General features: G+C 38.9%; 6 protein-coding genes across 8 annotated transcripts in view; 4 read left to right on the top strand and 2 right to left on the bottom strand.

Moving 5' to 3' along the window:
- LOC122996698 (striatin-like) overlaps positions 1-5380 on the bottom strand; it is a 30762-nt gene extending 25382 nt beyond the window's left edge. For both annotated transcript variants that reach the window (XM_044372280.1, XM_044372281.1), the window contains exon 1: positions 5025-5380. In XM_044372280.1, the coding sequence (XP_044228215.1) occupies positions 5025-5237 (213 nt within the window). In that variant the 5' untranslated portion in view covers positions 5238-5380. The remainder of the gene's footprint in view (positions 1-5024) is intronic.
- A 640-nt stretch (positions 5381-6020) lies between these two features.
- Positions 6021-26379, bottom strand: heatr5b (HEAT repeat containing 5B). 2 transcript variants are annotated; one of them, XM_044373548.1, is made up of 36 exons: positions 26284-26379; positions 25318-25479; positions 25018-25229; positions 24129-24237; positions 23823-23972; positions 23235-23406; positions 22988-23145; positions 22605-22899; positions 20959-21114; positions 20344-20594; positions 20101-20212; positions 19842-19994; positions 19653-19752; positions 19410-19519; positions 19168-19331; positions 18796-18971; positions 18519-18624; positions 18234-18424; positions 16950-17109; positions 16518-16707; positions 16106-16275; positions 15821-15959; positions 15541-15720; positions 15023-15277; positions 13819-14000; positions 13631-13699; positions 12437-12616; positions 12084-12330; positions 11292-11528; positions 10895-11022; positions 9570-9714; positions 9143-9415; positions 8581-8805; positions 8320-8471; positions 7989-8202; positions 6021-7265 (listed from the first exon to the last, which is right to left on the bottom strand). In XM_044373548.1, exons 2-36 carry the CDS (start codon positions 25441-25443, stop codon positions 6958-6960), a joined length of 6195 nt encoding a protein of 2064 aa, XP_044229483.1. In that variant the 5' UTR covers positions 25444-25479; positions 26284-26379; the 3' UTR covers positions 6021-6957. The 2 variants fall into 2 exon arrangements, with proteins under 2 accessions (XP_044229483.1, XP_044229484.1); XM_044373549.1 differs by having other exon boundaries at positions 22650-22899.
- A 145-nt stretch (positions 26380-26524) lies between these two features.
- Positions 26525-28683, top strand: gpatch11 (G patch domain containing 11). The gene is made up of 8 exons (XM_044373553.1): positions 26525-26697; positions 27067-27293; positions 27388-27429; positions 27521-27641; positions 27956-28046; positions 28165-28275; positions 28465-28546; positions 28623-28683. Exons 1-8 carry the CDS (start codon positions 26648-26650, stop codon positions 28676-28678), a joined length of 780 nt encoding a protein of 259 aa, XP_044229488.1. The 5' UTR covers positions 26525-26647; the 3' UTR covers positions 28679-28683.
- A 1750-nt stretch (positions 28684-30433) lies between these two features.
- Positions 30434-49571, top strand: LOC122997348. The gene is made up of 35 exons (XM_044373435.1): positions 30434-30749; positions 32925-33051; positions 33167-33321; positions 33409-33532; positions 33696-33769; positions 33915-34064; positions 34169-34301; positions 35074-35141; positions 35224-35314; positions 35747-35778; positions 35867-35903; positions 35994-36067; positions 36172-36294; positions 36624-36752; positions 36850-37066; positions 37162-37305; positions 37775-37876; positions 38113-38175; positions 38574-38705; positions 39877-39971; positions 42703-42838; positions 42947-43071; positions 43168-43300; positions 43515-43582; positions 43670-43736; positions 44202-44266; positions 44358-44448; positions 44739-44797; positions 44972-45091; positions 45208-45336; positions 45441-45645; positions 46938-47087; positions 48455-48556; positions 48828-48890; positions 49515-49571. Exons 1-35 carry the CDS (start codon positions 30640-30642, stop codon positions 49569-49571), a joined length of 3750 nt encoding a protein of 1249 aa, XP_044229370.1. The 5' UTR covers positions 30434-30639.
- Positions 49572-53182: 3611 nt separating this feature from the next.
- On the top strand, positions 53183-61820 carry LOC122997430 (interferon-induced, double-stranded RNA-activated protein kinase-like). The gene is made up of 17 exons (XM_044373550.1): positions 53183-53492; positions 54274-54409; positions 54522-54676; positions 54770-55006; positions 55109-55241; positions 55589-55656; positions 55744-55828; positions 56294-56358; positions 56450-56540; positions 56831-56889; positions 57064-57183; positions 57300-57428; positions 57533-57737; positions 59194-59343; positions 60709-60810; positions 61082-61144; positions 61418-61820. Exons 1-17 carry the CDS (start codon positions 53383-53385, stop codon positions 61553-61555), a joined length of 2046 nt encoding a protein of 681 aa, XP_044229485.1. The 5' UTR covers positions 53183-53382; the 3' UTR covers positions 61556-61820.
- Positions 61821-66276: 4456 nt separating this feature from the next.
- Positions 66277-70587, top strand: part of LOC122997431 (interferon-induced, double-stranded RNA-activated protein kinase-like) — an 8205-nt gene continuing 3894 nt past the window's right edge. Inside the window, exons 1-4 of the mRNA XM_044373551.1 lie at positions 66277-66509; positions 67226-67358; positions 67494-67642; positions 67738-67828. Coding sequence (XP_044229486.1) covers positions 66403-66509; positions 67226-67358; positions 67494-67642; positions 67738-67828 — 480 coding nt within the window. The 5' untranslated portion in view covers positions 66277-66402. The remainder of the gene's footprint in view (positions 66510-67225; positions 67359-67493; positions 67643-67737; positions 67829-70587) is intronic.

Genomic DNA, 70587 nt, shown 5'->3' with positions numbered 1-70587 from the left:
ATGAGCAGGCTGGCACCTTGTATGGCAGCCTCTGCGTATGAATGTGTGAATGTTGGCATGTAGTGTAAAGCGCTTTGAGTGGTCAGAAGACTAAAGAGGCGATATATAAAAATACAGCCCATTTACATCACATCATATCACCACATCAAATTAGGACAATAGCAATTTGATCTGGTGAGCAGGGTTAAAATGAACTTTGTTTAACTCATGTTCAAATTTTACCAGCCACTCAATAGATTACCATTGTTTTTTGGCTAGTGAGTGTGGCAAATCTACCAGCCACTTGCATATTTTATCAGCATTTGGCTGGTGGCTGGTGCTAATTTTGTGCCCCGATGGTGAGTGCACAAATTTACAACTCTGACAGACTGGTGACCTCGGATTTACTGTAAAACCAGGGAAGGAAGGGAACTTTGCGGCACAATCAGGCAGCTGTCCCACACACCCACGTAGACAGATGAAGGCTGTAAGTGTGAATGAAGGAAGGAGAAGGGGAATTAACAGGCCAACAAGTCAGCTCTGCAGCCAGGAGAAAGGCTCTATGTGCTGCATGAGTCCAACAGGGATAGTTCACCAAAGGACCACTCTTTACTTAATAAACATGGCTGCTTTTAGGCACACAGGAAAGCAAGGAAAACACAAACCCTTTTAACTACTCACTATTATCTGTACACAGTGAATATTTGATTGTACTGCTATAACTGTCTTTGTGTCTCTGTGGAATATTACTGCAGTCTGTCAAACCTATGACTTAGGATGGGGTTTTCTTTGTGGTCTACACCACAGTTACATGAGAAAGAATGTGAGCAGTCGTGAAGCTTTAGTTTCTGTGTGAACACATATAGCTTTTAACATTTGCGACCTCTAAAATTTCTGTGTCAATATCCGAGAGCAACATTACTGACAACAGTGCATATATTCTTTCTGAGGAAGCGTGTCCTCTGCTTTTTTTTGTGCTTTCCCACTCTGAGGCGCACACTGAGAAGGCAAGCAAAAATAACTGCAGCTTGGGGGTGGACGAAGTATCGACTGAGGAATGACGGTGACACCCATTTCTGAATTTCTGAATGCCACGGTATGTGCATGTGTACAGTATGTTTGTGCATGGCTCAGTCCTTCTTAGTCCTGCACCATTAAGCTAAATATGCCCCAGACTTTGCTATTAGTAAAAATAAACATGAGATCACAATTATAAATCATCTAACTGAAGCAGGGTAATTCTAGGCTGCTCCACGTCGTTTCTGACATGCAGAGAAATAGTCGAATAACATGAACCACACTATAGTATTGCTCATGTTAAAAGGTTTTCCATTAGAAATAAGAGGGTTTCTATCTGGTGAGCTGGCCCACTTTTCAATGTGCAGCCACAGGGAGCCACCTTACACCCTGCGTCACCTTCAACCTTCTCTTGGTGTCAAATTATGGCCTCTGACAGATACTTCTGGCAAGGAGATACCCCACGGAGCAGGGATTTCCCCATAACTGGAGGACTGATGAAGCACACTGGTGCACTGCCTGGCCCATACATGGTGTAACTAGACTCAACCTCGGCCATGAGGCCTGGAGACGACCTGTGTGGCTGGGTGATATCATTTAAATCAATACCACGATATTAATAAGAATATTCTTTCTAATAGATATACATTTCAATATGGCAAGGGTATGCAAAAATGATCACATTTCAGTAAAATACAATGAACTTCCCTCCACTGTTATGTATTACATCAGAAATCTCTGCAGAAGTGTGTTTTTAAATTATAATTTGCTTGAAATCTTTTGGTCAACAGAATACTTTTAATTAACAAATTATCAGCATAATGCAATTCCAGTAATAACTGCTACACAATAATATTAAATTATCTCCCAGCCCTACAAAACAATGCTTTAAAGTCAACAACAGCATGCTGTGTATACACCGCTAATCAAAAATAAATACACTTGACTGGTGTGTGCCACTAATCTGACTTGAAACCAATACAACAAATCCACCTGTTTCAGTTCCACTGAGTGTTAAAACAATTAGTCTATTAATTGTTCAGGCATCTGACAGGAAAATAAATCAACAACCATTTTCATAATCGAATTAATGTCCGAGTCATTTATCAAGAGAAAATGCCAAACATTCGCTGATTGTAGCTTCTGAAATGTGGGGATTTGCTGTCTTCCTTTGTTTTATATCATCGTAAACGAATATCTTTTGAGTTTTGGTCGGATAAAACAAGCAATTTCAAGATGTCACCTTGGGCTCTAAAAACTTGTGATGGGCATTTTTGCTATTTTCTGGACAATTGACAATTTAAATGGACTAGATTTACATTGTGCTTTACAGTGTGCCTCTCATTCACCTGTTCACATGCATACTTACACATCAATGTGAGCTGCCACACAAGATGCTGGCCTAACCATCAGGAGCAATTTGGAGTTCAGCGTCTTTCCCAAGGACACTTCGAACCGTCAACCCTGTGATTAGTGGACGACCTACTCTAAACCACAGCTGCCCTAGAATAATCTAATTTTTTAAAATTAATGCATTAATTGAAAAAATATTCAATAAATAAAACAGATCATGAAAATAACTATAAAATAACATACCACAGACTAACTAGAGCTGTAACCTTTTACCATCACAAGTAAGCAAATCAGATTGATTGAGTCAATCAATTGATTATCAATGACCACTCAGCTGGAGTCTAATCATGAATGACAGCGGCCTATGCATTACACAGTATCGCCACGGCAGCGGCAGGAGTACACAGCATGTACAGTACTGTTTCTGTGCTGCTCCACTAGAGAGGAGTGGCTCTGAGCATGACCTAACAGGCTGGCTGGACGACATTCCTACAAGCCCTGGGGTTTGCCTTCCTCCCAAAAACAGCGACATAACACACAGCTTCAATTGTCTTCCATGCAATGTCTATGCAACCAACAAGAAAAATAAAAAATAAAAAAAATCCTAGTGTTCACTGGGTTGTGAAATCGCTTTAAGTGCATTCTTAATGGGCTTTTATCTGAAACCATGACTGTAACCTTCCTTAAACATGCAAGATGAAATGCCAGCTTGATTCTGTGATTGAAACAAAAGTGTGTGACCATGATGATGATGAAGACTATGAACCGTATGTTGCAGAAAGGATTAAAAAAAGAACACGCTGCAGATGCTTCATGGTGTCTTCCATAAAGGCTCTTAGCTCCACTGGAACTTTTCATTATTCATACATGCCTTTTTACATTCATTTAAATGACTCTCTAACTTTCCCTCCTCACTGCGGTCCCTTCACTGGAAGCTACTCCATCCATCAATATCTTCTATAAGTAAGAGTGCCGTATATGTTTGCAATAAGTATACATCCCCCGAGGACACTACAAGGTTACAATTCCATGTGGATTATTTAAGCTTTTCAATACTCATCATTATTGTTCCAGTATGGTGCAGGACTAGCACAGGAAGATATTAAAAAACAGTTAATGTTCACAGCTTAGAAAACAAAGCATTAGTTCTTGAAAATTCTATTCGGATTCACAGGCAACAAGAAAAACAACGACTCAAATTGAGCGCGCACCATTTTGCCGCCACAAACAAACCAGCCAATAAGCCATTTAGCAACCTAACTGTGCTTTGCCGCAGTTGCTGCTGCTTCGCTGATAAGCTTGCTTCATGACAGCAGACAGGAAGCTTAATACATGGGCCAGACGCAGAGAGCTGCAAGAGCTGATGAGTCAAAACCCTACTACAATGATCGGTGTATACGTCACCAATGTAGAAACAATGCAGTGTCTCCCTCTCCTCTCTTTGTTAGCTGAGGTCAGTGTGTGGATGGAGCTGCCTGCTGTCAAAAGTCAGCGTTGGGTTCTTGTCTAAAACCCAAAAACTGGCCCCCCAAAAACATTTTCAACTCAACATTAGACATAAGGACTCAAGCTAAATAGTAATGACAATGCCAACTCAAAGCCTGGCCAAAAAAATGGTCTGGCATAAGGTTTCAGAAGTCATTTTCCCTGTGTGCAGATTATTAAGAGTCCAACATGTAGACTGCTGCAGACAGTTTCTACTCAGCTAAAGCCACACACATACCAGTTATAGGGCCATAACTATTAACCATTACTTGAATCAACTGGAAAAAGAAAACAGCCAACAGGGGTCGGCACCTTCACCTGAAAATATAGTGAGCTTCCATAAAGTGAAATCAAACATGGCAAAAGAATAAAGAGTTATACAAAACAAAACTTGACAGAAAGGGAGTTAAGATTCTGGATTCAGGAAACCCCAACAAAACAAGGTTTACAGAGTGAACTTGGGTCTTTCACATCTAGTTCAGCTGGTCTCCTCCATGGAAAATCCTCATTCACAGCAGGAAAACCTTCTGTCTCCTTACAATTTATCAGTAGCTGAATTTTTAAAATTGCTTGACAGTTGAAAAAAGACCCATTAAAGCACTGTGACCTTTACCAAAGACAGCATTTTTTATTTTCCCCATCATGAGTGGCAGTGACATGGCATCTAGTATATTATGATAGCATTCATAAACAAGACATACTAACTCCATAGTCTCTTATATGGTGTATGCTGTCTATCAGAAGTGACAGCTATAAAGAGATACAAGCATTTAATAACAGTACTACCTTTCCTCCAGCTCACTGTCATTTTTTCTGGATTAGAAATAAAATGCAATGAAAATTGCAAAGCTAAATGTTACACATACAATGTGGCTAGCGCTACACTAACAACTCTATAGATTTTGCTAATAAATATAGCTGTTAGTAAGTCGTTTAATTAAGCCTACACTCTAACATATTACCACACTCTCAAGCCTTCTCAAAAAGCCAGCAAGCAAGTTTAGTGGTTTCAGTCGGAGTAAAAAGGTCGCTATAGCCGTCGTGCAGCGCCTTTAGCTCCTAAGCTAAAGCTAACAAGCTAGCATGGTAACAAGAACAATCAAACACAGAAACTGAAAGCGAGTTGCTAGAAAGGAGCAGTATCGTGCCCCGGTAGTGTCACTAATGTGCGGTCGTGTGGTGTTTTTCACCTGTAATTCGGCCCGCTCCACCTCCCATTGTGCCCTCTCTACTTCGAAACGGGCCCATTCGTGCTGCAGGAAGTGCAAGATCCCCGGGATACTGTATTGCGCCCTGGCCGCCTCCCCAGCGTCGCCATCGGGCAACGGTCCTTTCCCAGCGCCGGGTAAAACCGAGTTGTTATTGTTGTTGAAGAACACGCCGGGCCCCGCCTGTTCGTCCATGGCCGGGCTCGGTGGAAAGCTTTGTCCGTTGTCTCGCTGACTCTGGGTGCTGGATACAAACGGAAAAAGCAAAAGGCTGTCGACGGCGGTCCGTCTGCTCGGCTCGGAGGAATGAACTCACTTTCTGACAGCTAGCTGTCATTGAATGACGTCACTAACCGCGGCCACGCCCACTGCATGTCGCTAAACTATGTTGGTTTTTTCTTTTTTTATTGGAAAAATTCTTTACTCATAAACTGAAGTTTTTAGATTCACAGCCCTCTTTTCCTCTTTTTTTTATTTGAATTTAACTCAATGCTTGACTCTCTTGCTCTTACAAACATTTAAAAAAAGCAACAGGTTCTGAGAATATTACAGGAACATTTGGTGAAACCCCCTCAAGTCAAATTAATTGCTCTTTTCTAGTGTCTGTCCTTATTCATTTAAAGATTTTTATTTATTTATTATTCATAATAATTATTTTCCAACTTATTTAGAATATTTGTATCTCATTGCATTGATTTTTCATCCCTTATTCTTTAATATTTATACACTAGTTTTTGTTATCAGTACTCCTATATTGTGTTGTGTACTTTTTTGTGCCTGACCTAATATGTAAATTTTTTTGTGCTGAAAAAAGATCTATATTTTTAAAGAAAATGTTGGCTGGGGGCGCTGGATTCGCTTCCCCTGAGGTCCAGACTCACCTTGTCTATTTTACCCATTACACCCATTCAGTATTTAATCCCCAAACTAGGTTAAACCATCAGCTTAAAATGTGTAACCAAATGCAGGCAACAGAAGTCAAGTCAAAGCAACTTTATTCAAATCTCTTAATACCCCCATAACAGATCTGCCAATTTAGCATGGCAGCTGATACGCGCCTGTTCTTGTATCGATTGCACAAAGACAGATGGATCAAAACTAAATTATAGGCAAAACAAAATCTGTATGATATGCAGCACTTACATTAAATAATGCAGTATTCCCACACTTAACAGCAGACTAGACTGCCTCTGAGATAATTCAAATTTCTGCCACAAATTTGAAAGCTTAATGCATTTAATTTTCAACAGGTTATAAAATATCATTCTGAGCTCAAAATAATAATCAAAAGTAATTTCTCAGTTATGTTTTACAGCATGTCATAGGAATGTTTATAACATAATTTAAGAGCAAAACATATTTTCAATAAAAAGAAAAAGAAACATCTGTAACAATCAGCAGACCCTAAGGTCATGTACTAAATCAAATTCATTAAACAGACACGCATGATTGTAATCTAAAGGAAAAAAAAAACTTGCCACGGTCATGGTGATGCAAATGCAAAAATGGCACAGTGAACATCAACTTTTGGATAGTGAGGGATGATGACCAGGCAAAAAGGAGATGATCAGGAAAAAATAAACTACTAGAAATAAAGTAAATTGTGTCCCTTTACAAATGTGCATCTGAAAATGATACATTCACACAATCAAAATTTACTACATATTGTAAAGTGAGACTCTTTTAAAGTGAACATTCAAAGGCGTTGTAATGATATTTACATAATTGCCTTCTTGACTTCATTCTTGAGTTCTCATCCGTCAAAAACAAAGATGAGATGTAGAATAAATAAATACATTTAAGAAACTGTTCATACAGACATGACATGTGCTACTCTGTTGACAGACAACAAACCAAACCAAAAAAGACAACATGATGTTAGGCTGTGAGAGTGTGCAGTACATTTCTGGAGTGTTCAGAAAAAGCTTGTCTTGAGTTTGATGGTTGGTGCAGCTTGAACAGTTGGCTGAGCTTGCCTGGCTGCAGCTTTGGCTTTGCTGCTGGCCTGGTTGGCCCGTATAGCAGATTCCAGGCGGGTTTTAAGCTCAGGTGCTGCACCAATTACTATCTTGAAGGCAGCTGGATAGAGGGGGCCAATCCGCATTAAGTTCTGAAGAGCAAAATCATGCAGGCTTTTGGAGACTTGGGGCGCAGACGAGATGGCATTTTCATCCAGAAGGTAGGAGATGAGAGTTGGAACAAGAAGAGCCAGCAACTGCACCCCTGTTGAACACATAAGAACAATAAGCCATTGAAAAAAAAATACAGAAAAAAAAGTAATTAGAACAGCTCAGCAAATCTGAAGAGGGCTGGGAGCGTTTCAAGCCACAAACCCAAACCAATACTCCCAGCCCAGATATACAAGGCACCACTGAAAATGATGCAGTGGTTACCAAAAGGGCTCTGGCAGTTCAATTCACCACAGTGGTAAGAAAAAAAAAGCTGAAAAGGAACTCATTAGATCCTAATCATTAATCCAATAACAAAGATTATGCATACACCTGAAAATAAATGAATACCATCAATATGTGAGGCATAACACAAACTGCATCATCATCACAATACAAAAGGTGGTGTGAACTACGTTTAATTTAAGGAATAGAGTATGAAATCACTTTTTTTGTGCAGCTATGCAATGTAGCTTGCTTTGCGGAGGACATAAAAAAACAAGGAGAAGAATGAACAAGATAAGAAGGAAAACAAAATACAAAATTTATAAATTAGAATACACATCATAGAATTATGTTGAAACCAATAATAAAATCGACAGTAAAAAAGTGCAGGGATTCTAAATTTAGCATTTAATGCTCTCTTCTGCTGATCTTTGACAGCACACATCCAAAAGCACTGAGCTAAATACTTTAATAGATCTACTTTAATGGAGCTAAACATTTTAATGGAAAAAACATGGTACTTTAGTGGTCCATTAAGCAAAGGGATACTAACGGTTCTGCTCTTCACCCATGCCGACCAGATTTTCCAGGACCCTGATGCCCTCCTGCACAGCCTGCAGCTCAGCAGCAGTCCCTGGCCTACTGCGCTCCACTGCCTTCAGCTTCTCCACCATGAGTGGAGCCAGAGCGTGAATGTATGGGGTAGACAGGGCACGGCTGGAGTGCTGAAACACTGACAACAACAGCTGGTAACACCGAGCCTGAACCTGTGGCAAAAGGAATGAAATCACTCACTTAAATGTGGAACGTGCCTATTACACCTTTTTTTTAGGTTATTAAGATTTGTCCAGCTGTGCGTCAGCTGTGTCTGTTCAAGCACTTACCCAGGGATCACTAGAGTTGAGGGCATTTCGGAAGCGGTCCATGCAGCCCTTCTGCAGGACCGTCACTCCTACAAGTTCACTGCTGGCAGACAGCAGGAAGAGTGTAATTGCTGTCAACATACTGACCTCATCCATGTCAGGCCTGGACTCATCTAAAGAAAAACACAAAGAAAGACCTCCAAATGAATAATAATGTCAAACTTATTGGTTGCCTTCTTCATAGAAAGGTCAGGGGTCATGGTTAAATATGTATTCGCGTACCTGGCTGTGAGTACTCGAGTACAGAAGCCAGGCTGCTCCTCACAAGCCCGGTCCACTGTGTCTGCAGGCTCTCCACCCGAGCCAGTGGGGAGGTGATGATGGTTTTGATGCCCTGCAGGGCAGCGGACACAGGAACAGGCACCGAGTTGTCAGCTGTCTTAACTGCAGTTTCCCTCAGTACCCCAGTGATTAAGAAGAGCACAGTAGGTAGGATGGTCATGCCTCCTGCAAGGGAAAAAGGAAAAAGCAGGAAGTGGGGCATCATTTGATAGTGAATACCATATTGCTATGCTAATAATATTCATACATACTCTTAATCTCACACAAAAGCAAACAGCAGTTTATAATACCCTCTGAAAAGCCCAAAGAAACCAGAGCAGAGCCAGCTTTGTCAGTGAGTTTATGAGCATGATTTCTCATTAGCATACACAAATCTGAGCAGTGCAGAACAGACAGACTCGTTCAGAATCGTTCTAAAAATGATCCATGTTAGGAGAGAGATTTTGGTATCTACAGAAAAGATGACAAGACACTGCTTTTGTGTGTGTGCCTCCGGCCTCACCAGCAGGGGAGCAGAGCGAGGGCAGTTCTGCCAGGATGGAAACTGTGTTTGCCACCAGACGCGCACTCTCTTCAGGCAGTCGCTGAGGCCTGAGTGGCACATGGCTGGGTGACTCCTTCACACGTGTATTAAGCTGTGGTAAGTGGCGAACCAGGATGAACACGAGCAGCTCCATGGCTGCAAAGACCAGAGATTTGCCAGGGACGAGTTCCCCTGTGTCTCCTCCCTCCCCCAGGCTGAGCTGGGAGTCTTTCTCGCCGTCTTCCTCTTTGCCTGAGCAAAATAGCATAGTGACCTAGATTACTCAAACAGCAACATCATTGCAACCACTTTACTGTGACTATAAAACTTGCTCAGTCACCCTCCAGGAAACAGCTGGGTGAGTCTGTGTTTTCAAAGTATAACAGTGTTAGTGTTAGTTCCTGACCCTTGCTCGTCTTCTGTCGCTGAAGATGGTCCTGTGCAGCCCTGATGGTCTCCTGTACTACAGCAGTGACCTGAAGCTGGACGGCAGAAGGGTCCCGGGTCAACAGCAGCCTGTGGAGTACGTTCAGGAGCTCCACTGCCAAAAGCTAGAACAGAAATAACAATTCCAGTGACGCCACTGTGAGACACCAAAAATCCTGCCTTGAAATTCAGATGCATTTTCAGAGTGAAGATCTATTAAGCTTCTGTAGTGTTATGACTTGCACTCCATACCCATCTGTTCTGGCCTACTGCCAACAGGTCCACAAGCAACTTATATAACAGCAGTGGGAAAATGCATACAGAGAGATGTCAGGCAGCATGATCTTGAGGTAGTTGTTGTAGTTTAGATATTTAGATTTCTATTGGAATATGGGAAGATTGAATTCCAGAAATTACCCAATTCTAAATAAATAGGAAATAAAAGTGCAACATTTTAAAATTATTCTATATTCTATTCAAAGAAAACAAAAGCTGGTGACAACAATCAACAACAACCAATCATGTGGATTATGTACACAAAACTGCATCACGATGAGATATAAAATAGGCTAAAGCCAAAAGAACCACAAGAAAAAAAAATCACCTCTCTCCCTCCCACACACACACACACACACACACACACACACACAGGGTCAGTTTGTGGTTCCAGTCTGTGACAGGAGACTGTACTGACAGCGTGGCAGCAGCAGAGAGACACATGCTGTGGCCCAATTTAAGAGCTGGATCCTCTGAAGTCCACATTTTTAGACTGAATATGTCATAAAGGGACAACCTTTTCAAAGGCTCCAACAAATGCAAGTGTCCCATTATCCACTGTGCGTAGATCCATTGTTTAATGGAGCACTCGAGTGATCCTTGCCACCTCGTAAAGTCAGTAAATATCACGTGACTATGTTGTATTTACCAGATATTCACACTAAGGTGGTCCTCAGTCACTGGTAAACATATCACTTGAACTAGACCCATGAAACAGCCACTGCAATGTGCAAACAACCATGCTCCACTGTTTGTAACTTGATATTTTGTTGAAGGTCAATTATATCTGCAATCAACTGCAATCTGTAAACACCAAGATGTTGCCACACACTGGAAACTCTCTCAGCCAGTAGAATTTGAAATTTCAAAACAGTTTTTTTCTTATTAATCTCAAACTGAAAGTTTTGAAAAACAGCTACAAAGTTCCAAATAAGCAAATTTTGTTTCCTACACTGCAGACAAAAATTGTGCCACATGGTTTCAACATTGCATTTACCTTCATTTCTGCACTCTGACTTGTGCCCTTACCTGGTCCTCTGCAATGTGGGTCTTGGCACATGGAGATTCTAGCATGGTGCACAAGGCTTGCAGGCAGGACATCACATATTCAATGGGTTCCTCAGGCCGGGGGAAACAAAGGAACTCTATACTGACACCTGAGAGACAGAACACAAAAATGCACTTAGGGTGTGTTCATGCTTTTCTCTTTTCCCCCCCATCTGCCACCACCCCTTTCACTGTCAGTAGATGCATGGTGGATCTGTGGCTGTAAGGTAAACAAAATACACTTCCACCTTGCTTTTTTTAAAATAAATCTCACCTCTGTATAGTAATAGGTCTTCCTTCTGAGTACCAAATAACCCAAACCAAAAGTACATGAGAGAAATCAGCAAAAACTACAGATGATGCCTGTGTGTCTCTTTACCCAACATTAGATGCATCCTGTCTTTCAGCGACTCCTCAAAGGTCTTAGTGGTGGAGGAGGCTCCTGGAGGGATGCCAGGAGTCTTGGATGGAGCTGAGGGAACCTCGTCCTTCTCTCCACCAACTCCGAACCCGGTGCTGCTCAGCCACAGAGCCACAGCGTGCAGGACGGGGGCCCAGGAGCTGCGGTAATGGAGCCGTGCTGTGTCTATAGTCTCTGGCGTATAAAAGGCTCCACCTGAACACAGACACAAGAGTGGGAAATAACTTGTTTTGACCATATTGCTTTGAATTTTGTATATATTAATTAAAGTGGACTCACAGATTTCCAAATACATGCTCCTACATAGTATATTTAAGTTTAGGCCACTTGAAATGTTCGTTAAATTTCACCCACTGGTGAACAAATGACAAATTCTAATTTAAGGGCAAGTGTCCCAAAATTCCAACAATGTGTTTGGAATGTCTAATCCTATCTGAACTTATTTGTCAGTACTGTAGGAGATGGTTTTGCTGAAATTTTATCAAAAACAGTGACATAAATCAGGTTATTTTTTTATAATGCCAAGAGCTCTCTGGAGAATAGAATTACAGCTTTTAGAGGACCAAAAGTAGAACAAAGAGCTCAAAAAGTAGAGCTTAAAGTGGGCTAAATCTCCATGTTCCATTACAAACACTGCAGGTCTAAATTAAGTTATAAACTTGTGTATGCAAATGAAGAGGGAAAAGTAGAAGAAAACCAAACATTTTTTGATTATATTCATTATTCAGTAGACAAGACTCTGTGTTATACCATCAGGGGGTAGCTGACTGGAGAACTCAGCAGGCAGAGTGAGCAGAGCGTAGTCTCGGAGCATGGCCAACCACAGGCGGCTGAGAGAGGGCAGCTCTGGCTGCACCAACGTGATGAGGCTGTCAGGTGGAAGCACATCTGCACCCAGATCGTCCTCGTCCTCATCCTCATCATCATCTCCACTTCGGACTGGCTTGGCAGGCTTAGACTCGGCCTCTTTCTTGATCTTCATCGCCACCACATACACCTGAGCAAGAAAGCCCACATGTAGTCAGATTTATCCTGTACATCATTTGCAGCGTAACAAATATGGGACAGTGCTACGGTCAGAGCAGCAGTGTCTTCATTCTCACCTCAGCCCATGCCTTGAGCACAGCCAGTTTCTCCATCGTGGTCGCGCTCTCACTGTACAACTGACTGGATGAACCTTTCCCAGCCTGCACCTTGTCCAGCGATGACACAAGCAAGTTGTGGACTCGCCGCAGATCATTGAGGTCACTGACTACGCCACTGCCAATCCATGTACTACACACCTGTGGTCACATACAGGGGTGTAAGTGATAAATCGCTAAATCAATTGACCATTTACAGCACCCACAGTCTTTAGTTTTTTCTGGTCTTACATCTGTTGAGAAAAATTAATAACCTACACACACAGTGTTAAAGGTTGATAAGCCATCAAAAATGCCATTAAAGGGGAGCGGGCCTGTCAAAGAACATTTATTATTAAATAATGTTAAGGGCTGTATAAGTGGAGCAGACACTTATTAAGATTATTTTCCTCTGAGAAGAATTATTATTAGAGTGTCAGACACCCCATGGCAGGGATCTGAGGTGTTTTTCTTTTAAGGGAGTCAGAAGGCACCTTGCTACCTGTTTGCTTATTCAAAACTTCAGTCATATTTCTCTCTTGGTCATGTCGCATGACCATGCAGTTCTAAAGATATGTGTTCAATGCTCTCTTAGACATGTATGTTTGCTTTTACAACCCTGTGGATACAAAGCGTCATGGATATTTGTTATTGTTTTCTATGCGGTTACAAATGAATCATTCTCTTTAGAAAAGAGAAACCCTAAGATCAAGTTTTAGGCCTTCCAAAAGAACAGAAATAGTTTCTGCGTACAAAAACGCTCAGCCAAAGACACAGAGGGGAATGTCAAAGAGAGGGAGGTTTTTTTAAATAATACTGCTGACAGTCATGTTTGTTATTTTCCACTGTCACTCATTCTTCACATCAGTCAAATAAGTCAAAGAGCATTAAGCCAGAAAATCTGACACCGCTGGGTTTAAGGGGATGATGACTCACTATGCAGTGGTAATTAACTGCTATTGCAGTGGCAATGCTATAAAGGGCTCTAACATCATCAAAATATATTAATATATGAAGGGGCCGGTCAGTAGGATGAATGATAGAGTACAAACAGAGCTGGTTGCTTGGTGCTAATAGCATCTCTCGATTTCTGCAGTGCACACCTAAAACAGGGTTAAAAAGCCCTTTGAATGGACATTACTTCTAGAGGATCATGAATACAGCAGGGAGTCTTACCTGGCATGCTTTAGCTGTTATGTCAGACGGCGTATCGGGTGAGAATGCAGGTCTGAGGGCAGCGCCGACCTAAATGCATTCATGATTGGCACAAAGTTTACTTCAACAATTTGTTTTACATTTGCTGTGTCACTGTTAATTTTTCAGCTTTTGCAGCATAATTCAATTCCACTAAGTTCTTGACTCACATTGGCCTGGTATTGCTCCAAGATTACATGGCCTGGGAACTCAGGCTCTGGTACAGAGGCAAACTTTTTAATGATGTCCTCCAGGGCCTGCAGGCCAGCCATCCTCAGCTGGTTACTGTGGTCTGTGGCCGCCATGAAGGCCATGCGGATGAGGTCAGACAAATGGAGCACCAACAGATCCCCTGGACAGAGAGAGATGGGATGGAAATCAAGAGGGATTGTGTGAGGAATGCCTACATGCATTTATAACCACTGTAAGCAATGTGTCCCACACTGATCAGTTAGAAAATAAACAGAATTTGTGACAAATTGCTGTCTATTTAAACATTTTGCCATTCATTGTTTAATATTTGCTCCAGTAATGCTTTGATGATGGGTTGTATGCCAGCAGGGAGGTACAATTATTGCCTCCATCAAGGTCTCTGTGTTTGCGGTCTAAACACCTTCCTTATTGTGAAAATGAATTGAAAATAACACACGCACACACACACACACACACACATCAGTTTTTAGCGTTTCAGCGTGTACTTGCAGCGACTGAAAAGGAACTGGATATTGACCTTGAGGCTGAGATTTAAATGAGTTTTAGCTGAAGTGCACCTTTCAAGGGATTAGTCTGACACACCAGCGTTGCAGACCGACCATCCACTCAATCCAAGTCACTAAATTTGGCTTAGCTGCTTTCAGAGCTGCAGAATCACTACACTGTGCTCTTACTGTCTAGTCTGTAGAATGGTCCCTTATTTCAGAGGAGCTTATATAAATACTGGCTCCTCTATCTGTCATAGTGAAAAAAAAAAAATATCCCTCCCACTTTTGCTTACTCATCTCTGGCTTTGTTCCATCTTTACATAAAAGCACATGAATGAGTTTCTTCAGCAGCTGAGAGTAGAGCTGCCTGGTTGTAAAAAACACATAAACTCGGCCAAAAAATAAACTAAAATTGAAATTTCAAGCAAATGCAGCAGTCAGTGCCAACCAAACAGCTGCACTCTAGGTTAGAAGGAAACTCACAATGCTCCATGTAATCAATAGTTTTAATATTGGTACATGGCTTAAAAAATCTATTTGAAGTGCAGGATTTTTGATAACCTCAGCCCTCAGTCCTTGTTCCTTGTGATTGGACAAGAGATCCCGGGTGGTGTAAATCAATCACAGATCCTTAAGTGAACTATGAGCAACTCTGTTTGGCAGTGTGTTGTACCTTTGGGGTTCTTGGCTTGTGCAGAGCGGGCAGCTGCCAGGTCAAAATGCGTTTTGTCTGCATTTTCACACAGCAGGATGATGCGGCATAAGCAGTCCGCGGCAAACACCCGTGTCACCCAGCGTGGTGCCACAGAGGGCTTGGACTTATCGTCTTCGCCCAGACCTGTAAACATGGTGTCATCGTCCATCTCGTCTTTTTTCTCAGAGTCCTCCTCGTCCTTTTCCACCTCGAATGTAACAGCTCCTCCTACGTCTGAAAGAGGAGACGGACACACAAGAGCAGACTTATCCCACCATGTCAAAAAGGATTTTGCCTTACTAGACAGGATTGACTGATAGTGTGAATGCTGTCAACATGCATTATCCTGCAGATGCCTCTAGAGCTCACTAAACAGTGAAAGCAATACTGGGCTACTATCTTGACTTGACTTATCTTACCCGCTGCTGTGTGATACCTTAATTTCCTTAGAGATAGAAAATGGTAATGTGTCATATTTAGTTGTATAGTAGAGTCACCTGTAGTTGCTGCCAGGACATCCTTGCAGAGTTTCAACCAATGAGAAAGCTTTTCCACGGCAAGAGACGACAGCATGTGGCCCAATGTGTCATGAATATCAGAACACAGTTTCCGGTCTGTCTCCCGATCCAGCATGCCGAACAGAACCCCCTCCAGACCCGTCTCTGTGATGTTAAGCTCTGAACCAGGGACGAAGTTGAAACAATTAGAGTGCCAGTGTCTCACTGATAAATCCCGACCACACAAAATGTTCTCATTAGCTTCATGGTTTGTACTCACTTATTGTGTTGTTGTCTCCTGCCCTCTTTGCCAGGCTCATGGCATACTCACAGACCTCTGCGGCCTCTCTCTGAGCGAGCTGTCTCAAGCAGGCCACAGCAGCACGACGCAGCAACAGGTGAGAGCTGCATAGGTGTACCTGCAGGGTTTCCGATTAGACAGTAGAAAATTATGATTGTGACAAATATTTGTAGTCTGAAACTCTGTTGCATATATCAGCCACACAAAAATATATTATCTTATAATATATATGAGGAGTGATAAATAAATTTTAGATTCCCATACACAGAGACAGGGCACCAAGCTGGACAGGTTGACGTGACGGGGAGCAAACATGTGCAGCTGCTGCAGACATGAGATAGCAGCTGCCTGAACCAGGGAGTCAGAATGGTCCTGCATTATGGCGCAACCGACCAGGCAGGACGAGCGGATAGTGGAGATAGTGGCACCGTTTCCTAGCAAACCCAATGTCATAGATTAGGAAGCGAGACAAAAAGAAATTGCATTTTAACAGTTGGTGAATACACAGTATGTCTCCAGGTCTGTGTTAGAGGCCTGTAGTGGATTAAAATCGCTGACACTGCCACCTGCTGGCATGAGGTGGGTATATTACAGTTAAAAGGCTTTTAAAGACGAGAGTCAAACGAGACGGTCACAGAGACACAAGGAGGTTTTTGATTTTGTTTCTGCCAGTTACCCTGTAATTCTGGTCCGACAGTGGTGATGAGGGCTCCCAGGCAGCGGCCCAAACACTGGTGCACCTCTGTGTGAGAAGGGGGCACAGTGAGGAGCAGTGTGAGCACCAGGGAGAGGGTGGGCTCCACATAGCCTCTGTACATGGGACCACTGGAGTCCACGATCAGAGCAAGAGAGTGCAGAGCCCAGGTCTGAAAAAAATGAATAGAATATAAATATATATAGTATATATTATAGTATCGAAGCCGTGATGCAGGGATAACAGAAACAAAGCTTGATGTTTTAGGATTTACATACAAAAGGAAAAACATCATATATGAGAAGTAAACCAAAATATGATCCAATATAGAGGGAAGAAGCTACAGGAAATTAAACCACTCTCAACCCTCTGGGTGAATTTCGAAATCCATTCCTCCCGAGTAATTCATCATACCTGGACCTCGTGAGAGGATCCATCCTGGGCCAGAGCCAATAGGATGCTGACACTGGTCTTTAAGTGCTGGCCTGAGCCAATTCCTCCAACATATCGATGCAGACAGCCAAGAGCCAGTGAATGACCCGTCCTTGACACTACATCACGGGCCGACTTTAGCCTGGAAATGGAGGAGGAGGAAAGATATGGATCACTTGATTAAAGTCAAGGATAGGGAGGTAAGATAGATTCAGTTCAAAATTGATTTAGGACAATCAAAGACTGAAACTATTGTCTTATAAACTCTCCTGAAAACATCTTTGACCTATTATAAAATGTAAAAAATGATTATTCTGCTTATGTGTTGACTAAGTCTGCCTCAATCTTAACAGGAAAAATATTAGAATAAATAATTATAAATACCGCCTTGCGGATGTTTGCCTCCACTGACCAGTCAAGTTGCAGTTTACATCCATGTCCAGACTCATAATATTTGTAGTGAAGACTTTGATGAAATTTAATAAAAGGTATTAAGTGTATTTTCATTGTAGTGTTTACATGCTTGGCCAATAAAGCTGATTCTGATAAAACACAAAGTTGTAGCCATGACAGTAGACAAAGCATCATATATGGACAATTCTGCAAAGCTTCCTGCACATCTTCAACCCGGCAGCACAGAAGATCTATACAGTCACAACAGTTTCAAGATAGGCACCCAAAATTAGTGTCACCAATTCAGTATCCAACCAAATGTGAAATATAGTCGCAATCTCCCCTTCTGTTCCTGAGTTAGTGGTGAATAATGGCCAGAAAAGTGTTCTTGCAGAACATTATGTCACAGTGAAGTTGACCGTTGACCTTTTGGATATAAAATGTCATCACTTCATCATTTTATCCTATTAGACATTTGTGTGAAACTTTGAGTCATGGCCAAAAAACATGGCTTATGAGGTCACATTGACTTTCACCTTTAATCTTTGACCAAATTCTAATTAGTGTCATAATTATCACATGAATTCTTGAGTTGTGGCCAAAAACATGTTTTGTGAAGTCACAGTGACCTTGACCTTTGACCACCAAATTCTAATCAGTTTATCCTTGAGTCCAAGGGGACGTTTGTGCCAAATTTGAAGAAACTCCCTCCAGGCATTCCTGAGATATCGCATTCACGAAATTAGGACAGATGGATGTCCGTATGAACGGACGTACAACCCGAAAACATAATGCCTCCGGCCATGGTTGTCGCTGACACTGAGGCACAAAAATCACAAATACAGCAAAGATGATAAGATATAGAAAGCTTACTTGTCGAAGCTGGTCTGTGCCATTCTGGCAATGAAAGTAGCCTCTCCCACCACCTGAGCCATCCTACCGAGGGCCTCTCCAGCAGCACAGCGCAAGATGGGATTGGGATTATCCAGTGCTCCCATCACCAGGGCCAGGGCCGACTTACGCACCTCCTCAGGGCCCAGAGTACTCTTGTTTTCGGCCAAACCCTTCAGTCAGGCAGGAAGGATGGGATATATTATTTTTCACTGCATATTAGCGTGACGTGATACTCTTATGAGGGTATGATGCAAGTTTTCTCACCTTGAGGGCACTAAGCACTGCAGTAAAGATGTTCAGTTGGACGGCCTGCTGTCGTACTCCTTTAGCCTGCTTTATACACTCTGCAAAGTGGTCTAGCATCTGCAGCCTGAATCATATACAACATCAGGTTGAATTTATTCTGTAAATGCTTTCAACAAACACTTTTGCAGAACAACAGTGGACACAAGTGTGGATTAAACCAACAACAGATGTTGACGTTTTCCAAGTATTATTATTATATTTTCAGTATTTCCACAGAAACCACTTAATTGCTCACCTGTGTTTGAAGGAGACATGGGGAAAAACCACACCGAACAGAGCCACTGAAGCGTCGATGACTGACACACCCAAAGGCAGAGGCCCTGGGATGGCCTCACCTACAGGGACACGCAGGTATATGGAGGAGGGATCATGCTCCAGAGCTCCACTGCCAGACGCACTGTTGGGCTGTAGCTGTTAAGAAACAATCATACAGTAGTTTCAACACCCATAGAACAGGCAAAACATTGTACAGTGACCCAGAGATCAGAAAATAGCCAGAAAATACAGTACGGGTTTGTTCTGTAGAAACACACACATCATCTACAGTTATTAAGAGAATACATAGCATTATTGCATGTTGGATTATTCATATGACAGGTGATTTTACCTGATCCTCTATGGACTTGTGGTCAGTCTCCTGAAGCCAGGAACCCATGAGCACACTATCGTCATAGTGACAGAGCGAGCGCAGCAAGGAGGTGGTGGTGTTGGCTGAGTTGTCAGTCAAAGTGAATTCTGCCACCAGCTCTCTGAGGAGGGCGTTGAAGCTGCCTACACAAGCAGATTACAGGTTTTAAAACACCTTTCCTTGTTTTTGCCACTATCTTAATAAAGAAATACCTGTCTTACCTTCATATGTCTTGGGAGGCAATAGAGCCAGGATGTCGTACAACCTCAGTCTCACCATCGCTGCACTTGCTTTCAGATGAGCACCATGGACTTTAATGATGGCAGGGACACTGATAACAGCAGAAAACATGACAATCACTAGATACATAATCAGAAAAGTCCTGCAACAAAGACAAAATGCATTCCTATCTTTACTATATATCTCTATTAATCACACAGTCTTACTTAAAACATCATACTCACTGAGACATCATAGTCATGGCACATTCAATGGGAGTCATCAGCCTACGGATTACGTCCTCAGTAAGCAGGTCAGGACAGTGGGCCACAAAACTACGCATGGCTGTAGAAGGAAGGAGCAGGACTATGATCAGAATTGAGCGTGGTGACATTACAGACCATGTATAAGTAAACAGGAAGGTGTTTCTTTACCACACAGTGCTCCAGCTCGGCCCTCCAGGGTGACCTGCCAGGTGAAGGAGTCTCCTCTGGCCTTTTCTGCCTCCAGTTCCTTCTGGGAGCGAGGAAACACGTTCCTCCACAGCAGCAGCATCTTGGGAAGATGGTAGCGTACGAGGGAGGGACCTGACCATGCACACAAACACGTAGTTATGGCAATGTTGTCAGTAAGAGGGAGAGGGGATTTCTGACATATCACAGCTAAAGGATAAGTAGCATCTGATAGACTTACCGAGAGTCATGAGGGCCCCCAGCAGCAGCCATCCCGCCTGTGTGCGCTGCAGGGAGAGTCGACTGTTCTGAGCAGCTGTCCGCAGGAGGTCCTCAGCTATACTCACCACCAACTACAGGGAAGGAACACCGAAATTTCAATCTTTACATCTAAACAGGGGAATCAATTAGGCTGAGACAGAAGGAACCAATAAGACTGAATCATTGATTGACTGGTCTGGGCTTATATTCTGGGGCCACACACCTTGCCCTTGGAGTGGGGGATACCCAGCGGGCACTGGTGTACGCCTCCCAGTAGAGCAGCCATCGCAAAACTGTAGCCGCTCACAGCCTCGGGTGAACTTTTCAGGTTATTGATTCTCTCTGCACAGCGGTCCAGCAGTGGGGTCAACTGATAGGGCAGCGCCACAGCAACACAGCGCAGGCACCATGCAGCAGCCAAACGAGCTGCCATGCTTGGGTGCAGCAGCACTGAGGTCACAGTTTCAAGGAGTCCTGGGAAAGAGGACAAGGAATGCGGTTTAATTTGTGAAAGAATTCAATCTAAATTCATTTCTTCTGACTGTAGATTCCGATGTAATGAATCACATTGAGACTAACATGCAATAAGTACATGTACAGTGATCTAACTAAAACTCCTGAAAGTAGAAGAGCTTGTTCAATAATATATTATAACATGATATATTCCAGTCAATAGAAGAGGTAGCTGAAAGGAGCTGGTATTCTGTCAGTTCCATGTAAAAGTGCTCAGTTGTTGATGATACTGTTATGTACGTAAAGGCCAGTTGTGTTTATTGAAAATGAAGTGGACTAAAACACACATATGTTTGTTTTTATATATGCCATGTGTGTGTCTCACCTATGGAAGGCTCCTGGATGAGCGGTGAAGCTGTGGCACTCAAGCTCTGAACTAGACTGCCCAGTTCTTTTAGGGCGCAAACCATAACATGCTGACTGGCAGAGACATCAGATGCCCCCGCCTTGTTCTCTCCACTGATGTCATTCACAACTGCCTCTGGAAAAACGTGGCAGAAAAAGAGAAACGGAAAAGAAGGATTTATTATTATAAAATTCAAAAATGTATCAGTTGAGCTTCACACAGTAAAAATATAACAACAATATAACAATATGCTACTAATTTTAATGTGTGCAGCATTGATGGATAAGATGTCCTGCAATAAATTGCAACTCAGATTAAAGATTTTTTTTAAAAAAAACAAGGCACTTTGTAGTTAATTGTACATAAAAACAGGTTGTAGTAACCTAACTGGCTGGCCACATTAGTCCATGTTTTGCTGTTACACATTTTAAATCGACTCAGTTCTGCAAATACAGCGCTGGAATCCTTCAAAATACTGAAGAGCACACTGCTATATGCCAAACTCAGAGCTCTGAGGATTTTATTCAAACAAATAAAAAAAAAAGTTAAAATGTTGCGTTGAAAACTACAGGAAAAAATGGTTATTGTTGTAATTAAGGATAAATATGACAAAACAACACAAACAGTAATATTTTATCTGAATGCCCCAGTATAAGAGCTTATATCCTCAGAGCTCTGAATAGGCAACAGTTATAAGAAAGCCAAGACAGATCACACTTATGGAAAACATCAATAACAGATAGAATAGATTTAAAGCTTCTTCTTGAACTGTTGCAGTCATGTTTTTTGATAAAATTTGGGATACAGGGAACGGACTGTAGAATACGTGGCTCCAGGAAACATTTTTCCATTTACTTTTCGTATATATATTTCACAAAGTCTCATTTCAAGAAGTCTCACAATAAGCAGCAAGTAAAGTGATGAGCCCAGGAGCGCAGAGTCTTGAGAGACATCAACATCTTTTTCAAAGTCTATTTTAACATCAATAAGAACAATGTAAGTTTGACATAGTTTACAGAAGTTTGAAGGTTGCAAAGCAAATCAGAGTAAGAATCATCCTTTTTGAATGAGATAAAGGTGATTATAAAAATGATCAATGTGTTGTTGTGAAGCAGAAAACAAAAATGAAAATTTGGAGGAAATGAAATCAATAAGACTAAATGATGGACAAACGTGCAAATATTATGTCTTGTTGCTGTGGTGGGAAATGGCTTGTTCCTAGTCTGTGAATTTAGTGGCACATGCTGCTTTTTCTGCTTGTGTAAGCTGGGTGTCAGCAGTCAGAGAGAGTAATGTTATCTGCTCCTTAGGGATTGTAATGCAATAACAGAATGTGAATTCACAGGCAAACAGTCATGAAGGGTATGCAACAATGCAAGCATGAGTAAATTTAATGCTGAGTTGGCGATGGATAATGTTAGATTTAAAGGGAGAGGAAAGTAATCAAAAGGAAGCAAAAGTGGAGAGAAAGAGGAAAAGCAGAAATAGGGAAAGCCATCTCCGCACACAACACAAGACAGAAAAGAAAAACCATCTCCGTATGCAAGACATGCTCAAACCATGCAAAACTTTTAGAAACTGAATGAATGGTGAATTAAAAATGATAATAATGGATGAGTACTTACTCTGTAATGCTCTGAACCGTGATATTTCCCCCCCATCCTCCTTACCCACAGCCCTCATTTGCTTGCTGATGGCTTGGCAGATTTCTTTGCCGGCTGCAATTTGCGCTTTCTCGCCAAGTAAGCCCCCCAGGGTGGCGCGTAGCATGAAGGAGACACAGCGCCGTGAGTACACAGCCTCGACGTGAGTCTGCGTGGCCCGCGGGTGAGACACTAAGTCCAAAACGTGGGACAGGAACGTAGCAAAGTTGCGCTCCAGCCACTGACCGCCGAGTGTGGTCACAAACACAACGTAGGCCTGAGGAAGATGGAGAGGGATTATATGTGAGCTGGCTGAATAAGACAACAAAGCTCCGATTCTTGTTACGTTTGAGGATTTAGCTCACCTGTGTGACTCCCACCCGCACCTCCCTGCTGACAGAGCCACCCCCCTTCAACATCTCCCCTCCGCTCTTCAGGAAGCCAGATCCACCACGCAGAAAGCCTGTGGCCATGAGCTCCAGCACCTCCTCCAGAGTGGCTCGCTTCACATTCTGACGCATCACTGAGGAAAAGAGATTTCAGACCATTTAGAACAAAAGTGATGAGCTTAAGTCCCAAACATAAACTATACAAATCAACTCTTTAACTTACCTGCTGCTTGTTTGGGCATCAGGGCAGTGGCCATGACTGTTCCCAGCAGTTTGGCCACCGCTACCCGAACGCCATAGTTAGATCCCTCCAGGGCCTTGAAACACAACGTGGCCATGTTCTCCAGTTCTGTGGTCCACATGAATACTGCCTCATTCTGCAGCTCCAACAGGCACTGATCAGACAAGAGGAACAAAGATGGAGTCTTTTTAGTAATATTTAAATATGAACAGGAAACATCTCTTGTGTTTTGTTTTTCTGTGCTGGAAAACCAATTGCCCTTTTGGAACAAATAAAGTGACTGATATATATTATTACATATATTATACGCATGCAAACAATATGGATGCTTGGTTTATATATATGGCAAAATATACAGGCCACACAACTTGTACCACATGTACAGCTGATTGCCTTTTTGTTTTTTTTAAACAGGAAGTTATCTTTCACAATAGGGAGGGGATTTACACAATATATCAGATCGGAGTTTGGTCAACACAGTGACATAGCAAAAAGATGCGCTTGTGCTTGTTGATTTCTTCATTATGATTTCATTCACATGTTTTTGTGTCAGGCCCTCTTTGGACATACCTTTGCTACTGCACAGCGCACAGCCATGGACCTGTCTGTGAGTAAAGAGCGGGCATTCTTGTAGATATCTCTGTGACATGAAGCTGCAGCTCCACCCAGTCCACTGAGCACCTTCTGCAGGCTGAGGAGGATTTCTCCTCTGCCTTGAGACTAGACAAATAAAGTAAAGGTGGAAATAGGAGGATTGAAATAAATGTCACAACCATTTCTGTTGTGTACTGTTCCTATAGTCCCAATACATTCCTGCAATAAGACAATTGTAAAATGTCCGTGCCATTTTCCAGTGTCGTACTTTAAAAGTCATACCTCTGCACTCTTTAATGCCTTCAAAAGATTATTAATGGTGTCTGGAAAGGAGCTTCCAAGCATCCTGCCCATCTTCTCATAAAAAGCTCCGACACATGCCACTGCAGCACTGCAAAAAGAAGTTACTGTGTGTGTTAAAATTAAACTACACATGATAGATCAATTTAAATTATTTGCAATATAATCATCAGATGAGGCTTCAGAAACATATAAATTGTATCATCTCATTTCATAGAACTGTTTTGTGCCATTCTAACATTCATTACATGTGTCTCCTCTTGAGACTGATGATAATACAAGATAGTAAGCGGCATCATGAGAGAGATTTAACCTCAAAGCTTCAAACATATCATTATGTATACTAAAACACTGCGGGAGTGTCACAATGGCTCAGTGATTAGCAGGGGGGTCCAGACCCCTGTGTATACCCCACACCCCCCTCTCAGTCCACCTCACTCTGTATGGAAACAAGTGGGCATGTCAAATGATATGCAACCACAGTTAGATTCCATTAATGCCTGCAAGAAATACAGCATAATATCTGCTCATGTACACTTAATCCCTCATTTAAAAGATGAAACATCATTCTGCAGATTAACATTTGGCTTAACTGCTAATACCCTTGAATATGGACACACTGTGTATCATTGAAAGTCTAGAAGCAGTGCTGAGCAGCTTCTATCTTAATGCAAATATATATAGTACCAGTCAAAAATTTGGACACACTTCCTCATTCAAGTAAATGGGAAGGTGTGTCCAAACTTTTGACTGGTACTGTATATAGTCACAAATATAGTGCAAACTGGACATAAAGAAAAAAAATGTGCAGGATCTGTTCTTAAAAATGTCCTATGAAAATACAAACTGCTGTGATTAAATGGGGTCTCACAGTTTAGTTGGTAAGTACGCAGGTGTGTCGTCCTTGCTTTTGATGATCTCATTGCATTTATCCAACGTCTGGAAAACAGTGAAGGTGTCGCCAATGCTGTAGAGGGTAGCGAGGTTTTTGGCCAGCAGTTTTCTTGTTGGTGGACCAGGAGCGCTGCTGATCAGTCCTGTCAGCTGTTCCACCAGCTTCTTTTGCTTCTCCTTCACATCCACCTGACATTCAAGCACAAAATAAAGTCACAAACTGCGTAGCACCTAATGAAAACTACAGCGTAAACAACGCCAAAATGTGAACGGTCACCTTATTTGCTGCCACAAGCACTTTATCCAAGAAGCGGAGCCATTCGAAGATGAAGACAGGCCTCTTGGCTTCAGTGATCTGGGCCAAAGCATCTTCATTGAGCAGCAGACTGTGAGCCAGCTCCATGGCGAGGACCTTTGTATCACAGTGGTGCCCTCGCCTCTGCAATCAATCAATCAAACTTCATTTGTGTACATTTCACATAGCTTAGTGAAATACAAAGTGCTTCACAGATGAGAGTGAAAGAGATTAAGAAGTAGATAAAATAGATTTTAAAAAACAAAGACAAATAAAATTGATGGGGGGAAAAAATAATAATAAATGAATGAAACAAAATTTTACAATATGAATACAATACAATAGGTGAATAAGATAAAGTAAATAATGTCTTTAAATCATTCTTAGTCAAAAGCCAGGCTAAAGAGGTAGGTTTAAGACTTCCAGCTGCTCTCTCAATGTTATATTAGGAGGTGTACTTTGTCTGTAGATGTTATATCTCATATTTCTGCCCTTTCATCCAATCACAATATTAGCTAGAAAACAAGACAATAATTATTCGAGTTACCAAAGATTTGTAGACATTTTACAGTATTACTATGACTTTATTAGGTTTATGCCAAAGACAGCAGTAATTATTAGGTTCAATCAGCTGTCAGCGCTATAGCAGTTTTTAAATCCTCTCTTACCTATCGTATAAAATGTGTCAATCTAAAATCTTAAAGCTGTGTAGCGTTAACACTTTGCTGTTTCGTGTTGACAGCTACATCCAGCTGTTGACAGGCGAGCTGGTTAACTTAGCAACCTAAGCTAGCTACGAGGAACAAGCCAAACTCCGACTACACACCCAAACTGAACCTTACCTATATACCGTCGTATTTTTTTCTTAAATTTCAGCTGTTCACATACACCTCAGCGACAACATATTACTGAAACATGTGCTATATGTAAGCAAATTGTTCATCCTACCTGTGTTTCGATAACCGAGGATGAATGACGACGAGGACCGACGGTGTCGCATTAAAGATAGTCCGATGTGAAACTACGGGAAGTAATGTACAGAAAATACAGCTTTAAAATAATCAACAAAAAAGTGCCATATTATGTGTATCATTTTTTCCAGTTGTCTTAATGCACAAAAAATAAGAACCTTCCTCTGAATGATTTATCAAAAGCGCCGGAACTTTATAATTGTTTAGTACCTTGTAGCTAGTCGGAACATATCGTTGAACGAACCAAACATTAGCAAAGCAAACATAAACCCACAACCGGAATAGTTTATAAGTCGCTGTAACTGTTCTTTTATACATTCTTGCCCTTTTGTGCGGTCAAAATGTCTGATGAGGAAGAGGACTATATGTCTGACGCATTTCTCAGCAAAATGTAAGCATTATTTGTGGCTAGTGTTTGTATTAAAAGCTCGAAGCATCGAGGTTGCTACATTGGGAACCATTTTGGTACTTTTGTATGTTGTATGAAGTTAAAAGCTAATTCAGACCAATTCAAAAGAGCCCTTTGATGCTATTTTGTTGGCTTTTTAATGTATAATATCACCCTACCCATGGCCTGCACTTAAAAATGAGTCATTTGGCTAAATCTGACACATTATCATATCACTGATAACAAATAAAGTAAGTTGTGTCAGCTATGAAGATGTAGAAGTGGGAGTTAACAATCATTGCTCTCGCATTAACTGAATATCATTGTTTTCTTATCCCAAAATAACATTTTCTATGTTGTTCTGTCTGCCAGACAAGATGTGAAACCAGGTGTCAGCATGGTGAGGCGAGTAAAAGAAGCAATGAAGAAGGAGGCAGAGCAAAAGGAGAAGAACATCAGGAATCGTCAGAAGACCTACAAGGAGCAAGAGAAAGACAGCCGAGAAGCAGCTTTACAGAGCTCCATCAGTAATGAGAACAAGGGCTTTGCACTTCTGCAGAAAATGGGTTACAAAGCTGGTCAAGGCCTCGGAAAGCAGGGCAAGTTTTCTTCTTTTACTCTTCGATTTACTGATTTTTCAACTGTTACTGTATTTATTTCATGTATTCATGATCCTCTCTGTTACCTCTGCAGGAGCAGGAAGAGTTGATCCAATTCCATTAAATATCAAAACCGGTAAGGAATACATTTTAAAATTTAAAGTGTATTTGGAAACCACCTGCGTAATTCGACTGATTGCTCACCTTTTCTTTCTGTAATGATTCAGACAGAGGTGGCATTGGAATGGAGGAGGTGAAGAAGAGAAAAGCGGAGGAGGAACTTGAACATTATCGACAGAAAGTACGAGCCAAACAACAGAATGAGACCAAATCACTGGAAGATTTTAGGTGAAGTTTGCAGCTTTCTAAGAGATGCCCTATGCCCATGAGCATTGTCCCATACTATAAACACTACTCTTACAATAGACCTAAAATCTTTCTATTCAGAAAGGCTTTTTCATCTTAACTCTTTATGATAAATTTCTTTATGTTGTGTGTTCTATGTTATAAATACCATAGCACTTTGAGTTTCACTATGAATGAAAAGTGTGCTGTATTATTATGAAAAGTGTATATGTATTATTATTAATATCATCATTTTTATTATAATGCAAGTGTTTCACAGTCTGTGTGTGTGGGCTATCATGTTTCCTTCATTCCAGGTCAAGAGTAAGGACAGAGAGAGAAGAGCGTAAGATTGAAGGAGATCTCAGAAGGAGTCAGCGAGCCTGTGAGCAGCTTGACAGTCAGAAGGTTGGAGAAATTATGGCTATAGCAGAGGCTCATCAGAAAACATATTTTGATATTTCACTGCTGGTCAGTATAGAGTGTGAATCCTTTGGCTGAGTTGTTTTTTTTTTTTTTATTTCAGGGTATCACAGTCCCTAGGGAAGACTGGTACTGGCCTAAAGCAGAGGCTGATGATGAGGAGGAAGAAGAAGTTAAGGAGGAGGAGGAGGAAGAGGAGATTGTGGAATTAACCGTCAGTATCAAGTTGAGCTTGTTTTTTTAGTGATGTAATGTGTAATCCTTTTATATGAACCAATCAGTTTTGTTGTTGGGGATAGTTAATATACTTGCGTATGGTGCAATAAATGCATCTTGTAGGATTTTGTGGTGATTAATTCAGATTAATCTTACAATGTATTTGTTGTATTCTTTTGTCTTACAGTCCTTTGACAAACTGCAAATTCTGACATCCTATTTACGTGGAGTCCATTTTTACTGCATATGGTGTGGGACCACCTATAATGGTAAGAGTGTTGACAACATGGCTACTTCATGTTGTTTTTATTGCCTTTGCTGACATACAGTTTTCTTGTTTGACAGATGAAGAGGATTTGTGCTCTAACTGTCCCGGGGATACAGCAGCAGACCACGAATGAACTTGTGCAGTAGTTCTGAGTGAAAAAGCAGTAACAAGTGTTTGACAGTGGAAACATTATACATGTTAAGTGAGTGCATATTACAGTGTGAAACAGGCTCATCACACTTTCATCATCATCACACCCAACAGGCTGTAATAAGCAGTTAAGGCAGTACAGTGATCAGATTTGGAGCATCATCCCATTTGAATCTGCACTCTACCTCTGGAAGGACGTTGCTGTTTATGCTGTTTGCTGGAGGACTTTTTTTTTTTTTCATTTGGAAATCCTGTGGAAAATTTAGGATGCTTTGTATTATTTATATTTTGAATAGATGTACAATGATTTGTTACATTTTTCAAGAGCAATTGCATACCTGTGTTTTCAATGTTTTTAGAATTCTATGTTAACTATTGTTTTTTTAAGCAACTTATATTACATTAAATGATGTTGGGTTTGATTTACCTAACAAATTTAAATAATGTAATGTAAATACGATACTGCCATTTTGCCTTTGTGTGTATGTGGTGATGTTCTAGGTCTTAAAATTATTAGATTATAAGAGACTAAGAGATTATAGACTCAATAGGATTTTGACAGAAGTTACCAAAAATGGTAACAATTTAGATAAGGTTACATACTGTAATAGTTAACTTTTACCCCCTGCGGCCAGTGGTGGAGGAAGTAGTCAGATCCCTTACTTTACTAAAATTATCAATACCGCAATGTAAAAATACTCCTTACCTAAAGTATTAAAGTAAAAGTACTTGTTTTGCAGAAAATTGGGCTGTGACTGATATAGTACATGCAAACAAAGTGCATTGTTAATACCAATGAGTCAATGCATAAGCAGCATTTTATTGATGTAAATGTTTGAGGTGGAGCTAGTTTGAACTGCTTTGTGAGGAGCATAAGACAAATCTGAGGGGTGTTGAGATGATGGATTGGGTTCGAAAGACGGGACAGCAATGTTCTGCTTCATACTTTTCTTTTATCTTTGCATTTTTGTGAAATATTAGATTGTTTAACTTCTCTGGGCCACAAACAGTTATTTATTTGAAACCATGTGAGGGGAAAAGTCTCTTTGGTAGAAGTGCAAACAACTCATAGACATCTGAAATATCACAAAGATACACAACTACATTGATTTTTTGGTTCACAAGCCAAAACGTTTGAGAACCACTGGTCTTTAATAATGCAGCTTAATTTATAAGTTTATCATTATGATATTTTATGTAAATGTAAATATTTTTCCTCTGAAATGTAGTAGAGTAGAAGTATAAAGTAGCATAAAATGAAAATACTCAAGTAAAGTACAAGTTCCTTAAAATGGACAGTACTTGAGTATATTTACTTAGTTACTACTGCTAATGGCCAACGTGGACATCTACTACTTTACAATTAAATTTTGAGTGTCTCCCTAATGATTATTAGCATTGAACAACTACAGATCCCATGAGTCTCAGCTGTAGGTGCGATACTATGACTTGGGGGACTATAGGAACTGTAGTTATTTAACAAGCTAATAAAATAACGGTTTAGTCCAGGTGAAAAACAGGTAGACACGTTTGAAAGTTAACCGCAGCTGCTTTTAATGAAATTCAAGCGAACATTAATTAAAATCTAAGAAACCATCAAAATGATTATTGACTATATATTGAATAGGGATATTAGCTAAAACAAACACATCACTTTTACTTCACCGAGACTTTCTCCATACTTTCCTAGGTGTGTTTAATTTTAGCTTCCACTTGTCAGCTGGTTCATGTTTGCTGAACCATATTTCGGACGTCATTTGAGAGCGCCACCACTCTGGAGCATGACGTTTTACCGAGAAAACGAAACTTACGGAGGGGCACGGCTGATTCGAAAGTCTTCAGACAGTCCAGATGAAAGCGGAAAAGATGCACCACATTGAGATTTGCACTTTGTTTTCTCATTTTTATATGATTTGAGTCGGCATTCCGGCCGCTGTGTAGTTCATGATGGAACCGGGAAACTACGTAGCTAAACTAAACGAGTATGCACAGAGGACGCGGTCGCAGCTGAAATATGAGGACGTCGGATCTGTTGGCCCTGATCACATTAAAACGTGAGTTTACAACATTTTCTGGGGGGTCCTAAGACCTGCAAAGTCATGCGTGATCAAAGGATTTGAACATATTTGGGAGTTTTAACAACATAGCTTGTTGAATGGGACGGTGGGGTATTTCCATGGATGTCAATCCGGAATCTTTCCATTTTAGATGCAATCATAAACGCACTTTGAATCTTAAAGCTCCCGTGTGGATATTGGAAAAGTAAGATGGATAGTGTGTAGAAAAATAAGAAAATGTGTGTATTCAGCATGTTCCTTCAGTTCATTCAGTATCTCCAGGAATGTTTACTTTCGCAGTGATGTTTCCACCCAGCAATGCAATTTGTCACCACATTTAAACCACACATGCATTTCTTTTAATATTAAGTTAACATTGTAGACCTGAAATAATTTGTTGAGATATTCAGGGTACGATTTCCCCCCTCTGGTCTATATGTCCCTGCCTCTGCTGAATTATTTTTATCAAATAAAAATCAAATAAAGTATCCCCCTCATAGTGATTCATGCTGCTTCACCCATAGACTATATAACATATCTAAAATAAAAAATAGGCTATTTAAGAAAAAAATCTAAGTAAAGTGCTGCAGCGTGAGAGTTGTCATTAGGGAAAACAACAATAAAATCAGGAATGGACATTCACTGTCAGATCTCGCGTGACGGTAGAGATGACATGACGTCTAGGCTACGTAATGGCGCAGTAAATGGACCAGGGAGGTTTCCTCCTTTCCTGCTTCCCTACCTGCAGAGATGTGGGTAAAAGATGGGCGACACACTGTGGATGACCCCTCCCCAGGAAAGGAGAAAAAGAAGGCTGAAGTCCGTCATCAAAACAAACTGTTTTCTTACTCTGACAAATAGGCGTATGCTGTAGCCCAGTGGTTCTCAAAGTGGGGTTCTGGGATCCTCAGGGGTCCTTGGGAGGGATCCAAGGACTCCCCAGCAAAAAGATGAATAATATATTTTTCCTATAAATCCATCCATATCCATGTAATAAAACATCTAAAAGCAAAAATCATATCAGATGGGGGACCATGGGACAAAATCTGAAAAAATCTTTAAAAAGTGAGCTACTGTTGTAGCCTATTTATTTTTATGTTGACAGCAAGCTGTGCTATTGCATGCTGTGATTATTTTCTACTAACTATTGAAGTTTGCAGCGTGCTTTACATAAAGCTGAATTAAACAGTGACTTGCAAGACTGACATGAAGTGTATATTTGCACATCTGGCTGAGTATCCACAGTACTGAAAGGAGTGTTGGCAGATTTAACCTCACCCTGGAGATATTATTGTTTCCTGCATATGGTGTGGGGAAAAAACAGTAGAAAAATACAGAGGAATATGGCACAAACTTGTTCCATCAATGAAAAAAGTAGGAACGCCTGCACACTTACTCCAAGCCACAAAATTTAATCAGATAGGACAATGTTTTGATCCTACTCGGATCTTTGAATGCTGTTTTTAATAGCCTTGCACGTACATGATGTGCATATTTACTCTCATTCCACTCATAAACTTGTCCCATGTCACAGCTGCAGTGCCCTGCTTTGACTCATAGGACAAAACTTACACTCAAGGAAACCTTTCTGGGACTGTTTTCATGAGGAAAGTTGGAATTCAACTATAGCTCAGTCACAGTGAAGGAATGGTGATAGCATTCACCATCAGTGTCTGTTGGTATTTGTAAGCATAAAGAGGCAGGTGTATACCCTCCATTGCAGCTATTATAGGACAGTAAACAATTTTTCAAGTCTGTCTTAAAACTACAGTCAGGAGCCCAAATGAAAATTGAAACAGGTTTTTCTTGTCATAATCATTCCTCCTGGTCATACTGGCTATTAGAAGATCCCCTTCAAATATACTTTAATGTAAGTCACTTACATTGTAAGTGCATTAAGAAGGGATCTTCTAATAGCCAGTATGACCAGGAGGAATAATTACAATGGTGATATGGACACGTGACTAATGTTTTAAGACAGACTTGAAAAACCTTGAAGAACCTATCCTTTAAAATACCAATTAGAAAGGCATATGCTCCAGGTAGTATAGAACTTTAATAGCACTGTAACAGCTTCCAGATATGGTATAAGTGTACTCAGTATCAACGTAACACCACTTTAGAAATGGTTTTAAGTATTGTCTGTCTTGTTTGATTGTAATTTCTTCTTAGATTTACCCTAAGAGCAGTCCTGAATGGTAAGGCGTATCCTGATGGTGTGGGGAAGAACAAGAAGGAAGCCAAACAAAATGCAGCAAAAAATGCTCTAAAAGGCTTGTTGGAGGAACCGGTTGACTCTGTAAGATTATTTTACCGCTTTCTTGACTTACTGCCCGTGTGAATTTTTGTATTAAAATCCCAATTTATGACATACTGTATGTCTTCTTTATGTGTATTTGTTGTTATCTTGACAGACAGAAACTGCAGCAGAAGTGTCTGCAGCACCAGTTCATCAGGCAAGTGTCACTAACATCAACTATATATGTTGGCTCAATGAATATGGCCACAAAAAAAGGGTGCCGATAAAGGCTGTGGAGTCAACAAGACTTGGACCTACTAATGCCACACAGTAAGTCTTAACAGTGCATCCAAATGTATGTGTAGCTGTTAAGTCACCATTGGAAAATACTTTAAATAAAAGTTTTTATGGTTTTAGATGTTGTAGGTTCATGGTTGACGATAAGGAGTACCCAGCTGCCTATGGGAAGACAAAGAGGGAAGCTAAGGAGGAAGCAGCCAAGCTTGTATATCATGAGATATGTGGTAGTAAAACTACAGAGGTGAGTAGTAATACACACTATTTTATCTCTGATTAAAGGCCAACAAATTAGCAGAAATTCATGGAAGGCATTGAAATGCTTCTACTTGTTTGTAATAATATTTACCCACAGGCCACACTCCAATCAGTTCATTGTTATAAAATCATATTTCTTTGTTTTCAAGACTGGAGATGAGAAATCAAGCAGCACAACAAGTAATCAAAAGGAGGATCTGAATCAAAATGTGTCTGAGATCTGGTGAGCACAAGTGCATTGGCAACGTGTTGTTTCATTTTGGATTCTTCATCACTGTCATAACATTGCATAAAGTAACATTTTGTTTTTGCACCGCTTGGTTATTAAAAGGTTTTAATTAGTATCTGTTTTGTCTTTGGTATTACAGTGATAAGACAAAGAACTTGAGCGTGAAGACTGAAGACAAAAGCTTTTTAGGAACAAATTTCATTGGAATCGTCAACCACTACTGTCAGAAAACAGCTCGCTCCCAGGCATTCATTGAAGAGAAGAGATGTGGCCCCCCTCATAACCCTCAGTGAGTATGACCAAACCTCTGTGACCTGAATAGACACTGCATGATAGATATGAGAGGGAAAACTTAACACTAATGATTTAAAATATTTCTTCCTGCCTACACAGATTTTTCTACAAGTTGGTGATCAATGACAAGGACTACCCTGTGGGTGAGGGTAAGAGTATCAAGGATGCCAAACAAAAAGCAGCTCAGCTGGCCTGGTCTGCTCTTCAAGAACAGTCAGACTGGGACAGCAAGGTATTCAATATTTTCTGTTGTTTTAATATAGTAAAATATGGTTTTTAATATGCCACATAGAGGTTGTTAAGAGGTTCTTGGCATATTTTTTCTGAGGTTTTTACTTAATCGTCAGTTTTACGGCTCTAGGAAGTCACCACTGCTCACCTTCTTTTAAAATCCTCACTAAGTCTGGTAAGAGTCTAAGAGTGTTTTTGTTGGGGTTTTTTTTGTTTTTCTTTTTGGGGGAACCAACATGTCAAATCAAAATGGTGTTACAATTTGTGTCACATATATCAGCATGATTGTTGAGATTTGGAAAAGGGTCAACACTTAAAGCTGTGCTGCAGGTTTTCAACAAGTCCTCAGTATAACCATATAAACCACTTATTTCAAAGTTAGAACAAAGGTGAGCATTACCATTGTGTATCACACTTACCATAATTGCGTTCACCTTCTTTTTGCTTTCAAATAAGTGGATTAGATAATTGAGTTAAACTTGACTTGTATAAACCTGTCTGGTGGTATTTGTGATTGCAACTGTATGCTATATGTAGCAGTGTCGTCATATCTTGTCTCTATTCAATATAATGGGAAACTAAAAACTTACCATATGTGATGCAAAAATAAGACAGAGGTTACTGAAAAAAACATATTTTTCTTCACACACATCATCACACATTAATTATACTACTGACTATCCGACAGTGCTGTTGCATCCCATACCAGAGAACACCTGTTACTACAAAACACTGTACTGTGTAACAGCCAAACACTTGCTTTGTGCCTTCAGATATCCTTCTGGTCAGCTGTGTCTGATGATGGTGCACCAGCCAGAGTGTCCACACCACCAAGCATACTGTAAGTCACTGACTGAGGAATGCAACAGATGGCTTAGGTTAATATTTAGAATACACTGATGTCTCTCATTGTATTTCTGAAGGGAGTCCCTTGATGCAAAATCAAACAGCATGACAACAACTACAGATGACTCTGTTGTTTTCACCAATACATCAATCCCTCCCAAGGTTCAGGTTTGTTATTTCCTGTTCAATCCTTAATTCCTCTTACATGGTTATGGCTGATGAATTTGTTATTCACAGTTTTTTACAAGAGCTATATTAAGTTGCACGTGGAGAGAGCAAACTAGAGAGCAAGAGTGTTGCTTATTCCAGCTTCTCTTAATCAAAGTACATGTTCTTGTGCAATGCTTTCTTCTTTCTTCTTGGTTTTGGTGTCTCTTCATCATCTGTGATGAATTTTGACTATATGTATAAAACTTCTAGAGAAAAAGCCCTTGATCTGTGACTCTGAGGGTCAGACACCAGAACCTGATAATTACTGTTAATGTTTCAGACTATTTATTAAGAAATAAACTTCATTTTTCCTCAAACACATGAACCAATTTGATGTACTAAAGATTGTCCATGATGACCATATTACCCTATTCCCTTTCCCCACTTAAGGATCAAAGTCCTGACCTGAAGCCCAAAAGAAAGTAAGTTATCTACTGTCTACTGTAAACCTACAGTATGTAATATTTCACTTGACGTTATTGCTGATTATCATTTTCCCTGTTTTGTTAGAATTGCAGCAAATTTCCAGAATGCGAACAGAAAGGAGGTATAATAAACTTGTTAAATCATTTGAATTTGTTCAGTGGATTTTTGTTTAATATTTCAATTTCTATATCATGACTTTATTTTATTCAAGAACTCTGATTTCAAAGAAAAGAATAAAGAAAGTAGTCCCATTAAGAAAACATCAACCCAGTCAAACTTGTCAAGGTATGTAAAGTTAAGACATTCAAGTATAATGTTAGAATGTTTTTGACACTTGTGACATTTTTATACTTTCAACTTTTTGTTTCAACAATACCTGTTTTTCTCAGCAGGTTTACATTAGAGTTTGACTCCATAGAGCGCGTTGGCAAAGGAGCCTTTGGTCGTGTTTTCAAGGCAAAACAAAAACTTCTGGACAAGTATTATGCTGTAAAGATTGTTCGCTGTAAAGAGTAAGTCACGCATTCTATGATGTTTCATATGAATTTAAACAGTCACAAATGCAGACTGTGGAAAAAAAGTTATTGCTGCTATGCTAGTCAGGCCTTCCAGTACAGCACATAAGCAGTTTACAATGATAGTGGTGGCAGCTTGACAGGCCTGCTGTGCATAGTTTTGTCTCTGGGAGGGTGGTTGATCTGTATAGTTTATGTTCTCTTTTTTTGCTACGCACATGCAATAAATGATGAACACATTTGATCACATAAAAGTTACAGCTGCAGTGAAAAATAAGTTGAAAGTTTTGTTAACTGAGCCATTTTCTTATACTCCTTTTGATTAGAAAAGCTCTACGAGAGGTGGGGGCATTGTCAGACCTCCATCACTGTAACATTGTTAGATACTACACATGTTGGATGGAAGATTCAGCATACCAGTGGGACAGTACAGCTGACAGTTGCAGCAGTTCCCTGTAAGTCCCATCCACTTATTAAGGTCTTCCTCTACAGTGCTTATTAACTATACTGGAGGTACATCATGTCTTAATTTGTCTTTTCTTACTTTCCTAGGTCCACTGATAATTCATCTTCAAAGTTCCTCTATATTCAGATGGAGTTGTGTGACACCAAAACACTCAGAGTGTGGATAGATGAGAAGAATACACAGAATGTGAAGAAATCTCTGCGAGACTCCAAGAGAAGAGAAGACAGTCTAACTATTGCACTGCAGATAGTCAGTGGAGTTGAGTACATTCACTCCAAAATGCTCATCCACAGAGACCTGAAGGTGAGACGAAGTAGACAAGATTATAATTTATCACTGCACATCTGTCATGGAGTTACATATTACATTGTTACATTATGTTTCTTTCCTCTGGTTAGCCTGCCAACATCATGTTTGGGCGGGATGGAGAAGTGAAGATTGGAGATTTTGGTCTGGTCACTGATGAGAATGACGACGATGCTGAAAACCTGCTGGAAAGAACAGTGTACAAAGGAACCCCATCGTACATGGCTCCTGAGCAGGTTAGATTGTCTAAACTGACGTTAACCTTAAGCTTCTTCTGTATTATCTAACATTGGTTAGTAAGGGGAGACATTTAAGGTAGCCTGTGGAGATTTTGAGCACTTGTGGTGCTGCAAGGCACTGTTTGATAAGCTGGTTCTACCTCATTCTTCTTGACCAGCAGAGGTAGTATGTAACACTTGCGTGCACAGGAGGTTGAAACTTTGAATCAAAAAAATCATACTTGCCTTTACAGTATTTGTGTCTGATAGGAACATGCTTTTTGCAGGTTTCACAGTACTTAAAAAGGGTTTTGCAGGAAATGCACTGAACATGTTTGTAAGCCTTTAATTGCATTTGCATTTTGATGAAAAACATTCATTGTAAAAAAAAAAAAAAATACCTGTGTGCTACAAAAACTCCACAGCATACCTTCAACCATTTGAAGTGCCTTTTGTTGATACTGTGTTTGTTTTTGTTTTATTATAGAGGAACAGGAGCACTTACGACCGAAAAGTGGACATATTTGCTTTGGGTCTGATATATTTTGAACTCATTTGGAACATCTCTACTGGCCATGAAAGGAAAGTGGTGAGTTTTTCAAAGACACAACCAAAATCCTGATGAAAATGTCAATAACTTGCTATTTTTTGTCATTGTTTTGAGTTTGTGTTAAAGGTAGGTACAATACAAGACATTCAATCAAATACCAGATGCAATTTGAGTGTTTACATTGTTAAATGTTATTTATTAAATTGCAAATTTCAACAGTTTTTGTCAGGATAATTACATGTTTTTCCTCCCTTTTACCATTGCATAAATAACAGCTCTGGGACGATGCTAGAGGCCAGAAACTTCCACCAGGGTTTTCACACAATTTTGCCCAAGAGGTACATCAACATTCTTTCAATTTACTTGCAACATGAAACAGTATTTCCCATAGGGTGGCAGTCACTTGTAATAGTCCCCAGCAGGGAAGTACTAAGACTGAGGTACAGGGTGTTTGCATTGTTACAACAACCGTCCATCTGTGGAGGCTCAAACAACAAAGAGCCAAAACAGGACCGTTGATGTATGTATGTAAATAATTAAAATTTCAAGCAGGACAGTTGTAAGTTTTTGGGGAAACTGGTCATCTCAGTTTCTAAAGATTTGCCCTGTTTCGATGCCTGTCCAAATGCACAAAAGGGGGAAATACTGTAGATTGGAGCTCTATAAATAGCATCAGCATTTATTGATATTACAGAGATCTCAAGCAGATTTTCTTGTTGTTATTGTTGTTTTGCAGAGCCAAATCATAAAGTCAATGCTGTGTGTGAAGCCAGAAGACCGACCTGAAGCAAGTAAACTCAAGACAGAGCTTGAAGAGTACGCTCATGCACTTTACACACTAAAAAATATGCACAGATACAGCAATTCTGTCTGATTATTACGAGGTAATGTTCAAACAAAAGGAAAAAAGACATTTGTTCAGTGAACCTGGATGTTTTGAATGCTAATAGAACTGTCTCTTTCAATAACTGTCTTTCATGATCTGATGTGACATATTTAATCATGAGTATGTGGTGCTTGATGGAAAAATCCACATGCACACCACATTTATTTTATAATATGTGAATGAAACATGAAATGAAATTTGTAACATTATTCACTTTTGATAAATAATCATGTCATGGGTTATTACTGTGTCAACAGAAATAATGTATTCTGTCCTGGAAATGGTTACAGATCTTAAACGTGGTGTCATACTTTCAGACTTATCGGTTGTTTCAAAGGAAATTGCTGTAAAACAAACATTTTTCTGAGTGTCAGAAAATGATTTTGGTGAGCAATTAAGTCCAATAAACACTTACCATATTAGTAAATTATTTTTGTGCCATTCATGTGTGCGGGGAGCAGTGTTGCCAGATTGAACGGTTTTCCACCAAACGGGGCTACTTTTTATTTGATTGTACAGGTAAAAATAGTTTTGGGTGGCTTGTGTAAAATCAGTTCAATAAACTCAACACACAGTGACTGAAAACTGATGACTGACAAAACCAGATGATATATCACTTCATTGTAACTAGGCCAAATGTTTGGGGGGGAATTTAAATTTATATTTGGTTATGGCTAGGTCATTTCTCTGATGAAAGCATTGTAAAAGTACATCTGTTCAAAGTGTTGACGTTTAATAAAAATGTGGTCTCTGGTTTTCCAAATTATACATAACAAAGTTTTTTATATACAATGTATCTTTTATATATATTTACTGAAGTGTTTTGGTTCAGTGTTTGTCTGCGTTTATGTGTTAACCTGAAGGACAGGTTCACAATTTTTTAAAACAATGGTCACTTGCTCAAATGAGCATTGAAACAGGTTTTTCTTTCCATGATCATCCTGTTCATACTGACAGAAGATCCCTTCATGATGCACTTACAGTGTACGTGATGGTGACAAAATCCACAGGCCTCCTTCTGTGCAAAAAGTTTATGAAGCCAATGAGCCAATATTAAGCTTCAGCCATCCAAATGAGTCAAATCAAGTAGATATCTTTCAGCATTGCAGTCTTTTTAGTGTCAAAGTCCCTCTTTTTGTTACTACCACTGCAGCTCAACAGGAAAACACTGAGGAACCACAAAGAGGACTTTGATGCTAAAAAGACTGAAATGTGGCAGATTCGACTTGATATGACTAATTCAGACATGTAAGCTTCAGATCATCTTTTAAACGCATTTTTGCACAAAATTGTGTCGGCACACTGGTTTTTGGCCCCCATCACTTACACTGAAAGCACATATTATTATATTATGATATTTATAATGTTATTGACATTATAAATTACAAAGGCAGGAATTAAAGATGTGATGATATGTCTATATGTGAGTTTATGCATAATACATGTTTATCAAGGACACTTAGCCTATGTTTGAAACCAGAAGGTGGTCATTCAAATCCTTGATCTGGCCAATATACAGTACAGTGCCGCTTACAGCAAGTTTTTTGTTTGTTTTTTTTCCTTGTGGTTGTGCAGCTCTGTAGGGGAGAACAGGGTAACATGAGCCATTTTTTACATTTGATGATTTTACTGCAAAACAAAAGTGTATTTGTTTCAAATAATAGTTACTATATATACCTCAGGTTTTTGTGTACCCATGGAAATTAAAAACAAGTTATCTAATTATTATGGTTTTAGAACAATTACCCATCAAAAAAAGTTAGTCCTATGGCACAACTTACCCCAAGGTTGGGGTCTAATGAGCATGGGGCTGGGGTGAATTGAGTGCTCTTGGGGTAATAAGTAAAATTATACGTTTGTGTCCTGTTGTTCGACATGTTACCTTAACATTTTCAGTAAAGATTTAACTGTGTGTCTTTGTTTGTTAGCTACAGAAAGAATGTGTGTGTAAATGTGCTTTTGTTTATACAGATGGGTGACAAATTAAAGGAAAAACTGGTACAGGCCTGAATGCTTGACCCCTACAGTGAGGGGATCCGGTGGCTCTGTTATGCTTTGGGGGGCATTTTGTTGGCATGGTTTGGGTCCACTTGTCCCCTTAGAGGGAAGACTCACTGCAAATCAATACAAAGTTGTTCTGAGTCATCACCTTTATCCTATGATGAAACATTTCTATCCTGATGGGAGTGGTCTCTTCCAGGATGACAATACCCTCATCCATAGGGCACGAGGGGTCACTGAATGGTTTGATGAGTATGAAAATGATGTGAATCATATGCTATGGCCCTCAGTCATCAGATCTAAACCCAACTGAACATCTATGGGAGATTTTGGACTGACGTGTTAGCATTCTCCTCAAAACACCAAATGAGGGAATATCTTTTTCAAGAATGATGTTCATTCCTCCAGTAGAGTTCAGAGACTTGTAGAGTCAATGCCTAGGCGCACTGAAGCTGCTCTGGCAGCACGAGGAAGCCCAACACCTTACTAAGACATTTTATGTTGGCTTTTCCTTTAATTTATCACCCGTCTGTATGTATGGCATGTTTGTGTGTGGCTTAAAATTAACATTAGTCAACAATTAGGTATTTATTCATCAACATTGCAACACTTGTAACAGTGATCAAACATTCACATGAACAGTGTCTCTAGTCTCTAGAATATCAGAAAATAAAGGGGGTGGCTCAATTTACCACATTCTCCCTACTGGAAATAAGTAAGACATTTTAACAAAATGCTCCAAAGAAGAAAATATGAAATATGAATTAAGAAAATATATAGAAAAAACTAATAATTGATATCCAGGACAGTTGATACCTTTCATAATCACGTGTCATGTGGTTTCCGCCCTTGATGTCCATAATGCATACAACATCAAGGATAGTGTGAGCATGACGTTCATGTGGGGAAATCGAAACTTAAGGTGGGAAAAGTGCGCTGAATCGAAAGGGGACGGAGGTTCAGCCGGCCGTGGAGCAGAGGTTAGATGGAAACTGAACAGAGGCGATTGTTGTGAGCGCTGTGCTTTGTTTTGACATTTTTATAAATGTAGTTTTATCTCAAATTCCGACCTCGGCGTCATTAATGATGGACCAGAGAGACTCCGTTGCAAAACTACACGAGATTGCACAGAGAGCACGCTCGGAGCTGAGCTTTGAGGAAGTTAGCTCTGTTGGCCCTGACCATGATAAAACGTAAGTTGAATATGCTTTTGGTACCCCTTATGCTTTGCACATTAACGACACTTATTTCATACGGGGGGTGGTGTGCGGTGGTGAAATATCAAAATATACTATAAACAGGTAAATAGTTTTAGTAACATTTGTGCAGGAGGCCTTGTCAGAGAAAGCCTAAACATGCAACTGTGCTTTTAAGTCGAAACAAATTTAATATAACATAAAAGAACAAAAAGTGTCACTGTAAGACAACAGCTTTTGCTCAGTAGGTCCCTCCACAGGATTTTTTTTACAAATTGTACAAAAAATAATAAGGTGATTCAGGGCCATATTGAAGTCAATAAAGGTTGGGGCCAGGTATTAATGACGAGAAAGTAGCCTACCAGCAACTGTATTAAACACAGCCATAATAACCTGAAACCAGTTATTCCGGTAGTTGCTTAAGGTGGCTCACCACCGGAAAACGTGGTTTGTGCAGTAAATAATACTAGTACAAGTAAATGTAATGGAGGAGAAATATATGATGCAGAAAGAGTGAGTATACTTTTGACAGTATGCACACCCAACAACGTTTAGACATCCATACATTGAAATAATGTCCTCAAAAATGAATGAATCAATTTCTCAGCAATTTCTCTTTTATATCGGGGTGAAGGCCCAAGGTGTTCACAACATTGATGATAAACTGATAAATTAATTACTTGGAGATTAATCTGGCATACTCTTTTTTTTCCTTCTCACAACCTTGAATGTCACCAAGTCAATTTGCCTGTATAACCAAAGGTCTGACAATTCCTCATCAGATTTACTTTCAAAGCAGTCCTGGATGGTAAAGCCTATGACAGCGGTGTGGGGAAGACGAAGAAGGAGGCCAAAAAGAATGCTGCTGAAAATGCTTTGAGATTGTTGGCGGTGGTGCAACAGAATCCAGCTGACTCTGTAAGATTATCATCCCTCTTTGTTAAACTAGAGCATATTGGATTGTCGAAAGTGAAATGCTAATTTATAGTGCAAGTGTCACTGATGATATTATCGTTGGGTTTGAAGTCTACAGACCAAAGGGCTAGAAGGACAAATTTCATTGGAATTGTCGACCACTACTGTCACAAAACAGGCCGAGTCCTTGATTTCATTGAGGTGAAAAGATGCGGTCCACCTCAGAGTCCAACTCAGTAAGTTTAATTGAACCTCTGTAACCTGACACTAAACACTCTATACTAATTCTTGATTTGATATAGAAATTCTGATATTTCTCCCCTCTGACACAGACTGTTCTACAAAGCAGTGATCAACAACAGGGACTACCCTGTGGGTGAGGGTAAGAATGTCAAGGAGGCCAAACAAGATGCAGCTCAGCTGGCCTGGTTTGCTCTTCAAGAACAGTCAGACTGGGACAGCAAGGTATTCAATATTTTGTGGGTTTTTTTAATACCATAAAATATTGTTTTAATATTTCACTTTAGTAGATTGTTACATTGATATTGACTAAACAGTGGTGGCAGCAGATCTCAAGACCAACTACTTTTGCATATCTGTGGTTTAAAATGAAGACTAATCAGAATGTTTTTACAAAAGTGAAATCAACTTCAACTAATTATTATTTTGTTCATTTTAGGTGTCCTTCAGGTCAACTATATCACAAGATAGTGCCTCATCACTGTTGTCATCACCAACAAATACGCTGTAAGCACTTATTGACATTACTAGTTAGTAATTATAGATGGCTGATGCTCATAAAACTGTACTAATATCTCTCTTTGTAATTCCAAGGGAGTCCCGTAACACATCATCACAAAGAATGACAAGGAGTACAAGTGAACTATCAAACCCTGCTCAGGTCTGTTATTTTTGTTATGTTTGTGTTGTGTAGTCGAGGGAAAATAGAACTGTATGTCTTCTTCTGTATTCAGAATAAAAATGTCGTTGTATCAACGTCGCCTGATTTCAATACTGAAATCCACAAGCTGACAGCCTCACTACCAGTGAAGCAGTTTTGCAGCAAATGGCCAGGTGATTGGAGAAGAAAAAACACGGGCATAGTCACCTTCTTTTATTTTAAAAACCACTTATTATTAAACATTCAAGCCAGGCAGTGCTTTTTTTGTTCTTCAGATGTCATATTAATAATAGATTACTGCAGGCTGTAGTGAGTGACAGTGACTCATACTCACAATAGTGGCAGCAGATTCCAAGATCAGCTACTTTTGCTTAAACTGTGGTTGACAATGATGAAAAATTAAAATGGTTCCACTGAGGTGAAGTATCACATTAACAAATTAATTAATTTGTTTGTTCATTTTAGGCATCCTTCAGGTCAGCTGTGTCTGTAGACAGTGCACCAACCATGTTGTCAACACCATCTTCACTGTAAGGCACTTATTAACACAAGCATGAAAGCAGATTGTTTAGCTTTAATACTGAGAAAACTCCACTAATGTCTCTCATTTTACTCTCCAAGGGAGTCTCTTGAAGCATCATTACAAAGTATGGCAATGGGTACAAGTGACTCTGTAATCTTCACAGATTCATCCAACCCTTCCAACGATAAGGTCTGTTATTTTGCACAAAATTCCTCCGTCATGCATTTTGCATACTCTGTATGTGGAGAGATGCAAATTGATGTAAATGCAGTACCTCACTTTACCTATGTGGACAGCCACACTTAAAAAGTATTTACTTCTTGGCTTTGTACACCTTGCACATGCTACTTAAAGAGCATACATCCACCATTATATAGTTATCTAATGGACAATTAGCCATTGAAATTCAATTATTTTTATTAATTAAATTGGAGTTCATTCAGTCTTTTAAATCCATGTCATGTCTTTCATTCTCTCAGGATGCTGTCAAAAACAGAAATATGGAAAATAGACCAAGTGACACATCGAACCAGTCACGGTATGAAAAACATTACCATAAAACATTTAATTGCAATATTAGCATTTGTTCTTATACTGCTGTGGTCTTTATTTTGTGCCTTATATCTTACAATAATTGGATTTACAATCGAGAAGACATTTCTCGGTTGTTTTTTTTACCTTTTTGCCTAAACAATTGTGTTCATCTGAACAGGTTTACTTCAGACTTTGATTCCATAGAGAATCTTGCTAAAGGAGGCTTTGGTCGTGTTTACAAAGCAAGAGAAAAACTGGTGGACAAGTATTATGCCATAAAGATTGTCCGCAGTAAAGAGTAAGTCAAGTATGCAAAGTTTTCAATGTATATTGTAGCATTCTTGTGCAAGTAATGCACCAATAAGAGAATAAGTTTTATTAACCAAGACATTTTTTTGCAATCCTTTTGATCAGAAAAGCTCTAAGAGAAGTGAGGGCACTATCAGAACTCCTTCACTTTAATATTGTTCGATACTACAATTGTTGGATGGAGGATTCAGAATACCAATGGGACAGTACAGCTGACAGTGACAGCACTTCCCAGTAAGTCCCATCCACTTAGTAATGTGTTTACTACATTTATTTACTAAATACAAAGTTATGTCATTTAAGGTATGTCAAAATTTGTTATTTTCTTACTTTTCTAGGTCTACCAGTAATTCATCATCACAGTACCTCTACATTAAGATGGAGTTGTGTGACACCAAAACACTTAAAGATTGGATAAATGAGAAGAATAAGGAAACTCTGCAAGACTCCAAGAGAAGAGAAGAAAGTCTACCCATTGCTCAGCAAATAGTCAGTGGAGTCGAGTGCGTTCACTCTAAGAAGCTCATCCACAGAGACCTTAAGGTGAGACCCAAGACTACAGGCTGAGAGACAGCTCATTCAGTGGACAAGGCTAGTTCACACTGTTACAGAGTACTGGCCCTACATTTTGCAATGTAATAAATAAGGTCTGTCAGGTGTTTTTTTTACTAATAAACCCACCTAGGCATTCTGTACTTATTCTTTTCTACAGATCCTTGTGACATAAGTTTATAATATGTTGGATTTAAGAAAATAAAAATAAATCAAGGCACCTGATCCCCAATATGTACACAAAGGTACTGAATCCTCAAAAGCAATAATCAAAAACATTAACAGGAGAGATTAAATTATGCAATCATGCACAGATACTCCATGCAGACACTCTTTCTCAGTGTGTAAACTGGCAAAAGTTATACAACCAAACCCAGGTAGTCTAGGGGTTAGGGGCTGACCATGAACAGAAACATTCTTGATTCACGTCCAGTCGGGGACCCTTGTTGAATGTCATTCCCTGCCTTTCCCTTCTTTCATCTCCTGTCATATTTACTTTCATTATCTAATAACAGCAGGAAATGTGGTCCTATTCAACAGGCAGGGGTTTACGCATCTTGATAGTCCTACAAAGGGGCGTCATGCCCACTCAAGCTCCAGGTTAAGATGCAGAGTAATATCTTGTCATCATCAAAAAAAAAAAAGACAGAAAGCCCCAGTCTTGTCCTCAGTCAGGAGATTGATAGTGCAAGACCCAGGAAGTGAACTTGGATGTTCATAAATGTACATTTGTACTAAATGAGCATCACATAACAGAACAGGTGATGAAATAGCCTGCCAGGATATGTTATTAATGAATGCATCAGTTTATATTTTGCAATGTAGGTATTTATGTCAAATAGTTGGCCTTATATATGTGCAAATAAGTGCCTCAAATCATGTATATGATCAGGAAAAAATAATTATATATGCTATACTTGTCCATTAACTCTGTTTTGACTCTTCTATAGCACTTTTAGGTGCTTCTTAAAATCCACAAGGGGATATACAGTATTAAGCACATTTCTAGGTCAATATTTTTAATCAAGGGCTACTGAAATATCTTAACCTGATTTACAGCTTTAAAAATTCTTTATTTATCTTATATTGACACTTTATACAGCCCCTCAGTTCAGCCTCTGTCTGACAACGCAAACAACACATGGAAAAACCTTAGCAACAAAGGCTAGGGAATGGCAAGCTGTTTATGAGCATGCGCGACGATAAAAATAACAGAAAATCACAAAAAACATAATATATCCCCTTTAATGTTTTATTTGCTGTTTTTGCTTTTCAATGTTTAGCCTGCCAACATCATGTTTGGACAAGGTGGAGAAGTGAAGATTGGGGACTTTGGACTGGTCACTACTGAGGATGATGATGATGATGATGACAACAACCGGACAGAGAGAACAGGCAAAACAGGAACCAAATCTTACATGGCTCCTGAACAAGTAAGATGATCTTTGTTGACATTAAAGGTGTCCTGTGGAATTTTCGTACATTACATGTTTCTCACCAAAACACAAACAAGCATTCAGTGCGTTTGCATGTGCTTAAGTAATCTAATTATAGTCACCTTTCTCCTATAAGCTGATTTCCTGAGCTAGATTTCTCGTGGAAAATGCCTATTTCTTGGCCATGTGTACAGGTAACTTGGTTTCTAATCAGCTTTTTACAAGTACACATGTACATGAAAAAGACTGCAGACAGAGAAGGTGACAGAGCAGGAGGATGAAAGGAGAGATTATTTCACTGACTATGAAATTAAACACAAAGTAGCCTGTGGAAGTCTAAATAAATTGACTCCCACCACTGAACATTTGACTGTTTGATAAAGTGAGACATTTGTGTTGTAATGGAGAGCCTGTCTGCCTGTCACCTCTCACACTCAAAAGACAAAGCCAAAAAAAAGAAAGAAAAAGAAGCAGCGTCTTCTATCACTAATACAGTTAAAACAAGTAAGCCATTCCAAAATAAGGTTGGGGGGAGGGGAGAAGTCTGATTGATAACCTGCTGTATGTATACCTGGATATAACTTTACTACCGTGCATGTAAACATGTTCTCCAATTGACCATCAGGTTTGTCTGAATAACCTGGTTGCTTAAGTGCATGAAAACGTGCTGATTGAGGTCTAACTGTTGTGTTCATCTGCTCCATTAGAGAACATAACTGTAACAAAGGCAATGTTTAAAAATTTTTAAATTGTGCATTGTCTTTTCCTCATTGCCTTTGTTGGCACTCCGTACATTTGTTGGTGTCTTACCACCACTAACTCGATCAGTGGAACAACATGAAACCGAAGGCAGAATGTGAAAAGCACCACCTGTGTGCTTGTGTGCTTACATTATCCCAAAAAAAAACCAAAACAGGACCCACTCATAAAAACATTTCTCCAAACAATTCTCCATAGTCCTCCTAGTGGTCAAAAACTCTACAGGGTAGCTTTAACTTCTGTATTATTGTTTTAAAATGTATGTTCTTTGAATCGGCACAATTAGTCATACTACCTGTATGCCCACCATCCTTATGATGGCTCCCAGTTTTCCAGAAGCCTCCGGAGGTTCACCACCCTGTCCTAACTGCTAACTGATTCCTGATTGATCTTTGCTGCATGTCATTCCCCATCCCTCTCTCGCCTAGTTCCATATCATCCCTCTAATGCTGCTATATAATAAAGGCATAAAATTCCATGAAAACTGGCACACTTCATTTACCCCATAAGCATAACTATTTCATCTAATCTATTACGCTGATTAAGGGGATACATTAGGCTGCTGAAGTCCTTTTTGTTAATACTGTGTTCTTGTTTTATGACAGAGGAGCAAGAAAACGTATGACCGCAAAGTGGACATATTTGCTTTGGGGTTGATATACTTTGAACTCCTCTGGAACCTCTCTACTGGCCATGAAAGAGGAGTGGTGAGTCTTTCATTGTCAAATAACATTATGCTGTATATTTTATTAAACATTTACTGGTGACTTGCCATGACAGTATTAGCATAACACACATGTATAGTCCCATGTCTATTACATACAAATAAAAGAAACTAGTTATTTACCAGTAGGTGATGCATTTTCAGTAGGTATCAAAAGCGTAGAAAGTGTAGATAGCAAATAAGATGACATGTGATTGTTTTTCCCAAGGAAACTAACATGTTATTTTCTCCTTTTATCACTGCATGAATACCAGCTGTTGACCAAAGCCAGAAGTCAGAAGCTCCCTGAAGAATTTTCACAGAAATTTCCCCAAGAGGTATTTTCACATTCTTCTAATACTCTATTCTGATACTATAACTGATTAACTTTGCCACATGAAGCAGTATTTCACAAACACAACATTAGATCGTTTGAGGTACAGGGGTTTGCACAGTTTCAACAATTGTTCATCAAATATCAAGTAGGACAGATGACAATGTTTTAAGAAGGTGGAAATCTCAGTTTCAGAAGCTTCAGAAATGTTGCATGACAGCATTTATTAGTTGTAAAGAGATCTCATTAGCTGGTCTATTTTGATGTTTTTTTGCAGAACCAAATAATTATGTCAATGCTCTGTGAGAAGCCAGAGGACCGACCTGAAGCAAGTACACTAAAGGCAGAGCTGGAAAAGTGGACACAGATATTCAACGCACAAAAAAATATGCCTCAGGAAAATGTGAATGTATGATTATCACAAGGACTTGCGATAAGTTATAGGGGTGTGTGGAAATCTATCTCTTCTGATGTCTGTAATTTAATGAAATTATCTGATATACTGTTATAAATATGATGTAGGAAAATTGTAACCTACTGCACTTACAGCGCTTTAATTTTGGCACTTCAATATACAGACAGGAGATCAAATCATTAATCCTGATGGGCAACCCCAACTCTCCCACAGGGTGCCAGTTTACTTGTGATGGTCATCAACAGGGGTGTCCCAGTATGTGGTGCATAATGCAAAAAGGGACCTAACATTATGTGTTTTATAATCAAGGAATGAAGCCAATAATTGAATCGTCATTTTTTTTTATTAAACAAATGTAACTATGAAGTGCAACTCTAGCTTTGTCATAAATGATCATGTGCTAGGTAATACCTATATCAACAGTTAATGACATTTTATTCTATGGTGGAAATAATTAAATGCATTTGAAGTGATGTCACATTACATCCTTTGCCTTGTACTGTATGGAAAATAAAGCAACAATGATCCGGGGTAAAATGGTCATTCATTTTCAGTCTGTACTGTATATGTACACAACACTGCAGCCCTCTCATGCAGCTGCAATTAGTAAAAGCATTACCTGAGTTCCTGATGCAGGTATTCAATGCCCAGGGATGATAGACATCTGTCATGGCAGTCCTCTGGGTAAAGAGGAACCAAGCAAGCTAATAAGATATGGAGTAGTGGATATGTTTGAATACTTGTCTTTTGCACTGATTCTGAGTCAGTTTTGGAATTCATGGTAGCTCTAATGATCCAAGCTGACTACAGCTGCTGTTCTCTACAAACCTTAAAGAGCCTTTTGGAGCCTACATGGGATGAGTATTTGATATTGTGAAGTTAGATTTTTGGTGGAGCAGACCTCTAATCTTAAATTTAATAAATTGCAATTTACCAGTTCGTGCCAGACCAATTACATGTTGCATGCCAGCGTTAGAGGGGGTACCAGATCTGGGACAATGCCAGAAACCAGACATTTCTCCAACAATTGTGACTTAATTTTTCCCCTAAGAAATACACATAACCACACATGTAACCATGGTTCTCTGAGTGGACAAACATTTTTCTCAACTGAATCAAACTAAAAAAGAATTTAGGAGAAATCATGAATTAAAAAGGTTTATGATTAATTGGATTGACTGGTTGCTAGTTAGTAATAGTGCTCTGACATTTAGATTAGCTGGTACTGTAAATGGTGCCTGTTTGATGGTCCAGTTTATAACTGCTTAGCCTGATTATTTCTGTCACAGAAGCTGTTGGTTGGTCAGAGGGATATGGTAAAAAGTTTCTACATGTATTCGCTCAAAACTTCCTGGAACTTAAATACTGAGTTGAGTGATGGTCTGACTGAGAGGTCACTGAGTCACATGTTGTTTTTTCTAAAGAAAAAAGTTCTTGGAGGTAATTAGTGTAAAATTGAGTCTAACAGTGGGAACACTGACAGCCTGTGATTTACAGTGTAATTTCATTATATGAATCAGGTATCAGTAAAATAGGCTACTTAAACAAAACTTTGGGAAAAAATTGAGTTATTGTTAGGGGCACCACTTTATGATGAGACGCCCTTTATACATATGTTGTAAAAATGTTTTCTAGAAGTAACCCATACCTGTGACATTGTGATTGCTGTTGATTTTTGACATTAATTGGCTCACAGGTATACACTCATGGTCCACTATTAAAATTTATCATTTTAGTTTACATGAGTATTTCCATTTCATGCTACTTTGTATTTCTAGAGGGCAATATTATAGTTTTTTATTCAACTGTATTTGTTTGACAGCTAGTTACTTATCATTGCTGTTTTTTCATACAAAAAATTGAATATCTGCTTTGAAAATATAGTTCATTGAAAAAAAACTCCCTCTTATCAAGTCATTTTAGTTTATTTTATTATTAAAAATGTGAGCTTTAGGACGCAATGGTACACATAAATGTCTTTGCATTGAAGTTTTTGATTAAAGATTACACTGCCAAATTCACCCTACCTAGCAGATAGGGTGAATTAGAGTAATGTTGGACAATTTCGTCAATTGACACTTCAGCAATATATTTTGTTATGAAGCCAATACATTATATCTGCACCGAGGTGTTTTCTAATCATATCAGAAAAGAGAATGCAAATATCACACTCAGAGAAGAAATGGCAAATATAAAAGTATTCCTTGTGCTAAATTGTCCCAGTTTATGTACATTTCCTACTGTGGAAATCTGGGACACTCATTGGGAGGCTGAAAGGTCTAAATCACCTTAATTCATACAATGAAACTTCTCTGGTCAGTAACACTCAAGTGCATGCCAACATTTAGTCATTTCAGTAATTACAATGTCTTTGCTGTTACACATAGTATAGTAATGTATTATATTATGTATTATGTATTATGTATTAGTTTTAATATAATTTGCAGCCTGCCTAAAAATAAGTTGAAATTAAGTATTACAAGACTGAATAGAGGAGAAACGGGATAACATGATCTATTTTTTACATTTGATGATTTTCCTGCAAAATAAAAGTGTATTTGTTTCAAATAATAGTTACTATATATACCTCAGGTTGTTGTGTACCCATGGAAATGAAAACAAGTTATCCAATTATTATGGTTTTAGAACAATGACCTATCAAAAAAAGTTAGTTCTGTGGCACAAATTGCCCCAAGGTTGGGGTAAATTGAGTGCTCTATAGGTACATTGTGCCACCGTTAAATACTGATATAAAAATGACACAAAATCAAACAGTTTTGAGATAATTTTGAACTTTATTAATGCCATCCATTTAACAAAGGCAAAAAATCATACTTTTAAGTAAAATGATATGTTCGTGTCCTGTTGTTCGACATGTTACCTAAACATTTTCAGTAAAGATTAAACTGTGTGTCTTTGTTTGTTAGCTACAGAAAGAATGTGTGTGTAAATGTGCTTTTGTTTATACAGACGGATGACAAATTAAAGGAAAAACTGGTACAGGCCTGAATGCTTGACCCCTACAGTGAGGGGATCCGGTGGCTCTGTTTTGCTTTGAGGGGCATTTTGCCGGCATGGTTTGGGTCCACTTGTCCCCTTAGAGGGAAGACTCACTGCAAATCAATACAAAGTTGTTCTGAGTCATCACCTTTATCCTATGATGAAACATTTCTATCCTGATGGGAGTGGTCTCTTCCAGGATGACAATACCCTCATCCATAGGGCACGAGGGGTCACTGAATGGTTTGATGAGTATGAAAATGATGTGAATCATATGCTATGGCCCTCAGTCATCAGATCTAAACCCAACTGAACATCTATGGGAGATTTTGGACTGACGTGTTAGCATTCTCCTCAAAACACCAAATGAGGGAATATCTTTTTCAAGAATGATGTTCATTCCTCCAGTAGAGTTCAGAGACTTGTAGAGTCAATGCCTAGGCGCACTGAAGCTGCTCTGGCAGCACGAGGAAGCCCAACACCTTACTAAGACATTTTATGTTGGCTTTTCCTTTAATTTATCACCCGTCTGTATGTATGGCATGTTTGTGTGTGGCTTAAAATTAACATTAGTCAACAATTAGGTATTTATTCATCAACATTGTAACACTTGTAACAGTGATCAAACATTCACATGAACAGTGTCTCTAGTCTCTAGAATATCAGAAAATAAAGGGGGTGGCTCAATTTACCACATTCTCCCTACTGGAAATAAGTAAGACATTTTAACAAAATGCTCCAAAGAAGAAAATATGAAATATGAATTAAGAAAATATATAGAAAAAACTAATAATTGATATCCAGGACAGTTGATACCTTTCATAATCACGTCATGTGGTTTCCGCCCTTGGTGTCCATAATGCATACAACATCAAGGATAGTGTGAGCATGACGTTCATGTGGGGAAATCGAAACTTAAGGTGGGAAAAGTGCGCTGAATCGAAAGGGGACGGAGGTTCAGCCGGCCGTGGAGCAGAGGTTAGATGGAAACTGAACAGAGGCGATTGTTGTGAGCGCTGTGCTTTGTTTTGACATTTTTATAAATGTAGTTTTATCTCAAATTCCGACCTCGGCGTCATTAATGATGGACCCGGGAGACTCCGTTGCAAAACTACACGAGATTGCACAGAGAGCACGCTCGGAGCTGAGCTTTGAGGAAGTTAGCTCTGTTGGCCCTGACCATGATAAAACGTAAGTTGAATATGCTTTTGGTACCCCTTATGCTTTGCACATTAACGACACTTATTTCATACGGGGGGTGGTGTGCGGTGGTGAAATATCAAAATATAATATAAACAGGTAAATAGTTTTAGTAACATTTGTGCAGGAGGCCTTGTCAGAGAAAGCCTAAACATGCAACTGTGCTTTTAAGTCGAAACAAATTTAATATAACATAAAAGAACAAAAAGTGTCACTGTAAGACAACAGCTTTTGCTCAGTAGGTCCCTCCACAGGATTTTTTTTACAAATTGTACAAAAAATAATAAGGTGATTCAGGGCCATATTGAAGTCAATAAAGGTTGGGGCCAGGTATTAATGACGAGAAAGTAGCCTACCAGCAACTGCATTAAACACAGCCATAATAACCTGAAACCAGTTATTCCGGTCGTTGCTTAAGATGGCTCACCACCGGAAAACGTGGTTTGTGCAGTATATAATACTAGTACAAGTAAATGTAATGGAGGAGAAATATATGATGCACAAAGAGTGAGTATACTTTTGACAGTATGCACACCCAACAACGTTTAGACATCCATACATTGAAATAATGTCCTCAAAAATGAATGAATCAATTTCTCAGCAATTTCTTTATATCAGGGTGAAGGCCCAAGGTGTTCACAACATTGATGATAAACTGATAAATTAATTACTTGGAGATTAATCTGGCATATTCTTTTCATCCATCTCACCACCTTGAACGAAACCAAGTCAATTTGCCTGTATAACCAAAGGTCTGACAATTCCTCATCAGATTTACTGTCAAAGCAGTCCTGGATGGTAAAGCCTATGACAGCGGTGTGGGGAAGACGAAGAAGGAGGCCAAAAAGAATGCTGCTGAAAATGCTTTGAGGTTGTTGGAGGTGGTGCAACAGAATCCAGCTGACTCTGTAAGATTATCATCCCTCTTTGTTAAACTAGAGCATATTGGATTGTCGAAAGTGAAATGCTAATTTATAGTGCAAGTGTCACTGATGATGTTATCGTTGTTTTTCTTGACAGTCAGAAAATGCAACTGCAAATCCAATTGCATCAGTTAATCAGATGAGTATCTCTGATAACAACTATGTAAGCTGGCTCCATGAGTATTGTGTGAAGAAGAGGATCTCCATAAAGACTGTGGAGTCAATAAGTCTGGAGTCAAATACTGCATATCTGTAAGCCTCCACCCACTATTGACAATAATACTTATTTATTTTGTCTTTTTTGTTACAATTTTGAAATTAATTAAGGTTTTTATGGTATTACAGTAAACGCTGTAGCTTTGTGGTTGATGGTAAAGAGTACCCAGCTGGCTTTGGGAAAACAAAGAAGGAAGCCAAGGAGCAAGCAGCCGAGATTGCATATCAGAGCTTGGGTGTGAAGTCTACAGACCAAAGGAATAGAGGGCCAAATTTCGTTGGAATTGTCGACCACTACTGTCACAAAACAGGCCGAATCCTTAATTTCATTGAGGTGAAAAGATGCGGTCCACCTCATAACCTTCAGTAAGTTTGACTGAACCTCTGTAAACTGAATAGACACTAAACACTCTATACTAATTCTTGATTTGATATAAAAATCCTAATATTTCCTCCCTTCTGACACAGATTGTTCTACAAAGCAGTGATCAACGACAGGGACTACCCTGTGGGTGAGGGTAAGACTTTCAAGGAGGCCAAACAAAATGCAGCTCAGCTGGCCTGGTTTGCTCTTCAAGAACAGTCAGACTGGGACAGCAAGGTATTCAATATTTTGTGGGTTTTTTTAATACCATAATATATAGTTTTAATATTTCACTTTAGTAGATTGTTACATGCATATTATTCATATGTTCTATTCCCATTTTATCATCAAATATACAGTAGTTTTTATACATCACTTAAGTAGAATGTTGATTGCATATTTTTTCTGATTTTTGTCCCTCGATGCCACCATGTTAAGAAGAGAGTGATATTGACGAAACAGTGGTGGCAGCAGATCTTAAGACCAGCTACTTTTGCATATCTGTGGTTTAAAATGAAGAATAATCCGAATGTTTTTACAAAAGTGAAATCAACTTCTACTAATTATTATTTTGTTCATTTTAGGTGTCCTTCAGGTCAACTATATCACAAGATAGTGCCTCATCACTGTTGTCATCACCAACAAATATGCTGTAAGCACTTATTGACATTACTAGTTAGTAATTATAGATGGCTGATGCTCATAAAACTGTACTAATATCTCTCTTTGTAATTCCAAGGGAGTCCCGTAACACATCATCACAAAGAATGACAAGGAGTACAAGTGAATCAGTAGTATTGACCGTCACATCAAACCCTGTTCAGGTCTGTTATTTTTGTTATGTTTGTGTTGTGTAGTCGAGGGAAAATAGAACTGTATGTCTTCTTCTGTATTCAGAATAAAAATGTCGTTGTATCAACGTCGCCTGATTTCAATACTGAAATCCACAAGCTGACAGCCTCACTACCAGTGAAGCAGTTTTGCAGCAAATGGCCAGGTGATTGGAGAAGAAAAAACATGGGCATAGTCACCTGCTTTTATTTTAAAAACCACTTATTATTAAACATTCAAGCCAGGCAGTGCTTTTTTTGTTCTTCAGATGTCATATTAAGAATAGATTACTGCAGGCTGTAGTGAGTGACAGTGACTCATACTCACAATAGTGGCAGCAGATTCTAAGACCAGCTACTTTTGCTTAAACTGTGGTTGACAATGATGAAAAATTAAAATGGTTCCACTGAGGTGAAGTATCACATCAACAAATTCATCAACTTTTTTGTTCATTTTAGGCATCCTTCAGGTCAGCTGTGTCTGTAGACAGTGCACCAACCATGTTGTCAACACCATCTTCACTGTAAGGCACTTCTTAACACAAGCATGAAAGCAGATTGTTTAGCTTTAATACTGAGAAAACTCCACTAATGTCTCTCATTTTACTCTCCAAGGGAGTCTCTTGAAGCATCATCACAAAGCATGGCAACGGGTACAAGTGACTCTGTAATCTTCACAGATTCATCCAACCCTTCCAACGATAAGGTCTGTTATTTTGCACAAAATTCCTCCGTCATGCATTTTGCATACTCTGTATGTGGAGAGATGCAAATTGATGTAAATGCAGTACCTCACTTTACCTATGTGGACAGCCACACTTAAAAAGTATTTACTTCTTGGCTTTGTACACCTTGCACATGCTACTTAAAGAGCATACATCCACCATTATATAGTTATCTAATGGACAATTAGCCATTGAATTTCAATTATTTTTATTAATTAAATCGGAGTTCATTCAGCCTTTTAAATCCATGTCATGTCTTTCATTCTCTCAGGATGCTGTCAAAAACAAAAATATGGAAAATAGACCAACTGACACATCGAACCAGTCACGGTATGAAAAACATTACCATAAAACATTTAATTGCAATATTAGCATTTGTTCTTATACTGCTGTGGTCTTTATTTTGTGCCTTATATCTTACAATAATTGGATTTACAATCGAGAAGACATTTCTCGGTTGTTTTTTTTACCTTTTTGCCTAAACAATTGTGTTCACCTGAACAGGTTTACTTCAGACTTTGATTCCATAGAGAATCTTGCTAAAGGAGGCTTTGGTCGTGTTTACAAAGCAAGAGAAAAACTGGTGGACAAGTATTATGCCGTGAAGATTGTCCGCAGTAAAGAGTAAGTCAAGTATGCAAAGTTTTCAATGTATATTGTAGCATTCTTGTGCCAGTAATGCATCAATAAGAGAATAAGTTTTATTAACCAAGACATTTTTTTGTAATCCTTTTGATCAGAAAAGCTCTAAGAGAAGTGGGGGCACTATCAGAACTCCTTCACTTTAATATTGTTCGATACTACAACTGTTGGATGGAGGATTCAGAATACCAATGGGACAGTACAGCTGACAGTGACAGCACTTCCCAGTAAGTCCCATCCACTTAGTAATGTATTTACTACATTTATTTACTAAATACAAAGTTATGTCATTTAAGGTATGTCAAAATTTGTTATTTTCTTACTTTTCTAGGTCTACCAGTAATTCATCATCACAGTACCTCTACATTAAGATGGAGTTGTGTGACACCAAAACACTTAAAGATTGGATAAATGAGAAGAATAAGGAAACTCTGCAAGACTCCAAGAGAAGAGAAGAAAGTCTACCCATTGCTCAGCAAATAGTCAGTGGAGTCGAGTGCGTTCACTCTAAGAAGCTCATCCACAGAGACCTTAAGGTGAGACCCAAGACTACAGGCTGAGAGACAGCTCATTCAGTGGACAAGGCTAGTTCACACTGTTACAGAGTACTGGCCCTTTACATTTTGCAATGTAATAAATAAGGTCTGTCAGGTGTTTTTTTTTACTAATAAACCCACCTAGGCATTCTGTACTCATTCTTTTCTACAGATCCTTGTGACATAAGTTTATAATATGTTGGATTTAAGAAAATAAAAATAAATCAAGGCACCTGATCCCCAATATGTACACATAGGTACTGAATCCTCAAAAGCAATAATCAAAAACATTAACAGGAGAGATTAAATTATGCAATCATGCACAGATACTCCATGCAGACACTCTTTCTCAGTGTGTAAACTGGCAAAAGTTATACAACCAAACCCAGGTAGTCTAGGGGTTAGGGGCTGACCATGAACAGAAACATTCTTGATTCACGTCCAGTCGGGGACCCTTGTTGAATGTCATTCCCTGCCTTTCCCTTCTTTCATCTCCTGTCATATTTACTTTCATTATCTAATAACAGCAGGAAATGTGGTCCTATTCAACAGGCAGGGGTTTACGCATCTTGATAGTCCTACACAGGGGCGTCATGCCCACTCAAGCTCCAGGTTAAGATGCAGAGTAATATCTTGTCATCATCAAAAAAAAAAAAGACAGAAAGCCCCAGTCTTGTCCTCAGTCAGGAGATTGATAGTGCAAGACCCAGGAAGTGAACTTGGATGTTCATAAATGTACATTTGTACTAAATGAGCATCACATAACAGGTGATGAAATAGCCTGCCAGGATATGTTATTAATGAATGCATCAGTTTATATTTTGCAATGTAGGTATTTATGTCAAATCCTGTGACATATTTGGCCTTATATATGTGCAAATAAGTGCCTCAAATCATGTATATGATCAGGAAAAAATAATTATATATGCTATACTTGTCCATTAACTCTGTTTTGACTCTTCTATAGCACTTTTAGGTGCTTCTTAAAATCCACAAGGGGATATACAGTATTATGCACATTTCTAGGTCAATATTTTTAATCAAGGGCTACTGAAATATCTTTTTAAAGCTGATTTACAGCTTTAAAAATTCTTTATTTATCTTATACTGACACTTTATACAGCCCCTCAGTTCAGCCTCTGTCTGACAACGCAAACAACACATGGAAAAACCTTAGCAACAAAGGCTAGGGAATGGCAAGCTGTTTATTAGTATGCGCGACAAGCTGACGTGAGCAAGGTAGAAAGAACTGTCGTAAAGGAAGCATTCAGGGCAGGTTGATGTCTGGGCTTTTGACTTGCAGGGTGCATTTCTACATACATTAACCTCAAGTTTTGGAACCATGTTTAACATAGATATCCGACATCATAACAGTATAAAAATAACAGAAAATCACAAAAAACATAATATGTCCCCTTTAATGTTTTATTTGCTGTTTTTGCTTTTCAATGTTTAGCCTGCCAACATCATGTTTGGACAAGGTGGAGAAGTGAAGATTGGGGACTTTGGACTGGTCACTACTGAGAATGATGATGATGATGATGATAACAACCGGACAGAGAGAACAGGCAAAACAGGAACCAAATCTTACATGGCTCCTGAACAAGTAAGATGATCTTTGTTGACATTAAAGGTGTCCTGTGGAATTTTCGTACATTACATGTTTCTCACCAAAACACAAACAAGCATTCAGTGCTTTTGCATGTGCTTAAGTAATCTAATTATAGTCACCTTTCTCCTATAAGCTGATTTCCTGAGCTAGATTTCTCCTGGAAAATGCCTATTTCTTGGCCATGTGTACAGGTAACTTGGTTTCTAATCAGCTTTTTACAAGTACACATGTACATGAAAAAGACTGCAGACAGAGAAGGTGACAGAGCAGGAGGATGAAAGGAGAGATTATTTCACTGACTATGAAATTAAACACAAAGTAGCCTGTGGAAGTCTAAATAAATTGGCTCCCACCACTGAACATTTGACTGTTTGATAAAGTGAGACATTTGTGCTGTAATGGAGAGCCTGTCTGCCTGTCACCTCTCACACTCAAAAGACAAAGCCAAAAAAAAAAAGAAAAAGAAGCAGCGTCTTCTATCACTAATACAGTTAAAACAAGTAAGCCATTCCAAAATAAGGTTGGGGGGAGGGGAGAAGTCTGATTGATAACCTGCTGTATGTATACATGGATATAACTTTACTACCGTGCATGTAAACATGTTCTCCAATTGACCATCAGGTTTGTCTGAATAACCTGGTTGCTTAAGTGCATGAAAACGTGCTGATTGAGGTCTAACTGTTGTGTTCATCTGCTCCATTAGAGAACATAACTGTAACAAAGGCAATGTTTAAAAATTTTTAAATTGTGCATTGTCTTTTCCTCATTGCCTTTGTTGGCACTCCGTACATTTGTTGGTGTCTTACCACCACTAACTCGATCAGTGGAACAACATGAAACCGAAGGCAGAATGTGAAAAGCACCACCTGTGTGCTTGTGTGCTTACATTATCCCAAAAAAAACCAAAACAGGACCCACTCATAAAAACATTTCTCCAAACAATTCTCCATAGTCCTCCTAGTGGTCAAAAACTCTACAGGGTAGCTTTAACTTCTGTATTATTGTTTTAAAATGTATGTTCTTTGAATCGGCACAATTAGTCATACTACCTGTATGCCCACCATCCTTATGATGGCTCCCAGTTTTCCAGAAGCCTCCGGAGGTTCACCACCCTGTCCTAACTGCTAACTGATTCCTGATTGATCTTTGCTGCATGTCATTCCCCATCCCTCTCTCGCCTAGTTCCATATCATCCCTCTAATGTTGCTATATAATAAAGGCATAAAATTCCATGAAAACTGGCACACTTCATTTACCCCATAAGCATAACTATTTCATCTAATCTATTACGCTGATTAAGGGGATACATTAGGCTGCTGAAGTCCTTTTTGTTAATACTGTGTTCTTGTTTTATGACAGAGGAGCAAGAAAACGTATGACCGCAAAGTGGACATATTTGCTTTGGGGTTGATATACTTTGAACTCCTCTGGAACCTCTCTACTGGCCATGAAAGAGGAGTGGTGAGTCTTTCATTGTCAAATAACATTATGCTGTATATTTTATTAAACATTTACTGGTGACTTGCCATGACAGTATTAGCATAACACACATGTATAGTCCCATGTCTATTACATACAAATAAAAGAAACTAGTTATTTACCAGTAGGTGATGCATTTTCAGTAGGTATCAAAAGCGTAGAAAGTGTAGATAGCAAATAAGATGACATGTGATTGTTTTTCCCAAGGAAACTAACATGTTATTTTCTCCTTTTATCACTGCATGAATACCAGCTGTTGACCAAAGCCAGAAGTCAGAAGCTCCCTGAAGAATTTTCACAGAATTTTCCCCAAGAGGTATTTTCACATTCTTCTAATACTCTACTCTGATACTATAACTGATTAACTTTGCCACATGAAGCAGTATTTCACAAACACAGCATTAGATCGTTTGAGGTACAGGGGTTTGCACAGTTTCAACAATTGTTCATCATATATCAAGTAGGACAGATGACAATGTTTTAAGAAGGTGGAAATCTCAGTTTCAGAAGCTTCAGAAATGTTGCATGACAGCATTTATTAGTTGTAAAGAGATCTCATTAGCTGGTCTATTTTGATGTTTTTTTGCAGAACCAAATAATTATGTCAATGCTCTGTGAGAAGCCAGAGGACCGACCTGAAGCAAGTACACTAAAGGCAGAGCTGGAAAAGTGGACACAGATATTCAACGCACAAAAAAATATGCCTCAGGAAAATGTGAATGTATGATTATCACAAGGACTTGCGATAAGTTATAGGGGTGTGTGGAAATCTATCTCTTCTGATGTCTGTAATTTAATGAAATTATCTGATATACTGTTATAAATATGATGTAGGAAAATTGTAACCTACTGCACTTACAGCGCTTTAATTTTGGCACTTCAATATACAGACAGGAGATCAAATCATTAATCCTGATGGGCAACCCCAACTCTCCCACAGGGTGCCAGTTTACTTGTGATGGTCATCAACAGGGGTGTCCCAGTATGTGGTGCATAATGCAAAAAGGGACCTAACATTATGTGTTTTATAATCAAGGAATGAAGCCAATAATTGAATCGTCATTTTTTTTATTAAACAAATGTAACTATGAAGTGCAACTCTAGCTTTGTCATAAATGATCATGTGCTAGGTAATACCTATATCAACAGTTAATGACATTTTATTCTATGGTGGAAATAATTAAATGCATTTGAAGTGATGTCACATTACATCCTTTGCCTTGTACTGTATGGAAAATAAAGCAACAATGATCCGGGGTAAAATGGTCATTCATTTTCAGTCTGTACTGTATATGTACACAACACTGCAGCCCTCTCATGCAGCTGCAATTAGTAAAAGCATTACCTGAGTTCCTGATGCAGGTATTCAATGCCCAGGGATGATAGACATCTGTCATGGCAGTCCTCTGGGTAAAGAGGAACCAAGCAAGCTAATAAGATATGGAGTAGTGGATATGTTTGAATACTTGTCTTTTGCACTGATTCTGAGTCAGTTTTGGAATTCATGGTAGCTCTAATGATCCAAGCTGACTACAGCTGCTGTTCTCTACAAACCTTAAAGAGCCTTTTGGAGCCTACATGGGATGAGTATTTGATATTGTGAAGTTAGATTTTTGGTGGAGCAGACCTCTAATCTTAAATTTAATAAATTGCAATTTACCAGTTCGTGCCAGACCAATTACATGTTGCATGCCAGCGTTAGAGGGGGTACCAGATCTGGGACAATGCCAGAAACCAGACATTTCTCCAACAATTGTGACTTAATTTTTCCCCTAAGAAATACACATAACCACACATGTAACCATGGTTCTCTGAGTGGACAAACATTTTTCTCAACTGAATCAAACTAAAAAAGAATTTAGGAGAAATCATGAATTAAAAAGGTTTATGATTAATTGGATTGACTGGTTGCTAGTTAGTAATAGTGCTCTGACATTTAGATTAGCTGGTACTGTAAATGGTGCCTGTTTGATGGTCCAGTTTATAACTGCGTAGCCTGATTATTTCTGTCACAGAAGCCGTTGGTTGGTCAGAGGGATATGGTAAAAAGTTTCTACATGTATTCGCTCAAAACTTCCTGGAACTTAAATACTGAGTTGAGTGATGGTCTGACTGAGAGGTCACTGAGTCACATGTTGTTTTTTCTAAAGAAAAAAGTTCTTGGAGGTAATTAGTGTAAAATTGAGTCTAACAGTGGGAACACTGACAGCCTGTGATTTACAGTGTAATTTCATTATATGAATCAGGTATCAGTAAAATAGGCTACTTACACAAAACTTTGGGAAAAAATTGAGTTATTGTTAGGGGCACCACTTTATGATGAGACGCCCTTTATACATATGTTGTAAAAATGTTTTCTAGAAGTAACCCATACCTGTGACATTGTGATTGCTGTTGATTTTTTACATTAATTGGCTCACAGGTATACACTCATGGTCCACTATTAAAATTTATCATTTTAGTTTACATGAGTATTTCCATTTCATGCTACTTTGTATTTCTAGAGGGCAATATTATAGTTTTTTATTCAACTGTATTTGTTTGACAGCTAGTTACTTATCATTGCTGTTTTTTCATACAAAAAATTGAATATCTGCTTTGAAAATATAGTTCATTGAAAAAAACTCCCTCTTATCAAGTCATTTTAGTTTATTTTATTATTAAAAATGTGAGCTTTAGGATGCAATGGTACACATAAATGTCTTTGCATTGAAGTTTTTGATTAAAGATTACACTGCCAAATTCACCCTAGCTAGCAGATAGGGTAAATTAGAGTAATGTTGGACAATTTCGTCAATTGACACTTCAGCAATATATTTTGTTATGAAGCCAATACATTATATCTGCACCAAGGTGTTTTCTAATCATATCAGAAAAGAGAATGCAAATATCACACTCAGAGAAGAAATGGCAAATATAAAAGTATTCCTTGTGCTAAATTGTCCCAGTTTATGTACATTTCCTACTGTGGAAATCTGGGACACTCATTGGGAGGCTGAAAGGTCTAAATCACCTTAATTCATACAATGAAACTTCTCTGGTCAGTAACACTCAAGTGCATGCCAACATTTAGTCATTTCAGTAATTACAATGTCTTTGCTGTTACACATAGTATAGTAATGTATTATATTATGTATTATGTATTATGTATTAGTTTAAATATAATTTGCAGCCTGCCTAAAAATAAGTTGAAATTAAGTATTACAAGACTGAATAGAGGAGAAACGGGATAACATGATCTATTTTTTACATTTGATGATTTTCCTGCAAAATAAAAGTGTATTTGTTTCAAATAATAGTTACTATATATACCTCAGGTTGTTGTGTACCCATGGAAATGAAAACAAGTTATCCAATTATTATGGTTTTAGAACAATGACCTATCAAAAAAAGTTAGTTCTGTGGCACAAATTGCCCCAAGGTTGGGGTAAATTGAGTGCTCTATAGGTACATTGTGCCACCGTTAAATACTGATATAAAAATGACACAAAATCAAACAGTTTTGAGATAATTTTGAACTTTATTAATGCCATCCATTTAACAAAGGCAAAAAATCATACTTTTAAGTAAAATGATATGTTCGTGTCCTGTTGTTCGACATGTTACCTAAACATTTTCAGTAAAGATTAAACTGTGTGTCTTTGTTTGTTAGCTACAGAAAGAATGTGTGTGTAAATGTGCTTTTGTTTATACAGACGGATGACAAATTAAAGGAAAAACTGGTACAGGCCTGAATGCTTGACCCCTACAGTGAGGGGATCTGGTAGCTCTGTTTTGCTTTGGGGGGCATTTTGTTGGCATGGTTTGGGTCCACTTGTCCCCTTAGAGGGAAGACTCACTGCAAATCAATACAAAGTTGTTCTGAGTCATCACCTTTATCCTATGATGAAACATTTCTATCCTGATGGGAGTGGTCTCTTCCAGGATGACAATACCCAGATCCATAGGGCACGAGGGGTCACTGAATGGTTTGATGAGTATGAAAATGATGTGAATCATATGCTATGGCCCTCAGTCATCAGATCTAAACCCAACTGAACATCTATGGGAGATTTTGGACTGACGTGTTAGCATTCTCCTCAAAACACCAAATGAGGGAATATCTTTTTCAAGAATGATGTTCATTCCTCCAGTAGAGTTCAGAGACTTGTAGAGTCAATGCCTAGGCGCACTGAAGCTGCTCTGGCAGCACGAGGAAGCCCAACACCTTACTAAGACATTTTATGTTGGCTTTTCCTTTAATTTATCACCCGTCTGTATGTATGGCATGTTTGTGTGTGGCTTAAAATTAACATTAGTCAACAATTAGGTATTTATTCATCAACATTGTAACACTTGTAACAGTGATCAAACATTAACATGAACAGTGTCTCTAGTCTCTAGAATATCAGAAAATAATACTTAAATACACAGGTTACACTGTACATATGTGACCTATTTAAACTTTTGGGGGTAAATTGAGCCACTGACTCAACTTGCCCCAACATCACTGGCACGATTTACGCCACAACCTCCATTTTGACAAAACTGTTTCACACAGTGGCTCAGATCCACTTTATTACTTTTTTTTGTAGCTCACACTGACTTAAATTAACATGTAATGATGTCCAAAACATATCTATTTTAATTTAAGATACAAGACTGATAAATTTAGTGACGTGATGAATTCACTTGGCATGACAAAAATCTTTTTTTTTGCTGTTTTGCTGACTACTCTCTCCATGTGCTTCAGTCCAAGATAGATTGAGTAATGTGAACTATACTTTCTTAATTTGTAGTCACATGATTACTTTTGTTTATGGATCCCTAGATACAGGGGGTGGCTCATTTTACCCACTGGCTTAACTTACCCTGTTCTCCCTTAACTATTGGTATTGCACATTTAATGCATATTTCATCAATTGAACAACATATATTACTGTCCCACATTAGTAAAACCAGCTGTCCCACATTTCAAACCACATTTGGGACAATGAAAAAGTGACTGGAAAAAAATATGAAACATGTTTTCACCATATTGTAGCATGTTTTGAGGCATGTACAAAATATATCATAAACACAATCAGATAACAGTTGGCATCATTTCTTCATTTATGACAGATTTATATCCTTAACATTAACTTAGTCTAATCCTTTATCACTGACCTTTGACTGAACTTCACAGCAAGTACTTCCTATTGGAAGATTGCCCTGATTTCGATTACATGACACCCCAGGTTTAATTTGACACCAGTCCTAATCATTAGCATTTGGTTAAAAAAGAGATAGATGCATGCGAGGTTACGTGTCCCACATTTGTTGGCAGTTAATTCACCCTAAATATAGGGCTATATAAGGTCAGAGTACTTCTTCCACCACTGTATTTCAGCGACTCATAGATGTACTTTCCTGTCAGCCACAGTTGGTGGCGGTAAATGCAACGTCTCGATTTGAACACATTTCGAAGAAGAAGCCACTTCACCACCACTTCCGGTGAGCGTCCAATGTCCGCACAGAGGGAAATTTAAATCTCTTATGCAGCGCTTTAACTAGTGCATGCTACCGTTGAAAGCACGCATAGCTTTATGATTCGGGATGGGAAAGAAAAAGTATGTTTCTAAACTAAACGAGTATGGACGGAGAACACGGTCGGAGGTCAAATATGAGGACGTTCTCTTTGAGGGACCGGATAGCACTGGAAGGTGAGTTGAAACTATTGTATGATAGAAAGCTTTGCACTTAATATTACACGGTACAAATATACATACTGCTGTCAAAAGCACGCCGCAGGGTTAACCCTAACTTTAGGATTGCAGGATTATCATGATACTAACCAAGCAGAAGAGCACTGAAGATTTTGTTTCTGAAAAACACTCAACAGAATAAAGACATGGCAGCCTTGAATATGCTTGGTCCTGTAATAAGATAAGACTTTATTGTCCCAGAGGGAAATTTGCCTTGGACACACAATGTTGCTGCTGTACAGTACCAGATAATTCAACATTACTACACATCATACATCTCATAAATACCATGATAGAAAGAACAATAATTACATGAAATTACTCAGGATAAAAACTAAAAATAAATACATACTCCCATGGTCACCCTGCCTGAATGTAATAAATAAGGTAACAATTAATCTGCTGTTTGTTTTATTTTGTAGAGTTTCAAGATATATAAGATTTTATAATCAGAGCGTACACATAATGTTAACGTGCAAACCAAACACAAACTGTGACCCCATCACAGTTTGTAACAGTACTGACCAAACAGAGCTGAGTACTGGGACACATTTGACTCTACGAACACATCACATCCATATGAGATTGTCTCCATCTAAAACCATGTGCATTAATATATATGTGTCACTGTGATGTTCATAAATTCATTATTTACATATATTTTCCCATCCCAGATTCTCCCAGATGGTCGTGGTCAATGGTGAAGGCTTCCCCATTGGTGAGGGGAGGAACAAAAGGGAAGCCAGGCAGAATGCAGCTAAAAATGCCCTGAGAGGTTTGAGCGAAAAGGAAAATCAGGAACCAAAGGTAACATTATTATCTGTCTTTGTGGATTGTGTGTTCAAATTTGAAAGACAATATACAGAGCTTGTCACATTTATTTCTACTTTTACATCTAAATGGTAGTGAGGGCCAAAAAGTGTTTCTTTATGTTTCTTTCAGGCAGAAAATGCGGCAAAAAATCCTACTGCACCAGTTCATCCAAAATGTGTCCCTAAACTCAACTTTGAAAGCAATGATTATGGTCAGCAGAAGAGGGCCCCTTTACAGCCTGTGAAGTCAGCAAGACTGAGACTAAACAATGCTGCTCTGTAAGTTTCTGCACTGCATCCCAATTCATCTATAGTTGTTAAGCCATCATGTAAAATGCAATTAATCAAAGTTTTAATGATATTTGATGTTGTAGGTTTGAGGCTGGTGATAAAGAGCACCCAGCTGCTTCTGGGAAAACAAAGAGGGAAGCTAAGGAAGAAGCAACTGGGCTTGTATATCAGGAGGTATGTGGCAGTAAAGCCAAAGATCTTGCATTGATAGGAAGTGAAAGCTTGTTGATCTTTCCATTGCAACATCAGGGTGTAACAGCAGAGCTATGCCTCCGCCATTTTGGACTGAAGGCGACTACCGCAAATGGGAGCTAGAAAAATCCAGCATTCTTGGGATTTTGACAAACCAGGCAATCTCAAACTTTTTCCATGTCAAGAACCTCCAAAATAGATGTACAATAGACCACGGGCCCATGTTTGAGAGGATTTTGTCCGAAAGAATCCCATCTAAGAAGATACATTCCCTAGAAGTTAGTGTAATAAAAGTGAAATTTAATCTCTTTGTCCTTTTACTGGGACCCCCCTGCAGCCCCTCAAGAACCCCCCTGGTGGTCTTCAGATCCCAGTTTGGGAACCATTCTTTTAAACAACTTGACAACCACATTACAAAGTGGATAAAATTAGATGATAGATCATTATATAACTCTTTTTGTAGATTATGTCATTTGTTACTTACAGACTCAATTCCAGTCCTACGGGATGTAATTTTTGGTCTATTTTCAGATTATAATGCAAAATCTTCCTTAATGTCACTGAATGAAAAAAAAAAAGATGTAGTCCTATGGATCATATTTCCTCATTTAACTTAATAGATCATTTTACTTATCTAAGTATACGTTTAGTTCGAAGAATTGTTCAAACCAACTATGATCCTACTCTTGAATCAATTTATAAATTAATAGAGAGATAGTCTGATATGCCAATTTCTGTAATAGGATGAATAAATATACTTAAAATGAATGTCCTTCCAAAACTATTGTACCTGTTTCTGATTATACCTTTACCTCTGCCATTATCCTATTTCACTAAATTAAGGAAAATGTGTTTAAATTTTATTTGGAATAATAGACGACACAGGTTACGAATGACATTATTATACTTGCCATATGACAGAGGAGGACTCAAACTTCCGAACTTTCAGTGGTATTACTGCGCCGTGCAATTGTGTACTATAATGTATTACTTCTCCTCACAGCCAATCCCAGCATGGGTAGACATCAGATCACTTTCACTTACACCTAAACTAACACTAAACACATACATGTATTCAGCAAATATTAAAAAGCTTAGGGAACAAACATCTAACCTATTTGTATTGAATATGATCAACGTCTGGTACAGCATTTAAGAATTGCTAGCAGAAAACTTCTTAATGTCCTGTTTTAGTCCAATTTGGGGAAATGATCAATTTAAACCAGGAAGACTGGACCAAGGTGTCCGTCTTTGGACAACCAAAGGTCTAACTAAAATAGGAGATAATAATGAATATGTGAAATGCATGAAAGATCTGATTTACAATTAGGGGACTACACATGATCATTGATTGGCTCTTTGTTCACCGCCAGATATGGCACATATGTCTAAACTTCTTTTATGCAATATTAAAATAAATAAATAGATGGATAAATAGCACAGAGACAGTATGCCGGTGATCATCTGTGGTCTGTTTCAAAGTACCTTTGATACCGATGTGACTATGTACACTTGGTAGGATAATGTTGCTCCTGACAATTTAAAAAAAAAAAACTTTAAAAAAATTTTTATCTTTTCTTTTCTTTTCCTCAGGTTTAGATACTTGTGTAAGGTATGTCTTGTCTTGTAATTAGAAATGAATAAATACAAATGGGGACAAAGTGGATAAAATTAGGGATGTCACAAGAATCAATATATAGATACCATAGGTGCAAATCAATCAATACCAGCATTTAGAAAATGATACTAATACCAGCCTTTTTAATTATCAGTAGTATCGAATTTACTCTATAACTCAGTGTTATTATTCTAATATAGAGTGAGTGTGTTTGTTTAAAAGCTGAAACACTTTAAGTTTTAGTCATACTTACAAGATTGCAAACCAAAATGAGAGCACATAATCACACAGTTGGATATGTTGTTACAACATGACATTTCATACAATTCCTCTAATTTGAATATTTTTGGCTGCTTTGATTTGTACTTGAAGGCTACAGGCCGATATTTAATTTGTAATGCAGCCTGTATGCTTAAATAATGAAACACACAAAGTTTCTGTTCAATTTCTAATGTTTATAAAAAGTAAATACAGCAGTGTGTCCTGAATGGGATTTCTGGTGTTGCTATAGTATCAAATCAGGTATTGAGAGTAGTGGTACTTAAGTGGTAATTCTAGTATGGTGACATCATACATATACTGTAAGTGTCATACAACTTACTGATGACTTGTTTTGAGAATTTTTCTTTTGCGCCTCTGATTATGCTGTGAGATTCACCGATTTTCAGTGAGTAAGATGTGATGAATTTGAATGAATGATGGCGTTTTCAGTCCAAAATGGCAGCAGTGCTACAGCAGCACCATCCAGTGGTGTTTGTCAAAGAAGCACCTGAGTTTCATCTCGTGCTTAAGTGAAACTACTGAGTTTAGTAGTAATACACGTTTCTTCTGGCTTAATGGATGGTCTAGAACATTGCAGCTCAGCTGGCCTGGTCTGCTCTCCAAAAACAGTCAGATTGGGTCAACAAGGTATTGGATATTTTCTGTTGTTTTTAACATATCACCTTAGTAGTTTGTCAGTGTGCTCATTGCACATTTTTTCTGAAGCTCTAAGAGGGTAATCAGTTTTTTTGCTGTAGAGACCTATACTCATAACTGCTGAAACCAAAATTCCTACCATAAAGTATGCAAACTAAGTTATTATTCTTTCTTTTTCTGAAAACTCAATCAATTAAAAATGACT

Source organism: Thunnus albacares, chromosome 14 (genome assembly GCF_914725855.1).
Source record: "Thunnus albacares chromosome 14, fThuAlb1.1, whole genome shotgun sequence".
NCBI lineage: Eukaryota > Metazoa > Chordata > Actinopteri > Scombriformes > Scombridae > Thunnus > Thunnus albacares.
This window is presented reverse-complemented; position numbering and strand designations above follow the sequence as displayed.

Coding starts and splice junctions, on each gene's coding strand:
- LOC122997430 (XM_044373550.1), top strand. CDS start 53,383: ATGATGGACCCGGGAGACTCCGTTGCAAAACTACACGAGATTGCACAG. Junction 55,829..56,293: donor TCACATCAAACCCTGTTCAG/GTCTGTTATTTT, acceptor TGTTCATTTTAG/GCATCCTTCAGGTCAGCTGT. Junction 57,184..57,299: donor AAGATTGTCCGCAGTAAAGA/GTAAGTCAAGTA, acceptor CCTTTTGATCAG/AAAAGCTCTAAGAGAAGTGG.
- LOC122997348 (XM_044373435.1), top strand. CDS start 30,640: ATGATGGAACCGGGAAACTACGTAGCTAAACTAAACGAGTATGCACAG. Junction 45,092..45,207: donor AAGATTGTCCGCAGTAAAGA/GTAAGTCAAGTA, acceptor CCTTTTGATCAG/AAAAGCTCTAAGAGAAGTGA. Junction 47,088..48,454: donor CTTACATGGCTCCTGAACAA/GTAAGATGATCT, acceptor GTTTTATGACAG/AGGAGCAAGAAAACGTATGA.
- heatr5b (XM_044373548.1), bottom strand. CDS start 25,443: ATGGAGCTGGCTCACAGTCTGCTGCTCAATGAAGATGCTTTGGCCCAG. Junction 18,425..18,518: donor CAGTGCTTAGTGCCCTCAAG/GTGAGAAAACTT, acceptor GCCTGACTGAAG/GGTTTGGCCGAAAACAAGAG. Junction 15,960..16,105: donor GCTTGGTGCCCTGTCTCTGT/GTATGGGAATCT, acceptor GAAACCCTGCAG/GTACACCTATGCAGCTCTCA.
- gpatch11 (XM_044373553.1), top strand. CDS start 26,648: ATGTCTGATGAGGAAGAGGACTATATGTCTGACGCATTTCTCAGCAAA. Junction 27,430..27,520: donor TCCATTAAATATCAAAACCG/GTAAGGAATACA, acceptor GTAATGATTCAG/ACAGAGGTGGCATTGGAATG. Junction 27,642..27,955: donor AAATCACTGGAAGATTTTAG/GTGAAGTTTGCA, acceptor CCTTCATTCCAG/GTCAAGAGTAAGGACAGAGA.